Here is a 72,089-nt window from a genome sequence, read left to right on the forward strand (position 1 = left end):
CACAATTCAGAAAGGAAACCTAACTTCTAGTTGTCTTTTCTGTTATCTTTATCCACCCACAAGGACAAGGCCATCACATTGTTGTGATGGTTGTATTGTTTTAGTTTGTCTATCTTCCCATAACACACACACTGCTCCCACAGTTCCACAATCAATAAAATATAGATTCCCATAAATCAAAGCATTACCAAGAGTTACTCAGTCTTCCTTGCAAGAGAAAGTAAAATGACTTAAGTGATCCCTTCTTGTCATGTGAGGCAAACCATTATTCATCTAGGATTTTAAGAAATTCAGGCCAAAACAACATGCTCGCCTGAGTGCAACATGCTGATCTGGGACTATCAATTTCATTTATGGTTGTGCTGCTTTGGTGGGCCTGACTCAGAAAGAAGCAAGTACACCTGAGGAAGGGTAGATTAAAACTGTCTCCTGGATCCCCTTCCCTTGACAGATTCCAGTGACAGTGCTCTTACCACCTCTCTAGAAGCAGAGGGAGCCCTTTCGAGCATGAATAAAAGTTTCCTCTGACTCCAGTGAAGAACTTCCTGAGCTTTGGTGTGTTCTTGCTTCCTTTGGTTGTTCTTTAGAACTGATTTCTGGGCTTGCTCCTTATTCCTACCTCCTTGTCAGTCTTTGAGTTCTTACAATACACTCTGGCATCAGCCTCTGGCTTTGTCTCTTGATGGTAATCCTCAGCCACAAATCCTGATACCTCGCTCTAGGTTAAATGATATAATGATAGGTTACATAGATAAGACAAAGAGGGTAAATAAAATGAGATACAAATATAATAAAACATACAGAATTAAGTTACTTATGTATAATCACACATACATAGTCATGTAGCTCATATGTGTGTTAACCAAAACATACATCGTTCTCATGGAATAGTTGGGTCAGAAGGGACAACTATGCCCTGCCTCTCAGATAACTATCCAATTGGGATGATATAACTGGAATGTGGAGGGGGGTTTTTTTGGGGGGGTGTGTATTCCAAATTATGGAGACTTCTCCCATCATATTTAAGTGAGAACTTTGTATCTACACAACTAATCATGTTTTGACCATCATATATGCTTGCCATGATAACAATAAAATAATGAACAAGTTTTTTTGTACCACTCAATAACTGAACCCCCAAAGATACACTGGTTTCACAAACTGGGATACAGACCCAAGATTTTTGTCTAAGCATGTCTTACTAGCATCAGCATTTATACCCATGCTCCTGACTTGCTCCCGCTGTTTATCTGTCTTCACCATAATCCATCTGGGAGCCTCCACATAATTAGTCTGAAAGCAAATTCTAAGGAGTAAAGAATTTCAGTGCTGTCATAATGTAAGATAACTACAGATTACAAAAATTGTCATGAAATAATGGAGCCAGGAACAAAGCAAACTGAGGCTTTGTTTCCCAGTGATAAGGAGACAGGCAGAATGCTTAGTGAGTACTCTGCATTTTTCTGCTGTCTGCATAAATGAGGTTCCCTGCTTGCATATGTTCAAAGTCACCAGTTAATTCTGCTACTGTGGCATCACATGTTGCGCATTATGGCTTGAACCTGAGTATATGTAAGCCCTGCTTTTGAAAATGAAAAACAGAATATCCCAAATAGATGCAATCATTCAAATTGGCATCAAGTAGTAATACATTTAGAACATCTAAAGTAGTAATACATTTAGAACATCTCTGACTTGCCATTAAGTTACAGTCTCAACTGGGTTGACTATTTAACAACCAGATAAAGTTGAACAAGGTAATTCCTATTTTATAAAACAGGAACTGAAGCCAGGTTGGAGCTAATGAAGTTGGGCCATAGGCATTCTCTATATCATTCATTCATTCACACGCACATGCAGACACTGCCATCACAAACACCGTAATGTCTTTGGGGATGCATCAATCTGTTGGTGTTGGCATCTCTTCATTTTTCACTGTTTTCTCATCTATAACTTGTTTTGTCCCATTTCTGGAAATGTGTGGTGCTATTCATGCATATTTGGTATGCTGTTTTGCCTTAGCTACATTTTTGCAAGCGTTGTCGCCTAAAAGTTATTTTATACCTCATATTCAATTATATACACAATTTTATGTGTTCGTATGTCCTGGTTGCATACATATTGCTATGCATTTTTAATCGAATAACTGCCATAATAAGTGATGGGAAATATACAGAAAATTGCATGACTTTCATCCAGGGACAACCAATGTACACATGGATTCCCAGGTAAACTTCATTCATTTAGGTGGAAAAAATAGGACAGGACACACACAGGAATCTTGTTTGGATTTATACAAACACAAACCAGTGAGAGATTGAGAGAGAGAGAAGCCATTCCAATACATATGACATCCCATGTTACATAAGGCATCCATCATGTTAAAGCTAAGCTTGGAGGGAGACTACCCAGGAACTGCCTGTAGCCACCTTGAGTTCCACAATGGGAGAAAGGCGGGATATAAATATAATACATACATACCTTTATGGGGTTGGAAGAGGAATGAAAAAAGGAGCAGGCAAAGACCCAACACCAGTAATACAAGGAGATCACTATGACGCACAAAGAAACCTAATAGAAACGAACCTGTGCAAAATGAATGCATTATTAACATTTTAAAACATTCCCAATAATATGTATGTTTGTGCTACCATCGTAAGATTTGTCATTGAAGATTAAATGATGTGTCACACCGTGCGATACAGCGAAGAGGGCATTGGAGCAGAACTCAAAGTCTCACTCTGCCAGGAAATGCTTTGCCCCTCAGGCTTGTTGCGAGTGACTGCCTCACCGTCTAACACACCTCGCAGGGCTGTTGCGAAGCTAAATTGGAGGAGGAAGAGGTGTTTGCCTCCTTAGGCTACCTGCAAGGGGAAGAAAAATGGGGCATAAATGGATTAATAATTTTAAAAACTAAACTCCATTATACGATTGTTTAGAGCCCTCACTTCCATCTTTCTAATTATATTAATGTGCTTGACCATGCGCATTATATACCATAGTTTTAAGAAAGATTCAGCCAAGAAATGGGGTTAATTATTTTCCTATTTAAAACTGATGTCTAATCTGGTATTCATGGGTAAACACAGTATCATCTCTCAAGGCAGAACCTATAATCTGTTTAAGCTTCCTGACAAGATAGTTTGAGGGAATAATAGGAAAGGCACGCATGCCTCTGTGAGCTCCTGTGGCGAAAAGTGAGGTTATAATATAGTTACTTTAAAGAGAGAAAAAAGGAGAAGGAAACATGCAAGGTGCTTTATCATGAGCATTAAGTGGGTATGTAACTGGAGGAGGAGGGGTTAATTTCATTTCTTTTTGTATTGCACTAGGGTGTTATTTCTGTTGTGTGAAGAATTACTGTATATGATGCATGGACAACCCAGCTAAATTAAAATTTCCAAATTCATAAACAAATTGAAAAATAGAAGTATAAGAGGGCACAAAAGGACTACACAACGGTTGTTATTTTACCTCCTCCCCTTCCTCCTTCCCTTCCCCCTCCTCCTCTCCCCAAATGTCAGCAGTTAAGCACAAGATGAATAGAAATCAGATGAGGTTCATCCCAGTCACAATCCACCCAGAGAAGGAGAGCTGGTGTATGGAGGGCAGACAGGGTGGATGGGGAGACAGCCCTCCTACATTAATTTTTACACTTCTCTCTAGTAAACAGTGTTCCTGTTAGAGTTTTGATTCTCCAGGTTTAACATTGTGGAATCTCTATGTACATTTGAACAATGAAAACAAAGATTTAAGGTTCATCCAAATGGGGCAAAATTAATCCATAAAAATCCATGTGTTTCAAAGTTTTCAAAATGGCCAATAATAATTTTTGATTTCAAACCTAGGGGATGTAGTCCTTTCTTTCAGAATAAGGAAACAAAGTCATCTGTCAAAGCTACTGTGAGACAAGTGGAGAATCAAATTTGTGATGAAGCACCATGCTGCCATTTTCTTTTCACACACAAAAGGTGCCAGGTTCTGAGGGAGCATCTGTCATTCACAACCTGTAGTTCAGATGCTGAACTTCAGGTTAGGAAATGATGATACTTTTGCCTGAACACAGAGCAAGGACCTTTTCAGTGTACTCTAAGAAAACTTGAGACTTTTTTTTCCCTACTTGCTGGACTGTACCATTCCAGACTATATACCTGAGGAGGCTGTATGTTTGAATGCTCGTTAAAAATAATGCCATACACAAAAAGAACAAAAAAGGCCTATGATGTGATATAGTTACATAGTTTAGTAACTATCACAATAGTTTAGTGTGCACAGCATATTTTCAAAGCAGGCAGAGGAAGGTTCAACAAAGAAAACTGGCACAGCCCAGCACAAGCTTTATTACTTTAGCACTTTGGACAGAGATCAGAAACTCACAAAAGTGCAGCAGGTTAGTGGAACTCACATGATGGAGTTCCCATCAACCTGTCCCAACCTTGAAATGAGCTCAGTTTAGGGAGTTCCTTATGAGTGTTAAATCCTGACGGCGCAAGAATTCAGCTTGGCAGCCCCACCAGATACTACTTATGGTTTCTTGGCAAAGCTAGAAAACGTGTCCATTTGTAGCTGTGAAACTGGAAGTGTTTTTAAACTCCTTTATAGTATATCTAGATCAAACTGACGGGTAAACATGCTGTTGGGGAAATTGGGAGCAACTATGTGTACGTACCTTTAACCAGTCAATCTAAGGCAGTCTGCACATGCTCAGCAGAATGTGAGAGCTTGAAATTTCTAAGCCTGAATCTTGGCACTGGAAGCCTAGCTCCAATTAACCCATTCTGACTTGTTAAGCATTTCTGATCTTTATTCTTTAGCCCCTTATTCCATTCAAGCAGATACATTAATCTAGAAGTAAACTGAATCAAGGCTCTTTCAGGATCTATCTTATGTCTCAGGGGTCTTTCTGGTGCTTCCTTAACAGCAGCTGTATCAAAACTAATCTGATTCATTATATTTTAAGTTTGGATTGGCTAGAGATAAGATAGTGGCACTTTATAATAACCTATAACGGTTTATGAAAATTTATTCAGCTTCCCTAGACAACACAAGCTTCTCAATAGACCCCCAGCTCCTTTCCAATAAAAGGTCAGCAAAGAAGGAAGTCTGAAATGGCAGAAAATAAAACCACTAATCGGCATATTTCTAATCAAACTACACTGCCTGCCAACTGAAAGGGACATCAAAAACTAACAATTTCACATCCCATGCAACATTTTCTTTTAAAAGAACGAACAAGACATGTTTAAATCACAGACAGGAAAAGAATATTGAGGTGTGTGGAGAAAGACAAATTACTTTTTGAGAAAAATCAGACCAAGGTAAAATATTCACGTTTGGATTTCTTTCTGTCTGTCATTGCAGATAATAATAATTTAAAAATGCAAAATAAAATCTGGAGCTCTGAAGAAAGACAGCTCAGCTCTATCAGTTTTCTTTCAGTCTCTCTTAGTGTTGTCCTAATATGCATTCGTTTTTGTCCATTCTTATTCAATTTGATAAAAAGGAAATTGTTTTTTATCAAACTTGCATGCATGCGTATGTGTGGTATATGCTTCCCTGGTATCCCAGACAGTTTAGCAGTTATTTGGTGTCTCTTTCTACACACACACACACACACACACACACACACACTCTAATGATATATACCATCACCAGTGGCCCTTCTCTAAAACAATAATAAAAAGCTGGTGATTGGATTTGGGAAAGAAAACTATACCATGGACTGTACCTGTGTCCCGAATGGGCAAAGCCAGATACCTAACCTGGTTCATACACCATCAGGACATCCCTGAAAAGATGTCCCAGTTCTGGGTAAACTCTGAACTTTCTCTCTTCCGCATCACTGTAACTTGCTAGGTATCTTATCAGAAGAAAAGTAGGTGGCTCTGCTGACTTGATTTCCACCTGTCCATCAAGTAGAAGAAAGAGGATGAGGAGAAAAACCAGCCATTAACATTGGTAGTAGGAAAGTAGATTCACTGAGCGATGGGGCGACTGTGGAGATCTTCAGAAAATAGAGTGAGTCAGAAGGGGTCTCCCAGGCCATCTTGTCTGTCCTCCTGGCTTCCTGTTCACTCGAGTGAACAGGGTCTTGAGTGCTGGCACTTTGTGCTGGGTGTTCAAGACAGGTTAGGGATTTGCTGGTGTACTGTTCCTCCAGAATCCCTGCCGGAGCTGACAAAGGTGGTCTTAGACATGGTATTGAGATTCTGGGAGGTCTTAACATGCTGAGGTTGCTTTATCTGGGATGGGTCAGGACTTTGTGGCTGTCATGACAACCATGGGCCTGTCTCAACATGTTCTTGGCCCAACACATGTAAAAGGACTCTTGATCTGGTTTTCTGAACTGGGCAGTAGGTGGTGATCCAGAAGTGGGGGGATTAGTTTCAACTCCCTTGTCATGGTCAGATCACTTCCTACTGACATTTAGACTTTTGTTTGTCTTTTCCTTCTGCAAAGTTAGGGAAGGGCTTTTAAAATGGTCCACCCTGAGAAGCTAATGGATCCTGATGGCTTCCAGAGGGCTCTGGAGGAGTTTCTGTCTGGTATGGCTGGTGCTCCTGTCAAAACCCATATTGCTCTGTGGAATAGAGAGATGACTCAGGCAGTTGACCTAATTGCACCCAAGCATCCTCTTCCCTTGAGCAGAGCCCAGCCAGCTCCTTGGTACATATGTGAGTTGAGGACAATGAAGCAAGAGGGGGAACTAGAGATGGGGGTGAACCTCCCATTCACCAGGGGATTCTATCCATCTTCTTTTTTCCGGGGTCTTTGAGAAGACTTTCCCCCATTTTTCCCAAGAAAAAGCAGAATGGCATCAGCATCCACTTATATATTTTTGGCATGTGGCTATACATTACATTTCTTTGCCACCCATAGCCAAAGCTCTCTGGGAAGTTCACAACATTTAGGACACCTATTCAGATTTCAACCAGGCATAATTCAGCTTAGCTTCCAAGATTAATCAGGATGAGGCACTTGAACGTACTTCCCTGTGAATGAATCCCACTTCTGGGTAAACTTATATAGGATTGTACAGTTCATTTTTCTGTGTTGCCTTTCTGTCTCATGGAATTAAAGTTGTAATGCATAAATCAGTCTATGAACTGTGTATATTAGATACACATATAGTTGCCCAAAACATTTAAATTTGTTTGCATTTATGCATGCAATAGCCATGTAAATATGAATGAGATTGATTCACTTAAAATATGAACCAAACCAAATTGGATTCTCCAGTATTTGTACATCAGTAACATCCAGCACAACTTTCCAAGTGACTTTGGTTCTGGCCAGTGATATACTTCTTGGAGTATTGCTAAGCTCCTCATCGCTGACAATACCTCAATAAAATATTCAATATAACTTTTATGAGTCAGAGTAAAAGGTTCACAGATGATTAATTAGTTTGTCTTCCAAGAGGAATATTTTACTTGTTGTTTAAGCTATTTCAATGCACTCCTTATAAAAGGTTATACAGGAAGAAAAAGAATGTGGATTTCTTGTGCTTCAATATTTCATGAATAAAACTGATTAGGGGAGAAAGTGTGAGGATGATTTTGAATAAACAATGTCATCAGATAATTAATTTTATTTGTGAAATATTGAAGCACAGAAAAACTAAATGAGTTTAACCTGTGTAAATTAGGGTAATATTTAATTCTGTGAGAATATTGAAATCAGGGGTTAAAACAAAGTGTAAACAAGAATTGCTGGTGTATAAAGTGTCCATCCAGGATTGCAAATACAGTCTACCATTCCCAGATAATATGCTGAATGGATGTGTCTAAGGTGTGACTTTCTTGTCTTGGAATGAAACTTTGTGAAAGATGGTTTCTGAACAGTCTTAATATTTAATGCCAAAGGGACCAATATAGAACATAAACCCCAAAGCAGTAAGGGTGGGAAACACAGGACATGTATTCACACCCAACTCTTTTATGGCTGCTACCATCCGCGGCAAGAGCTGCTGCCAAGTTGCCCAGTTCCCTGTCTAGGGTTACTAGTTCGCTTCCTATTATGAGCCTTTCCATTTTCTTTCCTACGATGGACATAAGGCTAACCAGTCTGTAATTTCCCATGTCCCCACTACTACTACCCTACTACCATATTATTGATATGAATTTACAAAAGAACTCCAGGCTTTTTCCAGCCATACCAGTCCAGAAATGTCAGGGAATGAACTTGGGTTACAAAGCATGTGCCCAAAACTGAGATGGCCCGCAGTTTAGGGGCTTTTGGCAGGCCAAAAAATCAAGAACATTTCTTTTCATCTAACATTCTTTTTTGCTTGGGGGGGGGTGGACCCAGATCAGTGGTAGAACACATACCTATGCATTCAGAGGCTCACAGGTTCAATTATTCCCCAGAAAGAAAGATCAGGGACTACCCAATGCTCACCTAGATGAACAGGTATTCCGAACTGATACATGATAACCTTCCTGTGCACTGAGACACTGAGACGTGTGCTTGGCTAGCAGTGCAGCTCGATCCCAGGTGTTTGAGATGGTATCCCCGGAGTAGGAGTGTGTCAAAGCCGGCAAACCCCGCGTTTCAGAAAAATGAGTTTCAGAAAAATGTTACATAACACTGAGCCGGTTATGCAAATAATCCTCTATTAGACAGATTCTCATCTTACAGATGTAATGTGGTTTGAATTCAACAGATATGCTGTTTGCTGTTGTTTTGCCCCTGAAATTGTAGCACACAGGTATACTATAAATCAACCCCAAAGTTCCTAAAAAAGGACTGTATTTATTTATTTGTTTACACTTTTTTATATGCTACCTACTACCATAGTCTTAAGGTGGCTTACAATAACGATACAGGTTAAAAACACATAAAAATACACGTATGAAGATAAAACCCATATGAAATAAGAATAAAAAACTTCAGTATCATAATTTAAAACATAACAATAACAACCAGACAAAGCAGCAGTGCAGGAGAGGGCGGGATCAATTACTAAAAAGATACTAGAAAGAGACTTTTTGTTTGCCGCTGAAATGGTAATAGAGACAGTGCCAGGCAATTGCCATGGGGGAGACTATTCCAGAGGCAGGGAGCAGCTACCAAGAAGGCCCTTCATCTATTTGCCGCCCCCTTCACCTCTTTGAGGGATGGTACTTGCAGAAGACCCTCCTTGCCTGACCTTAAGGGATGGAGGTGGCAGTCCTTCAGGTAGCTGGGCCCTAAGCCATTTAAAGCTGTATCTCTCATAACAAGCACCTTGAATAGGCTTGGGCAGCAACTGGTAACCAGTGGAAATCTCTGAGCACTGGGAGAGAGACTCACCCATTATCAACCTCAGTGCTCGATTCTGTACCAGGTGCAATTTCTGGACAGCCCCACATAAAGCAGTAATCTCTTCTGGATGTTACCAGCACATGGATGACTGTGCATCACAGTAGGGGTATAGTTGGTAAATTTGGAATAATTGTACGAAGACACCCTTGGGCACTGAGTTGGATATTGTCAACATATTGCTGCCACCTCTGCCCAAACCTCCTGATGATCTCTCCTAGCAGTTTAATGTAAAGGTCAAAAAGCATGGGAGACAGCACAGATCCCTGTGGAACTCCTTGTCATAAAGGCCGTGGGGCAGAGCTGCTGTCCACCAGCACCTCTTGACAGCCAGGAAAGAACAGAACCACCACAGTGGAGTGCCTCCAACTCCCATGCCAGCCAACCTGTCCAGAAAGACACCATGGTTAATAGTGTCAAAAGCCACTGAGAGGTCAAGGAGAATCCACAGGTTAACTCCCCCCCCCCCACCATCTCTCTCCCTGCAAAGGTCATTGTACAGGGTGAGCAAGGCAGTCTCCATCCCAAACCCAATTAAAATGGATCTAGAAAATCTGTTTCATCCAAGATCACTTGAAGCTTCTCAGCCACAACCTTCTTCAACATTATATTTATATTGCAATTTATATCCTGCCTTTTTCCTACAAAGGGCTCAAGGCAGCTTACATCTTCTCTCCTTCTCCATCTTATCCCCACAACAACAAACCTGTGAGGTAGGTTGGGCTGAGAGGCTGTGACTGGCCCAAAGTCACCCAGTTGGCTCCACGGCCGAGCGGGGACTCGAACACGGATCCTCTGAGTCCCAGTCCCGCCCACTTAACCACTACGCAGAACAATAATAGAAAAGGGGGATTTAATACTTCCATCTTCGCTCATAAGTTTAATCCAAGTTTAAAATGCAAATTTAAAAAAAATGGTAAAAGAAACACCAGAAGAGCTATCATTTATTTTGGTTAAAACCACTAGATAGAGACAGTTCACCCAAACCAGAGATCTCAATTTTCTACACAACGGGTTGCTATATAATTTAGATGAATGTTTTAATCAAGAGGTAGTCATCCATTTTGCAAGATTAGGCAAAAGAAATCATGAAATAAAATAAAAATGTATTTCTGATGAATAAGACCTCTTTGAAACAAAGATGCCATTTCCTCCCCTATATGACAGGGATTTTTACCAGGTTTCAAAGCTCTGTTTAAAAGAAAGTTTATGAAAAACCTTTCAATGTGAGTCAGTAAATTGTAGTCAGTTGTGATTATCTCTCAGGACACTGCAATCATATTTCTGGCTCATGTTGCTGACCATATATGTGTTTTTAAAGATTTCAGCTGATTATTTTGTTCTTTTCTGATTGGAAAGGCCACATCAAATGAAACACCTTGGTGATACACCATGTAAAAATAAGCACCACAGACATAGGGTGAACACATCAGAAGCATAAAAGATCATGCATTCCACTGTCTGGATAGGAATGTATAAAAATAAATTTCTGTTCATTTTTGAGTTGTATTTACTAAGTTCACCCCAGTTTGCAATGTGATTTGTGGCTCCCTAAACATGTGTTTGACAGCATGTGTCTATTTGAAAAGTGTGCGTGAAAACATGTGTTTTTCAAAAATAAAAGTACAAAATCATGCTTGAATTTCTGGGAGAAGAATGTATACATTTGATAGAAGTGAACCACTGAAAAGTATACATGGACATGTTCACCAATTTCTGTGTGTAAGGAAAGGAAAACAGGGCTGCAATCTGGTATGGAAGCAAGGTGGAATGAGTTTCAAGGTAAAACCTGGAGGAATTTGAGGAGCTTGAGTTATGTTCATATGCACCCCCCCCCATGTGTGGAGGAACAGGTAAAACAAATAAATGGACAGTGTTCTTAAAACTAAATTTCTAGGTTGGTGGACGGGACTCCTCAAAATGTGCATGAGGTTTTTTTTTTTTTCCTTTTCATAAGAAATAGGATGAAATGGACATGAGTGAAGACATCCAAAGATTAAAAATATTCAACTATCCCTAAAAGAAGTTATGCGTCAGTCATGTTGCTTTACTATTTATCTAGTTTTAACTTGCTTTGCTACAATAGCTTTACTATTTATCTAGTCTTTCAGCATACTGCTGGACTTGTATCACCCGGCTTTGAAGCCACAGTGGCTTAGCAGGTTGTGTGAATCCAGACAATATAAATAATCTCCTGCATCCCTATATGCACTGGGATTAACTTCCCTATTCCCAGGACTCTACCATGAGGTACCCAACATGCTAGTAGTTCCAAGAGCCAGTGAGGTGTAGTGGTTAAGAGCATGGGACTGGGACTCAGGCGATCTGGGTTCGAGTCCCCGCTCGGCCATGGAGCCAACCGGGTGACTTTGGGCCAGTCACAGACTCTCAGCCAAACCTACCTCACAGGGTTGTTGTTGTGGGGATAAGATGGAGGAGGAGATGTAAGCTGCCTTGAGCCCTTTGTCGGAAAAAGGCAGGATATAAATCAATCAATCAATCAATCAATATCCTGGGCTGACAGGCCAACTTCCCTATTAAGGACCAAGGTATCTTTCTATGATCCTTAAGACTATAACTTTTGGGTGATTTATACTTTGCAAATTGTTTGCTTCACAACTTTCTTCATCTAACTACAGGGTTGAGGTCATTTTTTTAGAGGTGCAAAGGGAAAGATGTGCAGGTTGAACAAAGAGTGCTTCTACATCAACCTCTTATCTTACAGGCCTTCCCTGATCTTTAATGTTAGCATAATAGATAACAGTGAGTTGATGGCAGGTATCCAAGGCTTTTCTCTTTGGGGCCTCAAGTGCATGATGTCTTGTTATTAGACCTTGAAGAGACATCCATCAATGGCTGACCTCAATCTTTCTACAGTGTATTCTATTATATTTGCCAATCAGTGAAGGAAGTTTGCCAACTTTGATCCTTTCACCTCTATCAATTGAAGAATAAGTCATTTTATGATCAAAGGCATCCTAAGGTCAGGCCCTCTAATCTCACTTTCTTATCTTGAGCAGGGAATAAAGGATAACAGAGTCTTCACGGTTTACTCCCTAATGAGCAAATCTACACCCAACTTCCCAGACTGAATTAATCTCATGTGATGTTTGAACTACCTGTTCTGTTCTGACTGGAATATAATGGTAACAGCACATCAGCATGCTTCATAGCAAGTGGAAACCCCATTGACTCAGATCAAAAAACATTTGAACAACAGGACCATATATAGATAAGAAATACATTTCAGTTTGTTTTCTATGGGGATTTACCCTGTTCATACCTTCTAGACCAAACACAAGACTTGACTGTGGTTTAAGTCAATACTTTTTTGAGTTTTCAGTATGGTTTACAGATCAAAATAAATATTTTCAATATTGTGCTTACATTTTGTGCATGAAAAATGTGCTTTTATCAATGGGAAAAGGATGAGGATATTTTGAACATGTGCATCCATTTGGTGTACACACACAAAAACATACAACCAGATGAGATATAATGAGTTCCAAGATGGAATCTTGACAACTTCAAGAAACTTGAGCATTCCTTCTAGTAACATTCCTAGACATGCTAAATTTCTACTTAATTTGCCAATATATGAGCCCAAAAGCAGTTAGACTTTAATAGTCACATGTGTTGTAATTCACTTCTGCAATAAAAATTCAAAAAATGTATCTAAAAGAGGAAATACATGCAGAAATGAGTACATTAAGTAAAATGATATGCAAAAACACAATAATGTATGTGAAATTATTTATGTGCATGTTTGCACACATGCAGACTTGCACACACATATGCACACACATTAGGCATGTGTACAAAGATGCACATATCAGGATCAACGCACACAGAGATCCATTGAGAATTTCATTCAGACTCGCAAACTGATAAGGAAATGGGAAGAAATGAACTTAAGACAGGAATACATAAGAAACTGAGTAGAATACGGAATGCCAGAGTCTTTCATTCCTAAGTTTTGCCATGCTCAGGAATAAAAGGCAGTGAGTCACATCAGATGCTTAGTAAGATTCACCTTTTTGTTACCGCGTTTCCCCAAAAATAAGACAATAAGAGAAATATCAACAACCTCAGATATGCAGATGATACCACTCTAATGGCAGAAAGCGAAGAGGAACTAAACAGCTTCTTGATGCGGGTGAAGGAGGAGAGCATAAAAGTTGGCTTGAAACTCAACATTAAGAAAACTAAGATCATGGTTCTGATAGAAGCTGAAATGGAGACAAATGTCTGGGCAGAGCATAATCCTGTATTTATATCATTGAAAGGAGCTGCAAGGATGCCCAGGTGGAGTCTAGATAAAGCGTTACTAAAAGATAAAAAATTTACAGAAGAGATAAGCAAGGAGATGCAAATATTCTTTCAAATAAACAAAGTGGAAGAAACTTCTTTACAGAATGTCTGGGATACAGCTAAAGCCTATGTCAGGGGATTGATAATAACCTACTCAGCAAAAATAATTAAAAAGAAAACGCAAGAGTAAGCAACATTAGTAGAAGAACTGAGGAAATGGGAACAAGAACTGCAGGAGGATCCAACAAAAAGAAATCTTAGGGTCCAAATGAATACTTTAAAGCACAAATTGAATCTCTTGGATACAAATGAACTCACTAAGCAGATGAAACTGGCTAAACAGAATGTTTTTGAAAATGCTAATAAACCAGGGAGATGGCTAGCATATAAAGTAAAAAAAGAAAGAGAGAAGAGATTGATTTTGAAACTGAAAGATGGAGAAGGATGACTACAGGTACAAAATGCACAAATTAAGAAAATAGCTGAAGATTTTTTTGCAAGGTTATACTGGAAGGAGGAGATTTTGAACGAGAAGGTAAAAGAATACATTCGAAAGGGAGATTTACCAAAAATACCAGAAAAGTATTAAAAATTATTGAATCAAGAAGTAACAACTATGGAAATAACAGAGGCAATCATGCGACAAAAGAATGATAAAACCCCTGGTCCGGATGGATTACTGGCTGAATTTTACAAATCTTTTGAGGGAGTTTTTGCTACATTTCTTAAAGATATGTGTAATGAAGCATTGTTAAATTCTAAAATACCAGATACCTGGACAGAGGCAAATATCACATTAATACTGAAAGAAGAGATGGACTTAACACAGATTCAAAATTACTGAATGTGAACTATAAAATTTTTGCCTCTGAATTGGCAGAAAGGTCGAAGAAGTTTTTAATAGACTTTATTCATCCGGACCAAAATGGTTTCCTGCCTAAAAGACAAATGTAGAACAACCTGAGGACTATCTTGGATATCCTAGAATACTATGAGACACACACGGAAAAATCAATGGCTCTACTGTTTTTAGATGCCCAGAAAGCCTTTGATAATGTTAATTGGCAATTCATGAAGCAACAGGTGGATCAAATGGAGTCTGGGGGAAAATTCATGAATGCGATATCATGCATCTATCAAAGACAATCGGCCAGGATTTTAATTAACGGAGAACTTACAAGGGCTATAGTGATACAAAAGGGTACAAGGCAGGGATGTCCATTGTCACCCCTATTGTTCATTTTGACTTTAGAGGTCTTGAATAGAAATGTTAGGGATGACGAGAACATTAAAGGTACAAAAGTTAAGGATGAAAAGTATAAATTGCAAGCATTCGCAGATGATTTGGTCTTTATAATAGAGGAACCTTTTGTAACAATCCCTAAACTTTTACAACAGATTGAAGAATATGGTGAGGTTAAGGGGATGAAAATAAATAGGGAAAAAATGAAACTTTTAGTTAAAAATCTTACGCAAGATCAGAAAAAAAGACTCCAAGAACAAGTGGACTTGCAGATTGTTAAAAAGGTTAAATACTTGGGAATTCATCTTACAGCTAAATGCACAACTTTGAAAGAAGACAATTATGATAAATTACTGAAGGATATTAAAGATGATCTGGAAAGATAGTCAGGACCCTGAGGGTGTGGAATAGGCTTCCCCGGGAGGTGGTTGAGGCCCCATTGGTGCGGGTGTTCAAGGATAGGCTGGACGTCCACATGGTGGGCATGTCGTGAGCAGAGCCGGCTGGTGCTGGAGGTCAGACTAGATGGCCCGGGAGGCCCCTTCTGACTCTCTCTGTTTTCTATGTTTTCTATGTCTTTGATGAGAAGAATAGCACTTGTTAAAATGAATATACTACCAAAACGTTTGTTTTTGTTCCAAATGATTCTCGTAAAAATTGATAAAATTTTTTTTGAGGATTTAAATTTTCAAATTTCAAGATTTATTTGGAGAAAAAAGAAAGCAAGGATCAAACTAAAAATGCTTCAAGAAACCAAAAAGAACGGGGATTTTGGTCTTCCTGATTGGATGTTGTATTATCAAGCATCTATTTTAACTTGGCTAAAAGAACAGATAACCTTGCGAAATAAGCGAATTTTGTATCTTGAAACCCATGATTTGCAAATGGGTTGGCATGCTTATATATGGTATGAGAAGGTTAAGTCACATGGGACTTTTTAAAGTCACTTTATTAGATCATTAATGTCAGTGTGGGAAAAGTTAAAGTCAAAATTGTATAATAAATTACCAAGATGGCTTTCACCTATGGAAGCTTTTGTGTATCCAAGTGTATTGAATTTTGAAGGGATCATAAGATATGATGATATTTTGGATAAGGATGGAGGCCTGAAACTAGATCAAGAAATACAAGAACAGGGACTCAATATTTCTTGGTGGTATAAGGTGCAGATGCAATCAAGATGATGCTAAAGATTGTAAAATATGGGGGTTTCATAAAGATCTAACAGCCTTTGATCAAGTGATGCTAAAAACAGATGAGAAAATGATTAAAAGAATTTATGAGTTCTTACTTAAGAAAATGGAAGGGGAACAGGTGAAGGAAACTATGATAACATGGGCACAAAATTTTGGATATAATATTGAATTAGAAAAGTGGCAAAAGCTACGGGAAAGAAATATTAAGGTAACTTTAACAACTTCATATAAAGAAAACGTATATAAAATGTTTTATAGATGGTATTTGTCGCCAAGTCGATTAGCTAAGATGTTTCCAAATATGTCAAACATGATGTGGGTACTTTTTACTTTACCATATGTGGTGGAGCTGTGAATATGTGAAAAAATATTGGATTAAAATACATAAATGGCTTGAGGAAATGCTACAAAAACCCTTAGCTTTTAAACCTGAAATTTTCTTGTTAGGCATTATACTGGAAAATATTAGCAAACAAGAAATGTATTTGATGCTACATTTAATCACAGCGGCGAGGATTGTGCTTGTTCAATACTGGAAGAATGAGGAACAACCCACTGAGGAACTGATTTTAAAAAAGATTCTGGACTGTGCAGAAATGGACAGATTGACTCTATTACTGAAGGAGAAAGAAGATACTGACTTCTATCAAACTTGGGACTCTTTTATGATTGGCTGGAGAAATGGCACTTGGCTTAGATTTAAAGATGTCTTTAAATTTTTATAAATCAATTTGAATATGATTATAGAATGTTAAAAAGATATGTTATAGGGGGCTGACCCAGTACGTCTGATGTAATTGATGATTGATTTTTTTAGTTTTTAGTTTAAAATCTTAATAAAAAATGTGCAAAAAAAAAAAAAAAAGAAAAAAGAAAACTAAGATCATGGAATCCGGTCCTCTCACTTCCTGGCAAATAGAAGAAATGGAAATAGTGACAGATTTTATTTTCCAGGGCTCCAAGATCACCGCAGACGGGAACTGCAGCCCACAGACGGGAACTGCAAATTAAAAGACGCTTGCTCCTGGGGAGGAAAGCTATGGAAAATCTAGACAGCACACTAAAAAGCAGAGACATCACCCTGCCAACAAAAGTTCATAGAGTCAAGACTATGGTTTTCCCAGTTGCAAAGTATGGCTGTGAATATTGGACCATAAGGAAGGCTGAGTGCCCAAGAACTGAGGCCTTTGAATTGTGGTGCTGGACTGCAAGGCAATCAAACTGGTCAGTCCTAGAGGAGATCAACCCTGATTTTAGAAGTTTTTAGAAGTTCAGATACTGATGATGAAACTCAAATAGTTTGGCCACCTAATGAGAAGGAAGGACTCCCTGGAGAAGAGCCTATGCTGGGAACAATTGATGGGAAAAGAAGAAGGGGACAGCAGAGGATGAGGTGGCTGGATGGAGTCACTGAAGCAGTTGGCGTGAGCTTAAGTGGACTTCGGGGGACGGTGGAGGACAGGAAGGCCTGGAGGAATGTTGTCCATGGGGTCGCAATGGGTTGGACGCGACTTCATGACTAGCAACAAACAACAATTTAGTTGTGGCTGTTTCCTTTAAATGAATCTATTCTATTGCATGTTGGACAAGCAGTGATACTATCCCATGACATTTCTTTCAGAAAAGCAAATAGCATCCACTTTTAAATCAAAGTTCTCAATTAGGTCTCCGGACATGGTCAGGTACACATTTTACAGTGGCTGAACTGAAGCAAAATATGTCTTAGTTTGATCAGTGTATGGGTGGAACAGTCTTGTCTACCATAGAAGAAATATCAGGAGATAACCAAATTTATGAATATATATGTCTGACAAATAATTGCTAAATCATTGATGACCTTTCTCAAAACTTGCTGGGAAGGTTGCATGTGAATGTGCTTTAAGAATGACAGAGACTAAATGTGAGGATATGTCTTAATTATTAGAAGCAATGAGTTAATGTTTTATCACAATCAAATGGCAAATATTAAATCAAACAGCAGTGAAGGTTAACACATCCTCTGAATCCAGAGCTATGCTTGAAGAGATTCTCTTTGGGTAGGCATCAGTGATTGAGAACTATAATCAATGGCACCTTAATAGATTGCCCGAGTTGCTAAGATACCATCAGGTATCTGGCTGTATATTGGATGGACACAAAGACTGAGCAAAATCTCTCTCTCTCCCTCCCTCCCCCCTCCCTCTGCCTCCCCCTTCATGCTTGTATGTATGTATGTATGCATGTATGCATGCTTGTAATTGTAACCCTGAGCATGCAAAATGCCATCATCTGATAGCTGGGAGGTCCTTGGATATGGAATTTACTATGTTCTCAGATCACACAGTTAGACTTTGTTTTCCTTCTCTCTTTCTGAATTATAAAGCTCAAGCAAAATTATAGGGAGAAAGCTATCATCCAGACCATGTCTTGTAGCAAAACAAGCAGCCAAGAAGACCCCATGATATGTTGATTATCTTTTGACTGCTAACAAAAGTGATGGCATTCACAGCTTGGTTCTTTGCTTTCCCTGGCTCTACTCTGCAGTAAAGTGTTATGCTTTTGAACAGTCCTGTTTGTTCTGAGCAGAAAGGATTATTATGCAGCAAAGCATTTCTGCAACATGTAGCAGATAAGTATTCGATGTGTCAGTATCATATTTTCTGTTTCTGCACATGGTTCATTCTTGTATTAATGTCTGAAGTATGACAAAACTTCCCAAACCAGAGTTTTCACTAATACTTCAACCCTGGAGATTGTCAAATAGGGACAATTTCAAGCAAATGTTTCTCCATTTGGAAATGAAGGATCCTTTTTACCCCAGACAAAAGTGTCTCTAGCAAGGAAAATGCTGCCAATGAAAATCCTTTGTTCTGGCTGAAATCCCCCCTCCCTCCAAGGAGGTTTCAAGCAACATAAGAATGGTTCTCGGCAAGTACAATTGTTTTAAGTTTTAATCCAAAATCATAACCTCTGCATTATGATGTTTGCCCTATCAGCCTTTTCTCTTCATTTGGGCTACCATCATCATCAACATCATCATCATCATCACCACCACCACCACCATAATCCAGCTTTTCCTGAATGAATTTTAGTTCTGACTGCTGGAAGTCTAAAAGATCGAGATGACTTGTATGGAAAATTCTTTTGTTCTGGGGGCTTTTTGAAACCCAGTCATGTTTTAGCACATGGGGAAGGATTCCTTATATACATAGGTTACATGGGAAAAATGAGTAGGGACAGGGAACCAGTTCAGCACTAGTTTGAAAGGGCCAATAAAGTGAAATGGTGTGTGATTTTAAGCCTCTTCGGGATATATATAATATATATATATCCATTTCCTTTGTAGGAATCTTGGCTCTTATGCACACATGCACACACATGCGCGTGCACACACACACACACACACACACACACACACACCAAGAGTGGTAGAAGTTACTGCAAAACTTTATTACTTTCCCAGCATATTCTGCAGATGATAGCATCACAATAGACACTTACTTTCAGAATTGAAAATTATTCCTTAGATATTCACTTATTTTTATAGGAAGCTTGTATTTTTACCCTTTTAAGTTAACACCCAAGATCAAAGACTAATTCAATTAATAGTAATCTCTAAAGCTATTAGATCTATGAATTTTTTTTAAAGAAGAAGAAGAAAGAAAGAAATCAACATTTTCCTGGGCTTTTAATCCTTTAGACAACGGCTTAGGCAGTCGCGTAGTATCCCAAAAGATAATAAGCATGTCGTAAATGCTGATAAAATGTTATCAGGCACGATTCATATACAAAGATCGGTTCATATCTGAGTAGGGAATAAATGGAGGAACTTGAATATGATGTAGGCATAAGCCGGAAAGAGATAATTGCAATATTCATAGTTCACTGAATCGATGGAGCTCCTTATGAAAGAAAAAAAATCCTTATATAGATATCTTACCCAGAACCCAATCCTGCATTGTGCTTTTGCGGGTGGAGTGGGGAGGCAGAGAGAGAGAAGGACAGAAAGTGCATTCAAGTCCATGACTGGGCAAACTGGATAAATATTGATGAAATACAAACTGCGATAAACTCTTCTTGTATCATTGCAGTGAACAAGGAGCAAAGGGTTACTCCTACCAGAGTTCTCTCCAGCAGGTCTTTCCACATTCTATGAGGAACTGAACCTAAATCTACAACATCTAGAAAGTCATGTAACATAAATTTACAGAACCCTGTTGCCAAGTCTTCATTAGGTGGATTATAATAACTGTGAATTGTTCATGTCTGGAACAGAGATTCTGAAACAATGCATTTATTCATAAATGTAAAAGCTTCTGTCTACTTATAATGAACAACTTCTTTGTATACACTTCCTGACTGCTGACTTCTTTAAAGTATCTTGATAAGTTTAGATTCATTATATCAAAAGGGAGGAGGTTGATATATATGAAAATTGCAATCATATATACACTTAACTGGAAGTAATTCCTACGGAATTCAAGAACTGAATAGATATGTACGTGTAGGATTGCAATGAGAAATAAGAGATTTTAATTGACATGATGGTCAATTTAAAAAGAGTAAGGTCATATAAGACATTTGTTAATTAAGGACCAGAAAACTCAAAAAAATATTGCTAGAAGCCATAATGGGAAGTAGACATGGGGATGGGGGACCCTCCAGTCTAGATTAAGACTCTAGTATGGGTGTCAGGAGGATTTTAAGGATTCCAATCAGTCCCTTTGTGCCTGCTCTAGAGTAGCATTCACAAAATCCTAGCTGTTAAATATGGATTTAAACTATGTTTGTTTTGGCATTCAGCTTTCAAGAATTTTAAAGCCAAATAATGAACTTGTTATATTCCCTTTTCTCCCTTCCTTTCTTATTCTCCAACAAACAATATCTAGTGGACAGTTTTCTCTTGTATTGTTGTGAAAAAACCATTCTTTCTTGCTGCTTGTGAAGAAATAAATGCTCCCTTGAAGACAGATAAATGTAAAAAGAAACCCTGGGAATTGATATTTTATTTGTTCACAAGTGAGACCACAAAAGGCTGGGAACTCCAATAGGCACTCTTGTCTTCTGCAAAAGAAAATGTGATAAGTCATGTACCTTGTGAGAATATTTGAGCCCTGGAGAAGACAGAGAACATTCTTTCCTTTGTGCTTGCTCTGTGGGCAGACTGGAAGCAAAAGCACCATACTGCAATACCCCCATTCTCACAGATCGATGTCTTAAGAACCACTGCTTAATTAGTTATTTGGCCTAATAACATTGGGCAGTCTTCCAAACAGTGACAGTTCCAGGTTCTGGGAGCCCATGGGGAAAAGGTTTTCAGGAGGTCCTGTCCCTGAGTTGTCTATTCCAGAGTTGCTGCTGTCTCTTTGCTTACCTTTCTTTCTGGACCCAGATGACACCACTAGGGCAAAGCAGGAATAGGCAAACAAGCATTGTCTGTGAGTGTTCCGATTTCTCAAATGCTACTTTTCAGTTACCTCATTTCCCACATGCAGTCACACAGTTTTCACTTAGTTCACAGGTGAGAAATGCACACCTCGAATAGGAAAGAGGTGTATTTTTTCCTTTAAAGAAACACGTCAAAATGAATGCTTTTCGCTAAAAAGGCAACATATGAAAATGCATGTTTTAACACATGCACACTCATATACATGCATATTTTCTGCCTTATCCCTAGCTCTTGCCAACCTAGCAATTCAAAAGCATGTTATGTGGGGAGGAATCAGCATATGATGTTATGCTGGCCACATGGCCATCAAGATGGGGGTTAGCACTGCCCCCTGTAGCCACTTCACATGGCAGAATAAAATTTGCAGAGACCCCTCCCCTCCCCTCCCCTCCCCTCCTCATATTGCTGTCCAGGATTCTGAATGACACATAGATAAGATGCTCATATGATCACAGGGCAAGACACAGAGAGTTTCCTGAGCTTCCATGGATTGGCAATGTGGTCCTCATCATCTGAAGTTGCTGACCCAGAACAAGAGGCTGTTCCAGGATTCGTGCTACTGTGTTGCCTACTTGACTGCTCCCCCAAGTTAAAGCAATTATTTATTTTATTAAGCTTACCTTCCATCAAATTGGCCCAAAGGCCCTCTAAGCAGATTACAATCAAGAGAGCAGAGCCCTGCATATAGAAAAGTAGCTCATCAGGAGAAAGTGTTCCACTCTATGGGCAATATTCCAATCAGCAATTTCACCATGCAGTATTTTCTTCAGGTAACAGAAACTGCCCTGCACAGAATGACAGTACAATGGTCCAGTTTGTGTGAGTGTGCTTTTAATGGTATCACACCATGAACACTAACACTGTGGTGATATTGAGCACTGCCCTTCATCACCCCCCCCTCTTTTTTTGCACTATGCAGGACTTTTCTTTTTCCACCCTGAAATCAATAGAGGCTATTGATCCTAGCAGATCTTTCTTCAATCTTTACTACCCATTGTTCATGGGTTGTTGACTCTTCAAAAGCAGGAACTGTCAGGCATTCGCACAGTTGTTCTCAATGGAAACAAATGTGGCTCCTGCCTAAATTGCTAGAAATTCTTCTCTGTGAAATGTGTGGCTAAATTTCAATATCCAGTGCCCCTGTTGGATAGATGATGATGCTGAAGCGGTTGGCTGACATGCAGCAATCATATGGGGCTCTGTAGTCACATAGTCTTAATGCACAGTTAATTATCATAGTGGCATTTGGGTGGTTTTAGTCTGCTTACCTTAATGCTTTTACTAGTGTTCCTGTTCAGCTTAGTGTTACCTGTGTAGCTTTCACTAGCGTTTGTTGAATTTGAAGTGTGCGAGTTGAATTTGGTAATTCACCTTGATCAGAAAGGAGGCTTGTAAACAACTTTTGTTCTTGTATGTACTGTCAAGTCAACTCTGGCATGTGGCAACCCTTTGAATGAATGCTTTCCAAAATGCCCTTTTCTTTATAGCCCTGCACGGGTCTGTAAACTTAAACAACCATATAATTTTGAAACGCCCCCCCCCACAAAACTTTAAATATCACAAGTGAGGATAAGCACCTCACTACACTTCGGATGCTTCTGGATTGAAAGGATCAGCCAGATAAAAGCTGATGCCCAGGGATGCCCAAATGTGTTGACAACATGCATTCTTCAGGGAGGCTCCTTTCATGCTAAGTTTTATAATACACCTTATTTTAACTGTGATGCTTCTGACATGAATAAAGGAAGGAAGAAGGAAGGAAGGAAGGAAGGAAGGAAGGAAGGAAGGAAGGAAGGAAGGAAAGGAAGGAAGAAGCCATGCTATATGGAGTCACACCATTGATTCATTAGCCTGTAGCCAGGTAAACATTAGGCCTTCCAGAAGTTGTTGGACAGCAACTTCCATCTTCTGTCAGCGTTTACTATTCTAGCTAGGGCAAATGGATTTGCATTCCACCAACATCTGGAGAGCCAAGTGTCTCCCATAGCTTAATGTGCTCTACTTTGATTGGTCATGGTCCTCTCCAGGATTCATGCAGAGAAGGATGAAAACTTTCTCTCAGAGTTGTCTTTTGTTTGTTCGTTAAGAGCTGATGAACATCTCTTCTCAAGGAACATGAGATGCTTACCACATCCTCTTTCTCCACCTCTTCTAATGAATATAAGAAAAATGGAAAATTCTAGTCAGCTGAGCTTGGGGCTTTAGTGTCTGACTCTTAAAAGTTGGGGTTTGCATCCTTGTCTATTCTGGCATATTGGTGGTGCTGGTTCTTCCTGCCCTGCTCCCCAGTCTTTTCATCTGTAATGGGTGCAAGGCAGGCAAATAAAGCCATTGCATGCAGACTGATGCAGATTAGTAATATCTGTATTCATTCTGGGTTTCCAGAAGGACCCATTAAAATCCACAGATTTCTCATAAAAAACCTTGAGGAGGAATAAGAGGAGGAGGTGGAGGAGGGGACAGCTATTGCTGAAAGTAGAAGTGAGAGATTTATTCATCAGTATTTTCAAATAGTGGCCTTCCCAACCCTACCACCCAAATAACTGTGACGTTGACATGTTAAACATGAAGCACATGACCTTCTGCATGCATAGCACTTGTATTACTGGTAGTTAGTACTTGGAAGCAGACTATAGGTAGCAATATTTTAAGTATTTGACCAATTCTGAAATTGAAGTCCTGGAACTGCCAGCTTTGGCACAAACTGATATTTGGCATGCAGCAGCAGTCAGATTCTGAAAATGTCTGTCCTGAAGCAGTTAGCATCCCTAACAGAGAATATTTGAGAAAATTTTATAAACATTAGCCATCAATATTTGACTGCATCTGACATTTATGTCAAGTATGATGGATAGTACATAAAAACTCACCACCAGTGAAATTAACTTACCCTAACCATCCAGTACAGGAAGGTCAAATTTTGGTTCTAAATTTTTTGACACTAAAATTTCAAGATTATGTTTAAGTTGAAACATGAACTATAAACACCCACTCCCACTCCCTCAAATAAATGCTAGGAATCTGGGAGAGAAGTGTTAATGGGTAGGCTGAAGAGGTTACAAGCTGAGAATGCCTGCAAGGATTCCACATTTTTGAAAGCTTGGGGCAAGCCACACTCAGTGTTTCCCTCCTTCACTTAATTTACCGTGGCTTCACCATTGTCTCATAAAATAATGAAATGTTTTTGCAGATGACACAAAATCCTATCTACTTTTGCGTCATCTGCAAAAGTGCATTAGCTGCACTTCCTTGTCCAAATTATTCATCAAAACATTGAAGAGCACTTCAACCAGTACACTGATAAGCAATCTTGCAGTCTGATTCTGAAGCCAAATGTGGATCCATCTAGTGAGTTAGTTAGAGTACTTTGAGAGTTGGCAGGGGTTCTCTCGTGCCTGCTGGCCTCCATTTTTAAGGCCTCATGGAGAATGGTGAGTTTCCAGAGGACTTGAGGGTGGTGTCAGTGGTCACAATTTTCAAAAAGGGTAGTAGAGGGACATGGGGAACTACAGGCTGGTTAACCTTATTTCCATTGTAGGAAAGACAATGGAAATACTCATAATAGCAAGAGATCTTGTAATCCTAGATAGGAAAGGGAGATTGGCAGCCACACAACATGGCTTCCACAAAAACAGGTCCTGCCAGACAAACCTTGTGGAATTCTATGACAAGGTTTCTAGGTGGCTAGCTGGAGGGGACACAGTGGGTGAGGTTTACCTGGATTTCAGCAAGGCCTTTGACAAAGTGCTACATGATATCCCGGTGAAGAAATTGAGGAATTTGGGGATAGACCAATGTACTGTCCAATGGATTAGGGCATGGTTGATGGACCAAAACCAGAAGGTAACTATTAGTTGGGAATCATTGGGATGGCAACCAGTGATGAGCGGGGTACCCCAGGGCTCTGTCCTGGGACCGATCATGTTCAATCTTTTAATCAATGACCTAGAAGAGGGGGTGACTAGTCTGCTGATCAAATTTGCAGACGATACTAAAATGGAAGCAGTGGTCACAATGGAGGAGTAGGTACTCCAGATCCAATTCAATCTGGCAGACAGAACGAAATAGAATGGGAGAATTTGAAGAGGCAGGTCTATCTACTGCACTTCCCATTCAAGTGAGTCAGTAGTCATGGTTCGCCTTTCAAAGGGTTACAAATGTAGAAAAACAAAATATGTTTATCCTGTGTTGGTCCTATTTGAAGAGTCAAACAGTATCCCACCATCTAATTTCCAGATGTCCTTAAATCTAAAGGATACCTAAAGGAATGCCTTTTTCCCTATTTGCCCTCCTGCTCCCTGAGATCGGCAACAGAAGCCTTTCTCCGGGAACCCTCTGTGAAAGATGTTAGGAGACAGAGTACCCGGAGGAGGGCCTTCTTTGCAGTGGCACCCTGACTATGGAATGCACTCTCCAGAGAGGTCTGCCTGGCGCCGTCATTATATGTTTTTCAGTGCCAGGTTAAGACCTTTTTATTATTCAATATTTTAATAAGTTTTAATATTGAATTTTATTATTGTATTTTATTAATTGCAGCCAGAGTGGGTCATCAATTTATTTATGCTGTTGGACATCCAGAGAAGTTAGTAATTGGACTGCATACAAATTTTATAAAATTAAAAAAAAGAATAAAAAATCTGGAAAAAATAATTACGACAAGTTGTTGTAGGGAGTTTTTCCTGAGAAGATCAGATTGCAGCCAATAGGGAACAGTTTCCATGTGACCACCTGTTGCTACTTGATGTTTCCAAATTGTTTTCTCAGGTGAAACTGTTTATGTCCTATCTAGTTACTCATAAATCAATTAGGGGAAAACACAAATGCCAATAATCCTTAATTAGCAAGGTAACGTTCTAAATGAGGTGTTTGGAACTGGTCCTTTTAATTAATATTCTGAAAATGAAACCAGATCTGTCTTGTTTCCACACAACTTTCACTAGCACACTCATTGCTTCATCCTTATGACGGCAATCTGCCTTAAGGGCTGCTCTCCTTTAACCGTTCTGTGTTGCTTAAAACAGGTACACTTGACTTTTCAATCAATGAATGGGGCATTATAACTGGTTGGGGGAGCATTGGGATATTTGATCTCCCATTGTGTACAAATGGGTGTATTTCAGCAACATATGAGGTGAGACACAGAAATAACCTGGTTGCACTTAGGGCTTTCCTGGAAAATCATCTGGAGGTTGGCTAGGCGTACATCACAGAACAATATCTCCTCCTACATGCCCTCTCAAACCGCCGACTGGCTATGCATATCCTATGAATAGTCCGATCAGTATTTGAACTACACTCGCTACTCATGTTGCTGCGATAATGTTGGTGGGGGGGAATTGAACAGCGAATCAACACCATACTCCCGCACACAATGATTTTTCCTTAAAGCAATTTTTGAGTGGAAAAACATTCCTGTACTCGATGATCCTCCTTATTCACCCGATTTAGCTCCCTGTGATTTTCACTTGTTCCCGAAAATCAAAAGTGACCTGAAGGGAACCTGTTTTGCATCAATGGATGAAGTGAAGATGAAAACAGCAACCCTGTTGAAGAACCTCACGCAAGCAGACTTCCAGCACTGTTTCAATCAATGGAAAATATGTATGGAGTGGTGTAGAGATCGGGAGGGGGAGTACACGATGTTGTGAGCCGCCCCGAGGCTTATTGCGATGGGGCGGCATAGAAATGTTTTAAATAAATAAATATATAGAAGATGACAATGTTCAGAATGCTATAATTCATCAAATTTTTTATTACTAATCTGGTTATTTTTATGTCACACCTCATATACTCCAGGGATAAAGAACCTCAGGATAATTAGGAAAAAGCACCTTCTCTCTTACCAGCTTGTGTGGTCACTGAGATCATCACAGGGGGTTCCACATCAATGGGGATCCCAGATCAACCTGTGACTTAATCAGAATCCACCTGGAGAAGTGCTTTAAGTGCAGCAGCTCTATTTCCAGAACTCTGTGCCTTTGAAGGTCAGGCAGGTACAAACATGACATCGTTTTCAGAACCTCTTAAAAACATATTTACTTTGAAAAGCCTACCTGAACTCACTAGCCATAGTTTAATTGATTATATTTTGAACATACTGCTTCATTACTTGCCTGTTTTGTCTTCTATGGCGCATCAGTTCTATGGCTCCATGCCAGAATATGGAACCGTTGATACATTTTGCAGATAAATGAATACATATATGCATGAGGTCCTGATGTGCTGCCATCTGGCCCTCTGGGGTTCCACAGATAGTCCCAATCCTATCTCCTTTTTCCAACCATCAATCACATGGTGACTTTCCAGTTTGTGCATGTCCTTCACACCTTCCACACAAGTGAAATGCCCCTCCAATGGACAGTAAGAGATTTAAGCTAAAATGTGCTACTACTTGTTTCCTAGTACTTGCCTATCACCTGACTTTGGCCTTGCCCTGTTTTCTCTTCCCCAGTCTGGTGACCTCCATGGATTTTGAACTACAACACCTATCATTGCTGACCATTAACTATTCTTGTTGGAACTGATGGGAGATGAATTCTAAAACATCTGGAGGGTACCAGAATGAAAACTAACTTACATCAGGTAGGGATCTGGGAGCCAGATAAACTGAATCCTAGAATACTAGAGGAACTTCCTCTTCCTCTTCTTGCAGAATTGTACTTCAGAATGATACTTCTATCCCACACATTAGCTGAAATCCCAATGCATTTGTTTATCATTCGAAGTGTCATTGGACTGAAGACAGGTTCTACACATGGGGTGCAATAGTTTGCCACATTCTGCATTGGTAATATCTCACCTTGAATACTGTATCCATTTCTGGGCAGTATAAGAAGGCTCTCTAAAATAGACTCAAATGGATAAAACAGATGATCAAACAAGTCCTATGAGAAAAGACTGAAACCGAGTATATAGTGAATAGTAAGTGGTTATTGGGGAGCTTCTTCAAGCTGCTTTTGCTGCTGCTGCTTCTTCTTCTTCTTCATCTTCATCTGTATCTAATTTTAGGGACTCTTTGGAGACTGGTATACATTCCCAATATACACACACTCACACACAGTCTTTATGGACAAGTGTACTGTTTGATAAGACAGAAGGATCATCCACTTCAAAATCTTGCATTTCACTATGGTCAGCTTGATGTCCCTGGCAAATGGAAAGACATTGCCTCCAGTATTATCCCTTCACAAGCTTTCATATAGTCTGAAGTGATAATCATGGGATCCAAGCAGGGTCAGACCTAGTTAGAATTTGGATGGGAGACCTGAGTCTTATATTGTGCAGGGGGTTAAACTAGATGGCCTTCTAGGTTCCTTCCAACTGTATGAGTCTATGCTATTCAGAGGCATTCTGAAGGTTCCCATATCCATCATAGTGAATAGCCGTGCTGTCATATGCCTGTTTCAAGCTTACCTTTGCAAATGCATGTGCTACATGTCCTGCCAAGTGCAGCTTAGGGTTCCCAGAGGAAAAACTCTGAAGCAGTTGCATTTACTAGAAAGACAAGGCAAAGTCACATCCAATGAAGCAGAATAGCAAAGTCTGCCAGGACCCTGGACAATCTCTGTTGGCTAGAATTCACTCAGAAAAATCTGTCATCTCATCAACAAGCAGAAGACACCCAAAGCTTTTTGAAGGCAGACTGAACTGAGCCTGCTGTTAAACAACCCACATGGAGGAGATGCCTGTTGTTTGAAAGATCATTGTTTGGATCTTGCAGTTTCTGGCTCCTTGGCACAGGACCGTTGTCTGAGTCTGAAAAAGGTCTTTAAAGACATGCCCCCTGGCCTGAAAAGTCCCAGTGTGGCAGGCAGTGAATTGCTGCACAATGCTCCATCCAATTCAGGACTTTCCTTGAGTCAGAGAGCAGATCAAGCCAGAAACAGTGAAGTATAGATCTTTTAGAAATAATGAGATTCTCACATGGGACACAATGCTCATGCTCAGGTGGCAGGAGTTTGTCTGAAAGGCTCTATTCTCATGTACGTGGAGGGGATGGCACTGAGGCTAGTTGGCTTTTATTTTTTGAAACACACACACACACACACACACACACACAGAGAGAGAGAGAGAGAGAGAGAGAGAGAGAGAGAGAGAGAGAGAGAGACTCTTGAACTACATTAAGCAGTTCTTTTAAGTCAGTGGCCTCCAAGCATTTCCATCTTTGCCCTAGTAGACAGATGCTTATATTACAAAACCAACACACACATTTCAGAAGAACACACTGTCTCCAGGGAGGAACTATCACAGGTGTGTCAGAATGATATTGAGTAGCTCAAGGCTTAGAAAAATTCTAATTAACATCACAGACTGCAGCATTTGCTGAAGGAATGGGAGAGATGATTCCAGACTGTTAGACAGATGAATGAAAGACTGGGGGTGCAGGTAGGGAGGGGCTCAGTATAATTTGGGTTGTTTTGGACCTCTCATGAAAACAACACTTACCATGATGTACTTTAAGCAATCAAATTCCAAATTAATCATTGTTCAACCCATAATGCCACTCGTCTGGCTTGTGCCTTTAATTCTTTTGCAATCAGAGCACATTGTATAATCATACCTTCAGGAGTGAGTGAGTCATTGGGTGCTTTTCACACATCTTAATCTGAGCTGTGATTAGGATCCAGAACTTGGATGGGGATGGTATTCAAAGGGTCAGTTAAAAACTCACTTATTGTGCATCTGCAGAAACTCATTTTTATCCTTGTGCTGGAGAGGAACATGTTAGGGTAATGGTGCTTCATTCACAGACAATTGCTACAAGCTTGAGAAAATGCATGCAATTTCAAACATTGACATCATCATGATGTGATTATTTGGCTATTGTTTCACTGGTTCTCAGTGCATGGCTGCCGTAACAAGTGTAATAGTTGTTACACCATGGAGATATTTCACTTCACGAACACCAGCCTGCTGATTCCACAAAAACATGGCTTCCAACAGGAGCACTTTCCTGCCCTTTGCATATTCTGTTTAGGCTCTAGTTAGGAATGAACAGATCTGTCTATTTCCATTTCTTCCTGTTTTTCATTTTTTTCAATCTTAAATTTGCCCCTGACCGAAGTTTGAGATTAAAATATGTTCATAAAAATTGGCACCCATTTCTTGTGGCTGTTGGTCCTAATGACATGCATTTTGTACGTAGTTTTACCTAACATATATGTATATTTCTTAATAAAGATGTTTAATGTTATTTAATGTTATTAATACATATACCATGGTTAAATAATAATGAGCGGTAATCTGTAACAACCTTCCAGTCACTGCAGCACTTTGGAAAATAAAGAAACTTCTTAGAACAACACACATAAAGAAATGTACAGCAATACTATTTTTTTGATGAAGGATGTCTTCATAAGAACATGCACCAAAGCGGAACAGACAACCCTGTTTGGGCTGTACATTGAATGACAGCAGAACAACATTATAATTATGCCATTCTTTCACTTGGTGCACTGGTTGCAAAGTGGCTTTGTCATCTCACCTAAATTAATTTTATTTTGTATTAAGTGGGTTTGAAATGATTATGCAGGAGAGAAGGGAAGAAGGAAAAGTTAACAGGATAAGCAATAAAACCCATCATAGGGTTTCCAGCAGAAGAAAAAAGCCAGAACTTCTACACTGTCACCATCCCAAATGCTAAAAGAGCCCCTGCTGTGATTGTGTAAACAGTCCTTTTATTGTGCAAAAGAGGGTGAGGTTTCTCCTTTTAACTATTTGACTTCAACATAAAGTTACCTTCTTCTCCTTTAATAGCATTTTTCTGACAAACTGAATCTGAAATGCTCAGGGGAACACATGCACACTCACATGCACATGCACGCACCATCTCTTCTTGTGTGCGCATGAATGATATCAAGTGATGGATCTCAAGAAAAACAGATATCTAAATGCACATGCCCATTTGACAGGATGATCAGCTTCCATGTTTTAGATTAAATGAGACAATTTCAGGCTCGTAACTTTGTGAAAGTTGGACCATTAGGAAGGCTGAGTGCCGAAGAATTGAGGCCTTTGAATTGTGCTGCTGGAGGACACTCCTGCGAGTCCCTCGGACCGCAAGGCGATCAAACCGGTCAGTCCTAGAGGAGATCAACCCTGACTGCTCTTTAGAAGGCCTGAAGATGAAACTCAAATAATTTGGCCACCTAATGAGAAGGAAGGACTCACTGGAAAAGAGCCTTATACTGGGAACAATAGATGACAAAAGAAGAAGGGGACAGCAGAGGATGAGGTGGCTGGATGGAGTCACTGAAGCAGTGGGGGTGAGCTTAAGTGGACTCCGGGGGATGGTGGAGGACAGGAAGGCCTGGAGGAATGTTGTCCATGGGGTCGCGATGGGTCGGACACAACTTCACGACTAATAACAACAACAGCAACTTTGTAAAAATGCCAGGAAGGCTACTGCATGGTTAATGTAATCAAATAATTAGAAACATTATCAATAGACTTGGTTGGGCATTTGATAAGGGGCCACACCAAACTTCCAGGCTCCCCTGAAGTTGCTCCTTCTGTTCACCATTGCAACCTGCTTACTCAGCTGTCTCTTATCCTGGCCTGATCCAAGGAGTTGGTGAATATGGTGCTTGGGAGCAAACCCTCTTATCTACCTTCTCACTGGCTCTCTCCCTGCTATATGGTGGCAATAATTTGGAGGAGAAGAGGATATTGGAAAAGTTGGAGTAGAAATTAGAAAATTCCATCATTGGCATTACTATTCAGGATTGGGAAATGAATTAGCCCGACAACAAGGCAAACAGTACATTATATGTGGAGTGTCTTGGAGAGTGTATTTCCGTGCTGGGGTTTCCAGCTTTTGATTGTACACATGCTGATTCCTGCATGGGGCAACAGATGAGAATCAGGAGACAGAGCTTGGAAGAATTCAGCATGAACTCAGCTAATTGGAAAACGCGTCTTTGCACCCCTCGCTGGTGCAGCCAGGCATAGAGGACTTAGAACTGGGTCTCTCTTCTTCCAACAGAGCGGCATAAGGATTCTGGTCTGTCAGCAATCCCTACTGCTCCCTATGTCCACTTGCCAGCACTCACGCTGGGTGCCTCAGCTTGACAGTGGCTGAGAAGGGGCAGCACAGAGGAAGCACATGCATGCACCCAGAAGAAGTAAGGCAAGCACATGGATGACATAATCAAGTGTGGCCACTGAGTGAACAAGTTGCTGCTGCTTTTTGATTAAAATGGTGGCTTCAGCAGCAAACTCATTTGGTTTCGAGACCAAATCCTATTAGCCTGCTGGGGTCTTTCCTTTTCAAATGACAACATTCCTCTAGAATTCAGAGCCTTTCAAAGTATGCTACCTCTCCAAATTCTAACTAATGCACAAGCCAAAGGCTACAGTGCTTCTCCCCCACTCACCCATTGTCCTCCCAAAATTCCACATGGGAGGGCAAAGCAACCCATGTCTCTACTGATGCCAGTAGAGACCCACCCCCTTTCCTCTTTTTTAACCCTTGTCTTGTGGGTGAAATTTAACGATGGGAATGGAGAGAAAGTTAAATTCTCCTTTTCCAAGTCACCATAGTCTGAATCTGAATGAGGATTTGCACACGTTTGCAGGAAAGCATGGGAAGCAATGTCCATAGTGTGCATTTAGTTTGGGCTAAGAAGAAGATTCTATTTAATAGGGATAAACTGGCTCACTTGCTCACTTAGTACCTTGCATAATACTGTGTACCTCTGATAGCCATGTAGAAGATCATAGAGATAAATGACACTCTCTGAAACACTGAAAATACTATTTGGCTGCAAAGTATAGCCAAGTAGTGGCCTTGCTTATGGAGATGTTTTCCCATTGCAAAAAAAAAAAAAAAAAAACTAGGAATATGGACTGTAAGAAACTGACTGTCTGTAAATTAATAATATGTCTAGAGAAAAAAGGCTGATCCCATGTCTGGGGTCTATAATTCTATGATCTAATTCACAATGAAACTCATACATGCAGTGGGGATGACATATGGATTCATATGTTCTAGTCTACACATAATATTCCTGCCTTGTCCATGTGAAAACCCTTCTCTATGACACAAAAGGTGATATTTGCTGTTCCGTACTGCGTATATTGTTCCTTGTGATTTCTCTATTTCAGCTTTTGCAAAACTGAATTATAGCCTGTGATGGAGACAAAGAGCAATATTAGGATCCAGTGGTGATTGTCTGGATCCTAATATTCATTGATAACATGATCAGTACCAAAGTTATTGAGAGTGTGTGCAGTTCCAATGGAAAGCTACAGGGATCATGTTAATATACTTTTATGATGTGATATTATTGTGGCAATTTAATTTCATTGCAGGCCTTATGAGATCCTGTTAACAATGTCAAAAGAAAAGGAAATCACTATCAATTAAATTCTTCTAGTGTTTGGAGACCCATGAAAAGCACCACTTCCACATATGTGTGTGCATGTGCGCGCGCGCGCGCGCCCGCGCACACACACACACTCACTTTAACTCATTTTAAAGCTATGATGAACTTGGGATTTGATGCTGAAGGCTGTAAACCCAGTTAAACTCCCATGGGCTAAATTGTAGAATATCCAAGTCAGTGTTAGTTCACAACGATACTTCTGCTTAACTTTAAAAATAGCAGGCTTAAAAAAATATGATTTTTTCCACCTCACAAGACTTGATTCTTCTAGGTAGAGATAATTACTCTGAAATTTGTGCTGTTTTCTGCAGATTTTGATTTTGTCAATTCCTTACTTTTGAATAAAATGTTATTTGGTTTTGAACTTTTAAAACAGAATCAATTTGCAGAACACTGTTTCATATTGCTTGGTGGTATTTCATGATATATTTGTGTACTGTCTAACTGTACACTTTTTATTTTATTCTGCATAACATTTTGATAAGGGTCTACCTTTCATGGTGGCCTCAAAGATAAAACACTGCCATCACCACCACCAAGAACAACACTTCAGCTCCTGAGCAACCAGATGGTTTGTAATCTTCACTGACTGTGTTTGGTCTTTCACTCCTAATTATCCTGGAAAGAACAAATCTTTTTTCTTCTTTCTATAAGTGTGAATATTTTCCCCAAGCCTAGAATAATTCCATTCCATTCCATTCCATTCATTCTTGCATCAGTTTGCAGTTTTAAATTAAATAAGACAAAATTTCCACACTAAAATTCACACATATGTAAATACCCTCTACCAAATCCCCCAATCCCAGACAAGTTTCCCTAGTATAGTGTTTTCATGAATGTACACCTGTCATTCTCTCTGTCTCTCTCATTTACTGACTTGTTTACTGACAAATGGAGAAGTGAAAAACCAATGGACAATTATAATCTAGTCCATGTGTTAGTGCAACTTCTGTTGGCTATTCTGAAAATTAAAACAGAATGAACTTTTCTTTCCTGAGACTTTCCCTTCATATTACTACTGTGAGATTTTGCTAGAGGTTGTTGGAAAGATCTCCATGTGATTCCTGGCAGCTGGCTTTACTAAAGGACAGCCTGGATGGCAGCACACACTCAGGTATACAGTACTAGGGATATACAGATTTTGGTAAATCTACTCTGTATTTTCTAGATTATCAGACTTCTTTCATCCATCATTTGCTCAAGGGTAGAATTGGATTCCCTTCCCCCAGATCAATTTCTGAACTTTCATCACATTCCAAAGTGCCCTGGTGGGCTGAGTCAGACTTCACTTTTAAACAAATTATGGGGCAATACAAAAGACAACCCAATGAAAAAGGTTCTTGCAAACTGCTTAGCGATTTTATTAAGTTTGGCATTATATAAATACTGTAAATACACACATGAACTAGGAAACGGTCACATACAAAGGGAACAAGATAAGGCAGGAGTGTTTGAGAGACAAGCAAAGAGAAAAGTCAGAGCAAACTAGAACGATGCATAGTCCAGAAGCAGGATCAGGAGGGAATCCAGGTTACAGGAACACAGAGCAAGACTGAGAAAACTCACCCTTTTGCACCCATCTGTAGTACCATACAAACTTGAGAACAGAAAGGAATCCAAATTATCTTTTCTTATTTTTAAGCTTCCACTTTAGTGCAGACCACAATTTAAAGTCTGGGGTGAAGCCAGGGAAATATGCATGCATTCCATCTACAACAGAATTGGTGCAAATTGTGGCCAGAAGTCTTTGCTTTAAAAGAAGAATACACACAATGCATTCCAGGACAGAATGAGGAGGCACCAGTGCTATGTTGACAGGATGGGATCTAGAACTGGGCATGTCACTTAAATCTTGGTGCCCAAACTGAGCAATGGCCTACAGCTAGGAGACCAACATGCTTTTCCACTCGATTTAACTGCTCTGCCTTGAAATTGGGGCAATTTCCCTCTCCATTTTAAAGTTCTACCATGGGTTTGTATAATTTCCTTCTTAGTTTTACTGTTCTGCTTGGAAGGATGTGCCATTTCCTCCTCAGTTCTAATCCTCTCCCATGATGTTTATGCCTATTTAGCAATCCCACTGACTGCTCTGTGAACATACATATATGTGACAGCTAACAGTGGAGACTCATGACAACAACTGAAGGACCTCCAGCAGTGGCTGTTGGCTCTTCCATACAACATGATTTAGCCCTTTCAGAAAAGGTCTCCTCTAGCTAAGGGAGTTGAGTCTAAAACAGATAAGAGAGGGATACTGGTAACCTTTGCTAAATAGCAGAAAAGGGGAATCCATAGGAGAGCAAGAATTTCTCAAATTCTTGAGAAATTTCTCAACCCCAAAAGTTGCGAACATGTTGCCATGTTCATCAAGGCTCAGAAAAATTAATTTGATTTGGTGAATGATGGGGAGGTGTCAGTTTTGCTCAGGATCCTGCAAACCTAGTAGACTAATTGCTGAATGGATGCTGATGAAGGCACCAAGGAAATGATGAGTTCTACTGAAAATGGATCTGGTAGATGCACTGTGAGCCAGCAGGAGGGGTGAAAGTGACTGGGCAGAAAAAATAGCCACAGAAAGCTGGAGAATATTCAATTGGAGGTCAGGTTAGTGAGTAAACAACCAGCCCATGGTGACATATTCCTGATGAAACATAGAGAGGTATGCAAACCCACAGAAAAGCTTTTTGTATGTTCTTAACAAAATCATTTTGTTCATCATCAAAGCACCACATATTTCAAGCCAAATTCTTTATCAAACAAGATTTTGTATCTGTCCAAATTAAGTCTGCACAGCCCGACACACATTCACACACACTCAAGCTAAGTACTGAACTGGCAAAGTTTCACTTCATGCACAAAAGAAAGTCAGGCACAAATACATGAAAAGTGCCTTGTAAAGCTAGACTCAAGTGTGGAATTTTGTATACCATGCTGTCAAACACAAACTGGATCATCTGGAAAGCAACTTATTGCAAAACATGTAGCCCATTGAAGTGAAATTGTGCAGTATCGATAATTAACCTTGGAAAAGAGTTGGTAGAATCCCAAAAGGATTCATTTGCTTTCAGTCCTAAGATTCACTTCCACCCTCCCACCCAAGCCGGAACCTTGTTCTCTTCAAATAAATGGACTACACAGCACTGGATAAAAAAGGAACAATAACCTTTGTATGCTGCTTCTGAAGCATAGCAGGATTAATTCTCTCTGGTATTCCTTTTGTGTAGAGCAAACTTTCTCTTTTCTTCCTTCAGAGAGCTGAACTCAGTGGAGCTTTTGTAACCTGGCTAATATGTGTGTGTCACTCATTATCTATGGGCAAGACTCTACATGTAGAATTACTTTTGGCCTTAAAAATCACTTTAAAAGATGATGGGGTTTGCTTTTTGCTACAAAAGCTAACATTTGTAGGAACCAAGGAGTTTCCAAGTGCATACCCCCCCCCCCACTCCAGTCTTTTTTATGGAGAGGCTGTGACAGTTAAGCTTCTAAAGCATGAATTAGTGACCTTTGGGGGCAGTGTGCCCATTTGGCCATTTGAGAATTGTCCCAAGCACCATTGGAAAATGTCTGTCATGTCAAAAAGCAAGCCATCTGTCCAACAGACTGAGTTCAAGGCAGAGGATAAGATCTGAGGCATAACACAGCAAACAGTGTATTTGCTAGCTTCCAGCACTAACAAAAATGTATTACACAGTGCTCCCAGTTGATAGTAAGAAATCACCTTAATTATAAAAAAGTGGGATGGAGTACCTTGGTGACTTGAGTGGGAAGATGCTGCACATCTAGAATCTAGATCTCCAGTTCTTCACTTAGGACTTCTTTTCAACTATCATCCAGAATTTCACCTGGATGGAAGAATGGCATTCTCTTGCAAACCTTCCAGAAACGTTTGGTTATTCAGTTGTATCAAAATTGACTGAAGGAAAGAAACACTTCTAGTAAGCGATGTTCAGAGTGAAATTCGGAAGCATCCCTGCCCCTTAGAATGGGAGTGTACAAAATCAACAGTGTTTATCTGCTTACCTGGTTCTTTTTCCTCTCCTCCCCCCCCCCATTCTTTTTACATAAAGTGGTAGCGCATTAGTGATTATGGTTGAACTCCAAAGAGGGAGATAAGTAAGTGAGAATAGGTAACAATTTGTGAAACCCATTTGGGCACTTCTGCTTGTCCTTTCAGCCAGGAAGTGAACCATACAGAGTTGACATCTATAATTGCAATGCATTGCTTTTCAACTCCGAATGGGTAGGTGTGGTTACTTTATGCTGCCTTATTATATTTCTAACAATAGATGACATTTCTTGTTCTTGACACATTCTACCGTTAAGTCAATGGCAGCAGGTTTCTTGAAGGTTATGCTTTCCTTGGGTCACACACACACACAAATGTATGTGTGCTTATTTCACTTTTAAAACCTTTATATTCACAGTGGTCTTTAACTCAACTCCAGCCCACAGAGAAAATTCTTTCAAGATAATAAGATCTTCCATAGTGCAGAATGGCCACCTTAACCATTCATTATTGGCAGGGACAAAATTGTGTGGGTGAGAATCAAAGTTGTTGTTTAAGGGCAGAATCCTACATTGTTCACTCTTGAAAATGGAAGTTTACATGCATCTGTCAGGAAATCTCTGAATCACAGAACAAGGGAGAATGTATGCTCAGATCCACACGGAAGGTGTGCACTCAGTATTCAGCAATTTATTGGCAGAACACCCAGGTACCCCTCTCTATTAGAGGGGGGAAAAAACAATAGTACCATGAGGTAGCCAGTGTACCAAACAGATACATTGAGAAATCAATATAGGTACCAGGGAAATAACATCATGACTCATGGAAGGCATGAATAGCAGATAACAAATAATCAGGAGTTATAGAAATCTAACAGATTTCAGTGCTGTGGCTTTTGCAATCAGAGATGCAGAATTCCTTAAGACAAAGCATGAGCTGGCTAAGTATTTTAACATTGCAAAGGAAGATTGGCTGGCAACATTGTTTCAATGGTGTTTCAGTTAGAAGCTTGCCTTATATGAAAAGCAAGTGGACTATTAGCATAACCTGGGGCTGTGTTTCCTTTTTCACAGAGAAGGAATAATAAAGGAAAAACCTTGCAGATGGGGAGCGGGTGTAAGGGCACTGCTGCTAGATTCTATATTAAAGCATATGCAGAAGCATATTGTTTCATTTGAGGATTTTTTGGACTTTCCCAACACATTGAATGTCATGGTATACACTGTGGTTGTAGCTACATTCAGTGTGACTCTAGGGAATGGTGTTCTCTTAGGATTTGCCGGGGCGGGGGTGGGGGGGAGTCTAGTATCTTGGAGATTTACTATACCTGAAAATGCCCTCATGTTACATCTGACCCCTCAGTGAGCTGAACTAAATGTGGGAGGAACTGCAGCACAGAGGAAAACCTTCCTCAAAAGGTCCAAGTTAGGCCTGGGAATAAATCCTACCTGAATTCTTGCAGAGCCATGACCAAACAGTGGGGATGCACAACTTAGCAAAACGAGTTCATCAAATTCTGACTTGCATGCAGATCAGATTGCAAGATTGTGAGTCTGTCTGTCCACCTTCCACTTCAATCAAAATCTGTGAGATCTTCTCTTTGACTTTTTTGTCTTGTTCTATGAAACTTCACCAACACTGGATACTGTCTGACTTAGGATGTGGGAATCAGAAAAAAAAAATTGAGATCACAGAATTTCACCAAATTCCAAATTAAAGTTGCTTCTGATTCAAGTTGGAAACAGATTGTGATTTCCCCACCCCATGAGAATTCATGTGAGGGGTTTTTTTGGGGGGGGGGTGAATCATGTCGCAGGCTCATAAATGCATAGATTTCAAGGACTGATTGGAACTGGGTGCTTGTTCAGTTCAGAAGGTGCCAACAGGATGAAAAGGTGCCAATCTGGATGAAAAAGAGCCCATTCACTTTCATGGAGAGATGGAGAGCAAGCAGCTGCTGTTGCTGCTTCATACCTCTGCAACTGAGTGTTTGTGTCCTGCTGGGCCACTGGAAGAGGGCCAATGAGCAAGTAGGAGACAGCATTGATGAGGGTAAGGAAGTCCAGGGGCTCCTGATGGTGATCCTGTTGCTGAGGCATGAGCTAATGCTAGCTAAGATTGGCAACCTCATTCCAGATGGAAGAAGAGGCCTTCAAGGCTTGTTTAAAACCAGTACCCATCATGGTTAAAAAAGAATGTCTTCTGAAGGGTTCCAAGTCTTGCAGGGATTAGTGAGCACTTTTGGGAATTTGAGAGACTGTAGTTGACATCACTGTGTGAAGAGTACCATGGAGGATGTGGCAAGTCACTTACTGGATGCTAAAGGATCCAGTTTGTTAAGAAGTATATGTGTGTTGCGGGCTGGGGAGAGAAGTAGTGTGGCTACAGGATGGGAGGAAAGGGAAGAGAGAATTATATCTTGGCTTGCCCAATACTCTTCCATCCATGCAGACCTCCCCTCCCCCACACCTCCCCTTCCTTCTTTCTCTTTCTCTGTGTTCACTGACAGACTCCCCAGCCTTCCTATTTTTCTCCCCCAGCTCCTTTCTTCACTGTCTCCCTCGATTCCATGCCTATTGCTTTCTTTTTCTCTCCCTTCCTAGATCATGCCCTTGCTCTTTCTCTTCCCTTCTTCACTTTATATTTCTGCATTTTTCCTCTCTCATATTTTTCTCTCCAACTCCTTTCCTCAGTGTCTATCTCCCATCCTCATCCCTCAACTTGATCTTTCAGTCGCCACCTAGCTTCTCTCATCATTATTTCTCTGCCAGTCTCCTTAATTCTCCCTTGAACCCTTCCTAGTCCCTTGCCCTCCTCTTCTTAATCCCCTCTACAGTTTTGTCTTATTTCTTGTACTGCCTGCAAAACAGCTTCTCAGTGACAAGTTGAGGAACAGGAAGGAACCTGGGGCACTAATGTTTTGTCAGAAACATGGAAACAGTGAGTCAGAAGAGTCCTCCCAGGTCATCTAGGCTGACCCCTGGCTCCAGACAGCTCTGCTTATGAAATACCATGTGCATGTCCAGCCTATCTTTGAACACTTTCATCGATGGGGCTTCAAGCACCTCCCGTGGAAGCCCATTCCATACCCAAGGGATCCTACCTGAGAAAGTGCTTCCTGGCATTCAGTTTGAACCTTGGTTCCCTGATCTTTGCTCCATTGGAACACACCCTGCCCTCTTCCACTGAGGAAAACAGGTGTCGACCCACCTGCGCACGATATCCCCTCATGTACCAATATGTTGCCAACAAATCCCCTCAGAGTCTCCTTTTCTCAAGGCTGAAAAGACCCTCACTCCAGAGAAAGGCCTTCTGCGCACATGCACATATCTTTATATACAACCTATGGCATAAGGTCTAGTCTGGAACTGTGCAAATCCATTAACAGTGCTTTTCTGTGCTTCCATGAGGCAAATACTGAATTAAAAACATGGTGTATTGAAGACCTTGGCAATGAATCTTCCAGTGGATAGTTCATGCCAAATCAATAAAGTAAGTTTCTATTTGCACTGAATCACCCACGTTTCAAAAGAATGGGTTTCTTAAACAGACTTTTCCTTTCCCTCACTTTCTATTAAAATAAGCCAGAATCAGTGTTACTTATTCTTAACATTTAAACACACACACACACACACACACACACACAGAGAGAGAGAGAGAGAGAGAGAGAGAGAGTTTGTTTGCATCACTCTAGATTCCATTTTGGCAACGGCTAAACTTTGCTTTGCTTTGTTAATGAAACACCAAAACAGGATATAATATACTCATCAACATTAGTTTATCTGAGTCAAAAAAGCAAACTGCCTCAATCTTTCCAGTATAAGTGAAATGGGGGAAAGGAAATCATTTTTTAAATCTGTGTTTGTTTTATAAATCCATAAAAGCCTTCAATATAAATATTGCCAGGTATCTTCACTGTGTTGGGAAAAAGATTAGATTGAGTCTGCAATCCTTTATAACCTACCTGATATTAAGCTCCATTAGTCAATGGTGATTACATTTGAGTAGACATGAATACAATTGTGCTAAGTGTTCATTGGGGCCTTTGCCTAAGGGAAGAAAGAGTATTAGGACTGCATTCAAAACGGTTCTCTTTGCTGACCTGGAAATGCAACCCTGCTATGAAGAGCAACCACAGATGAATTTGTGTAACCAAGGTTGCTTCTGAAATCTTCTGTTTCCAAATTGGAGAGTTCTCACTTTTAAGTAATGAGTATATTCACCTTGCAAGTTTCCTGCATTTCTGGGAGGGTGCTTCACCCAGCTATTGGCAGGCAGTGGGGGCTAACAGTCTTCTGTAAAACTAGGGATATGCTTCCCCATACGCTTTCCTTCCCAGAAGATCTCTTTCTTCAGAGAAGCTTGACACATGAGAGTTGTACCTCCTGCCTCTCTGCAGATTGGGACTCCCCACAGTGCACCAAGCAACTGCTTGGTGGGATGACAGTGGGAAGTGTTGAATTCTTCTGGGAAACATGTTGCAGGCTCCCCATCAGCCATCTTTCTCAACAAAATGTTGGGATCCAGAGACAGCATGACGACTTCTGCATGGCTGCAAGGAGATGCTTTTGGAGGAGACTGGGCAGTAATGCTGCCTCACAATACACTCAAGTTCCCTGTCCTGTACTAAAGCCACATCCTTTTCTGCAGCTGTTCATCAGACATGGCTGAAGACACCGTCTTCTCAGTATCGTGTTTTCTAGTATAGAGTAGTATAGTGGAGTAGTATAGAAAACATTATACTACATAAATATATGACCAACATGTGACTATACTTGGTCATATATTTCAACTGGGCTTCAGGCCTGGGTTTGGGATGAAGACAGCCTTGGTCTCCCTGTGGGATGACTTTCAGTGGGAGAGAGACAGGGTGAGTATGGCCCTCTTGGTTCTCCTAGATGACTCAGAAGCTTTCAGCAACGTCAGCCACAGTGTCCTTCTGAGCAGCCGGCCAAACTGGTGGTTGGAGGTACTACAAAGCAATGGCTCTGTTGCTGCCTGGCTAACCAGGTCTGGAAGATGGTGCTGGGGGATAGTTCCTCTGTGCCATGGCAGTTACACCCTATACTATACCCTTTGCTCTTTAGTATCTATGTGAAACTGCTAGGAGAGGTCATCTGGAGGTTTGAGCTGAGAGCACAATACACTGATGATATTCAGCTCTACCTCTCTTTTATATCAAATCCAGGTGAGGCTGTGTCTTATCTGACCTAATGTCTGACCTTGATAATGGACTGGTTGAGGACCAATAAACTGAGGCTCAATCCAGACATGGTAAGTTGAATGGCCTATACCCTGTCCTATTAGGGATTGTGCAGCTTGTGGGTGCTTCTGGATCCAAAACTCCCACCTGAGCCCTATGTGGGCATGGTGGCCCAAGCACCTTCCTTCAGCTGCAGCTAATTTACCAACTACAGCCATATCTTGACAGACAAAGCTTAACCACAGTTACATACACCCTGGTAACAGACCGGCTGGACTATTGCAATGTGTTCTATGGAGGTATACCTTTGAAGATGGCCCAGACACTCCAACTGGCTTAATAGGACTGCATGACTGCTAACAATGAGTTCACAGGCCCATATAAAACCAGTTTTATATCATCCACATTAGCTACCAGTGGAAATCTGGGCTCAATTTAAAGTACTTTGCATATAAAGCCTGAACAACCTTGGTCCCAGCTAACTTAAGGATGGTCAGCTCCTGGATGCCCCTACGCATCCTGTCCTTCTCAGTGGTTTCATCCCATTTTTGGAATAGGCTCCCCAGAGAGGTGTGCCTGGTGCCATTTTATTTATTTATTTATTTATTTATTTATTTATTTATTTATTTATTAAAACATTTTTATGCCGCCCCATTCGCCGAAGCCTCGGGGCGGCTTACAACAACAATTAAAATAACATTTTAAAATATATACAATAAAATACAAATATATAATATAAAACATACAATATAAAACAAGCTGCCCTGGCCAAATAAAATTCAATAATATTAACATTTAAAATACTGCTTAAATAAAAAGGTCTTCGTCTGGCGCCGAAAAACAAATAACGACGGCGCCAGGCGGACTTCTCTGGGGAGCGCATTCCATAACTTAGGCGCCACCGCTGAGAAAGCCCTCCTCCGAGTAACCACCCTCCTAACTTCTTCCACGGAGGGCTCCCGGAGAAGGGCCTCTCCCGCCGATCTCAGGGGGTGGCTGGGCATATAACGATGTAAGCGCTCCTTCAGGTAACCAGGACCCAAGCCGTTTAGGGCTTTATAGGTCATTACCAACACCTTGAATTGGGCCCGGACTTCAATGGGAAGCCAGTGAAGCTGATGGAGAACTGGAGTCATGTGAACATAACGTCCATTGGCATTATCATTCCAGAACCAGGTAAAGGCATGTCTCTTCTCTGGCTATTTTAACATTGCTTTTAGTGGTTAACTTGATTTTAACTGATCCTATTGTTGTTTTTAGTTGATTTTAACTTAAATTGTTTTATTCTAATGTTTTTATGTAATATTTTAATTTTGATGTATTTTTAACATTTTGATTATGTTATTAATATGCTTTGAATATGTTTATTTAGTGTTCTTGCAGAATGTGGTATTGTTTCAATTGTAACAGAGAGTGTTCAGGTGTGGGCTATTGTAGGGACATACAAATTGAAATAATAAATAAATGAAATAACTAGTCAGTTCTGCTTTCCAGCTTCCAGCTGTTTTGCTTTGCAGTGCAATGCACCAGGTTGGACTTCCAAAGAGGCATCTTCTGTGCTTCCCATGAAAGTGGGAGATTTTGTCTCAGCTGGTTGTTTCTCCCTCCAGGGGGTTCAGAATTCGAAAAGCTCAGACACAAGGCTGTAGAAGCTGAAGGCTACCTTTCCCTAATAGCTTCCAATATGCCACCACCAAAGAAAAACTAAATTGTGGCACACATGGCCAATGGAGCCAATGGGGCTTTTCAAGACACTCCACTCCCTTGGCAGATTCTTCTTCTAATAGCTTGTTGCACCCCTTGCCTAAAATAGAGTGTTTTTATCAATGACATTTCCATGTCATAAAATCTAATTCCATGGTTCTCAAATGTCATTTTAAAAGGTACCTTAAGGGAATAATGATGCAATCCATCAATTGCATGGGTACATATAATGAATGTGTGAAAGGTCATTAGTCCATGCTTTGCTTTAATTAAGTGATTCGGGCATTCTGTGTATGCTATTGATGTGGGTGAACAGGACAAGTTTCCCCAGCTTCTCTGGAGGAAAATCACAGTTCCAGGACACCTCTTACCTTGGAGACATATAGCTTTGTAGCTGTCTGTCTGTCTGGTTCTGTTTCAAAGAGTCTCGGGTTTTGCTTTGCGCTCACCAGAGAGCTTCTGCTATGAGATATTATAGACAAAGTAATAGATCTATGGACAGACACTTAACCAAGGCATCCTTGGTAAAATTTGAAGGATGGGGGTGGGGTGGAAAAACTCTGAATGAACAGACTTTTTTCTGAAGCCCTTTATTATTGTTGTTTTACTTGGAAAAAAAGAAGAAGAGGAAGAAGACAATATTTTTGTTCAGAATGGTGGATAAATATCTCAGACATGGTGTTCATATATTCTCCCACCACCATGTCCTCCCCTAAAACCTTTGTAATAGATGTCTCTGTAGGGCTGTGTTCATGATCAGATTATTACAATTCATGGGCCCTGAGGAGAAGCAAGTCCCAGGCTGTAAACCCTCAAATGCAAAAGCAAGATGTATTTCTGTCCCCAGAGATATTTGCATTGTCACAAGAAGGTTTCAGGTTCTCTGCTTGTGGGCTTTCTCTTTGACTGTATTTGTTAAATCTGCTTCTGTCCTCTTAACTAAGCCACAAAGGTCTGGGTGAAGAGAGTATACTAAAAGAAGCTGAAAGCATATTTATTTGAAAGGTAAAAAAATACATTTCTCTGAATTCAGGATATTGAACAGTTGATATTTCAACTGCACTAGTTTGTATTCAAGCCTCTTATCGAAATAATTCAATTCCTACTTATCTATAGCTTTTTGCACATCTGTGCCCACACCACCGCAGTTTAGTGTTTGCTGGCAAGCTAGACACTATATTTTCTTCCTTTTCCTCCCATTCTCCCATCCTCCCATCCTCCCTCCAAATGGTAAGACCAACATCTAGCATATGGAGGCATTTTCATACTGCAAGCTCTTCTAAGGGGGGGATGTGATTTGCAAATACTGTCTAATGAAATATGCATTTCCAAACAAGATCCTGTGATAACAAAATATATCTTTCTATCATTGAAGAAGTGCCCTGCATACACTGGGGACAGGTGGTGGTTCATGGATCTAAGTGGGGATGACCATAGTAACTAAGGAACACATAGCTTTTCTCAGTGTTCTCATTCCAGAAATGGATGGACAAGAGTGAGGGGAGAAGCATCCAAAAGAAGGTGTGGTGGTGTTAATCTGCACTTCCTTTCCCCATGGCCTGCACTGTATCCAGATGGCCATGTCAGGAAATCTCAGAATTTGCAGAACCAGGAGAATCTACATTTAAATTCACACAGAAGATGCTACATTCAAGCAGTTTATTGGCTGGACAACCTGGGAATCCCTCTCTGACAGAGAAGAAAGTGATAGCACTACAGGGTAGCCAGTATAAAGGACCAACTAGAAACATAGAAACAGAGCGAGTCAGAAGGGGTCTCCTGGGCCATCTAGTCTGACCTCCGGCACCAGCCAGCTCCACTCACGACATGCCCACCATGCGGACGTCCAGTCTATCCTTGAACACCCTCACCGATGGGGCCTCAACGACCTCTTGTGGAAGCCCATTCCACACCCTCGGGGTCCTGACTGTCAGGAAGTGCTTCCTGGCATCTAAATGGGACCTTGGCTCCCTGAGCTTTGCTCCATTGAAGCGCGTCCTGCCTTCCTCTGCAGGGGAGAACAGGTCTCTACCCATCTCCATGCGACATCCCCTCACATACCTGTATGTCGCCAACATATCCCTTCTGAGTCTCCTCTTCTCCAGGCTGAAGAGACCCAGTTCCCTCAGTCTCGCCTCATACCCAAGGTTCCTGGGCATATACAGAATCTTTTATAGGTTGTGGGTCACATACACAGTTTGAGGGATGAATGGGTACATTTGCAGAGGACAAGGCAAGTACAAACAGAGCAATGCAAGGCTGACATCAGAAAGGATGTTACAAAATGTTACAGAGACATAGGGTGATTGTGTGGTCAATGGATAAATAGTCAGGTTAAATGAATCATAACCGATTTCAGGTGTAGGTCCTGACATTCAGGGGAAGGTGACTGTATTAGGACAAAGAAAATCTGAACAGTGCTGCTCCTCACAACTGGAGAGATAGTCAGATACTTTTCAGTCTTCAGTTGCATGAAATTGGAGGCGTGTGTGAGCATTCCTGAATGGATTAAGGGTTCTTGCCTATTGATACAGAGTATCTTGTAGCTTCATGTGTCTGACTGCTCTGCAGGAGAATGGATAGAATTCTGGAGCCTCTGGTGCTATCTGCTTTCTCAGGCTTGCGAAGCTGGGTGAAAAGTAAAGCACAAGCATATCCTTTTTTAAAGGTTTTATTTCAACTTTCCCAACAGCCTTTGTATCTAGCCTTTTATATTTAGGACTAGAAAGGGTGTTGATTAGAATCATTGCAACTCCACAACCCCAGCTTTTCCCATCCTTCTGCCCAGCACACCCCTTTTTCCCCTTCCAAGGACAGCTGCAAGCCACGTGTGCCCATTCACCACTCAGATATTGAGTGTCTAGGAATCTTGGCGAATGACACTTGTAGCAACTCACGTTAGCAAAGCAGCAAGAGACAGGACCCAGAAATGAAAGGGAACCGTTTTTGGGAAGCAGAGGCCATTGGAGCCTATGTCTCAGGCTGGGCTCCTATTACTGGCTTAGTTGTTGCCTGCGATTTTGTTCTTAGTGGCTTACTTATGAAACCCTCCAAATGACTGTATAATCTGAATGTTTGCCACCAAATTATAGCAAGCTTTTCACAGCAGTATGGGAGGAAAACACCAACGGCTTTCAACATGCAGCACCAGGAGGAAAGGCTATTCACCTGGCATGGGCCTTGCTTGATCAGTTCCTCGGCCTCTAATGCCTTCTGCCAAGGTTACCTGAAAGAAACACCAAACCAATGAGATTCGTAACAGCTTGTCTGTGGCATCAGCCACCTTAGCTAAGATTTTTTTCCTTTTTCTTTTTCCTCGGTAGCTTTTCTCCTTCATATATTACTAGAAAGAAGGCTGCCTGCACCGGGCCCATTGTATGCAGCAACATGGGTCCAACCTGCCACTAGCTGACAAGTGAAACACAATGAATCTGCAAGATCAGCGTCCTGTCGTCTTCACATTGTGGAGAGATCTATGTTTTGGTGCATTGTCAGCACTTTGCTAATTAATGACATTCTGACTATTCAGCAAAACTAAATTGATGGTTTTGTTTGCAAAGCAATGGAAGAATCCTACTGCCATGTAAACAAGGCTTCTGCAGTGGCAGATTTGCATTTGGACTGTTTCCTCAGCCTGTTAAGCAGAATATGGGTGACTTAGAGATGTCTCTTCCCAGTGGAATGTTTGGCAGGGGACTCTGGCCATGACATTGAAACTCGTTACACTTCTCATACATGGCCTACAGGGTTAGACTTTGCTCATGTGGGTGTAATTCTCTGCTTTCCCATGCATAGATAAGTTCCCTTTTGCTTTGTCCGCCCGAACCTATACCCACAAAGGGGAAACAAAGTGGGGCTGCTGAAGCAGCAGAACCCCATGTGTTCCCACTGGGATATGGAACTAATCTCCATCAGCGCCAAGATCATGGTGTCTGGATTTCACATTTACGGACTGTCAGCCCAAGTTGTCTTACTGAATTTTTGATGATAGCATGGAGAGGAGGAGGATCACGTGACCCTTGGAGCAAAAGTGGAGATGTAACTATATAAGACAGGAAAGAACGTGCAAAAACTTTGTATATAACCAAGGATGGGAGGTGACGATCTGGCTAGTTGGAATAACTAGCCAAAGAGTTCCTTAAACATCCCTATCATATTCCTCTAGTTATAGCAACCATGGTGGCAGGAGGGATTTGCTTTAAAAAGAAATCCTTGCAGACAGAATACTAGGTTTCTAATGTCCCAGTTAGATTTATAGCCCATGTCCATTCTCCGCCTCTTTTCTAGTCCCTTGTGTGTGTGTGTGTGGGGGGGGGGATTCAGAGGACTGGACAGTAAATTGTTGCTCCTCCAGAGTGATAGTCATGGAAAAGGCCTTTAAAACCAAAGCACAGGCTGTCATACTGATAACTTGCTTTGGTTATTGCAAATGGCTCAATCTGTGAGCTACACATGGGGTGTGAATAACACCTTAATAGCTAGTGTGGAAAGGAAAACCATTTAAAATGGAGATTGTGGCAATTAAGTATATTAGATACTGGTATTTTGTCTCTAATCAGTGACATCCCGTGATTATATGCGACAAATTTGGAATGCATGCTTCTGAGCTTAATTCATCTCACTGATCATAATAGTAACATCTAATGAAAACAGTAGTTATTGCTCTTTTTCTCTTTAAGTAATTTTTATCAAAGATTGGTCCCAAGCTAATACCGAACTCTGATTCACTGATCTGGAACATTGCCACCTGGTGACCAAGGTAAGACATGCATAGAGAGCTTTTTGCCAGCTGCTGAAGGAGGTTTATATTCAGTGGAAACCATTCTGTCAAGGCACAGTAGTGAGAAGAGACAATAGCAAATGAATAAATTTTATATATATCATGGGCGGATGGAATTGGCATCATTTTACTCCTGATCATAGAAGGGCATGCTTTTTTGCTGTTCATTGTTTTACATGTTAAAACAAAACATGATATGTAGTACATTCTGTTCTCCATGTAATACCTCTTCGGTGGAATGGGCCATTTAACTAACATAGGAAGGAGAAATCAACAACAACCCATGTTGAATTGTGATTCCAAAACTGCAGCAGCCATAATGAATGGTGATGAACAGGATGAGAAAGTTGAATATTTGCATCACTGGATTTTCTCAAGGTGGGTGGATGAGCCCAACTTCTCATGGATCACAACTGGTTCATTCAGATAGCACAAACAATAGCCTACACTCCCTCCCTCCCTCTTTCTGATTCCAGCTGTCCCCTGCAGGCATCCTTGGAGATTGTGTTTCAGACCTGTGTTACTAATCCAACTCAGTCAGCCATGGTTCACTACTTTATTTTGTCCCTATCTCAGCCTAGAAGTTCCTGAGAAATTCTAGAAAGGAAAGGGAAAATTATGAATAATTTATGGCAGGAATGAGAGCTTGCTTGCTTTCTCTTCCTTCTCTGTTCAGAGCTTTATCTCCTTAGAGATAATCAGTTAGGGGTGACATGCCATCAATGGCCACCACTTTTCTCTATATGTCACCTCTGTTTTTTCTCCCTTTTAACCCCCTCCCCCCAAAAAAAAATCATGCTGCTGCAGGAAAGGTGCATGATTCTTGCCAGTGGTAAAAACTGATGGATTGCAGGGGGATCCTGAAAATAGATTGACGATCACATTGAATTGGACCAAGGACATAATGTAGTTCTACACACACAGGTTGTGTGGTCATGGACCTTACTTCACAGAGAGCAGTCCTCTATTTGAAACTATCATGCATTTGGAAGGCCAGTTTGAACCTCAGTTTTAAAACTAAACCCAGCCAGACCAGACCAAGAGTCCTGATGCACAGGTGAAGAATAAAGTTACAGAGAATTAAACCAAGTACTGGACAGTAGGCAGCCCAGATATGGAAGCTGCAGAGAAGGTGTAAGTCATTGCACAGCAGGGGACAGAAAACAGTGCATGAACATTGTTCTGCCATGTTGCATGCAGCACTGAAAGCATACGTCTGACTCTGCAGAGGAGTCCTTACTCTCCAGGTCCCCATATTCTCAAAGGAGCTCTTACGCTTACTTTCGCATCTGCCAGTTGGCCAGGGCTGAACAGCTTTAAGGTTCCCATGTCCCTTGGGGCTAGGTGGACAATTGGCTTCTGTCCCTGAGAAGGAGAGTAGGGTAGATGGACATCTTCTCTCAAGGTCCAGAACTCTAGACAATTGTAGCTTCTCCTCCAGGGGGTTCTAGGTTATCTTCAGAGAGGAGTCACCGAGAGGAAACATGACAAGGGCTTTCAAGTTGCCCATGAACAATTAACACCTGAACAGCAATCTGGCCAGGTATACAAGCCAGCTGATCCTGTTATTCCCAAGCATGGTGAAATGGATTACATTAATATTTAAATTATAGTAATTACATCTGATTCTGTACACACAAGCACACATGTCTGCAAGGCTCTGTCATCCTTTGTCCTCTGTTTGGTAATATATTTCCTCTTTCTGGAAGGGTGCGGGTTATGGAGCAGGTTTTCTAGACTGTCAGCATTAGTTGAGTGGGACAAAGGACACAATTCATATTTATACAATTTAAAATAATAAAATAAAAAGTCCCACAGCTCCCAGCTTTCCCACTGAGCCTGGAATTTTAGGACTTATTTCTGCCTAAGCAACAATAGCATTGTGTCCTACACTTTGCTCCTCCTGGACCTTGAGTATGTTGGCCCCTGTCAGTCTTGCAGCAGCAGCTGGATCCGACTAATACCATTCTGTAATCATACAGAAGGGGTTGGTTTCCCCCCTGTGGTTAGAAAGGTAGTTATTACTTGGCTGTCAGGTAGGCTTCCTTGAGTGTGTATGGATTTCTTTCCCTGCTGGTTCAAATGAGCCCACACAGTGAATAAACTGGAGTGGATCAGACAAGCAATCACGATAGCTGACATTTCCATGGATGGATAAAAATCTCTTGGCCTCATTTTACTTGTGTTTGCCAGCATCAAAATGATTTCTAAAGTGCATGCCATATAGGTGTACTTGATGAACAGTTTCAGCGGATTAGAAATACATTCAGCTGGAAATTAAGCAGTGCAGCTACATCACCAAGACAGTTGTGCAGTTCCTCAGATAATACCAGTCTTCAGCTTTGAAGGAAAGCCATTGATGCATGGTGAGGAGAAGACAGCTTTTAGTATACAAGAGTATAAGGCAAGAGGAAGAAAGACAGAGAGAGCTGTTAACAAGACCAGGGAGTAGCAGAGAGACTGAAAGTTCCACTTGATTGTGCCAATGCTTTCAAAAAGGACTAAGACAGACACAAGGGAAGTGGGTGATTAGCAAGGAATAAATGGGTAGCACCTGGCCCACTTATATCTTAAGAGTGTGCACAAAGTGCGTTGAGCTGGGGCAGATGGGATGCTATCCATGGAACTCTGCAGAAATCATTGGGGACGTACTCAGTGCAGAAGAAGCCAGGCAAGATGAACAAAGATTTTGTGGAAACAGCTAACATAGTTTGACTTGATTTTGTTTCCCTATGAAATTGGGATTAAAACATAACAGAAAATATGCTTGGATCTCATGCTCTAGCTCAGCATACAGTTTGGAACAAGAACTTTCTTCTTTTCTTCTTTCTTTGGTTCTTCTGGTGGAAGAAACCCCACTAATGACCCCGTTGTTGTTAAATACCATCTTGAAAAATTCCACCTTATTTGGAGGTGTACAAATGGGGAGTATTTTCAATACATTCCTATAGGAAGAAGGGCTTACCCTTCTAAGGCAGTAGAAGTCACACAGCTTCTCTCACTATCCCTCTTCCCCTCCATTCCTTCTTTCTGTTAATACTACTTTTGCAGCTGCAAAGTTGTTGGCTGCATGGCAACCATATTTTATTCTCCACCCATTATTCCATATGGTCTGTTGCAGGGATGAGGAGAGTGGGGAATTGTGGCTACCACTTAAAATGGTGAAGAACATTTGGTCAACATTCTGACATTTTATTTTCCTAGGGGGTTATAAAGATCTCAGAAGAGAAGTAAAAGCAGTGCTCATAGAATGCATCATGTACACTTGTTAGTCTCAAAGTTGCACCTGACCCATCACAACCCCACAGACAACATTTCTCCAGGCTCTCCTGTCCTCCACCATCCCTCAGAGTCCACTTAAGCTCACCCCCACTGCTTCAGTGACCCTATCCAGCCACCTCATCCTCTGCCATCCCCTCCTCCTTTGGCCTTCCATCCTTCCCAGCATTAGGCTCTTCTCCAGGGAGTGCTTCCTTCTCATTAGGTGGCCAAAGTATTTGAGTCTCATCTTCAGTGTCTGGCCTTCTAAAGAGCAGTCAGGGTTGATTTCCTTCAAGATTGACTGACACATACACTCAGTATTTTCTTATTTTTACATTTAATTATCAGGAATCCCTTCTGAGCTTAGCTGCAATCTGCACAGAAGCTGAGCAGGGGATTCCTCATTCCTCACCCTAACCCTATATTGTTCCTTATTATAATGTGAAGTGTTTTGGGGTGGCTTAGTCATGGATGCGCAATAAAGACCTGCACCCAGCAGAGGAACCATGGACTCCCATAACTGGTCCATGTCCACATTGTTGCCTGCAATGTTGGTCTCTCCTAGGAGATCTGAGAACTGCCCCAAGCACAGCCTGTACTGCCACATTCACCACCGCTTCACAGGGACTTGGGGGCCATACTTTGTGGCAGGCAAACTGCTGGCAATTTGTTCCAAGGTGTTTGATCCATACATCTGGATCTCCGCTTTCATTCTGGGGTGTGGCCAGAATGGCTAGTGCAGTATCACCTAGAAAGGACCTGTATCATTAAAAAGAAAAAACAGAAAAGAAAAGAAAAGAAAAGAAAAGGAAAGAAAAGAAAAGAAAAGAAAAGAAAAGAAAAGAAAAGAAAAGAACTGGGGGTAGACATCCATTTGCATAACACATGCCTAAGCAAATGTACGTGTCTGATGCTAATTTAGAAATAAGTGTTATCAATATATGTTAGAAATAAGATGCCTCCAATACAGGTGCATCTTCCGACAGCACTTCAAACTGAGGACTGCCCTCTGGAAAAGAAGGACACATGGCCACATTTGGTGTGGGAGCAACATGCTATGTTACATTAGAGTTATCCTTTATAGAGTGAAATTGAGAGAGTTCCCCATTGTCTCTTTGCTGGCAGGACAGCTTTCCTGAGATGCAGAACAGAGTGATTAATGCTTTTGCAGTAGGCCATACGCTGTAGATCTGTTTGTTCAATAATTGGTTTACCATTTGTGGGGGTTGTTTGCAAAGATTGCATTTTGAAAGAGGCATAAATTATATCCAGTCAAAGAGAGATGCCAAACTTGAGTCTGCAGTAAATGCCCTTAAGTTCTTTTCTTTCTTTTAATGAAGCATTTAATCGGAAAAAAGAGAGTTGTTGATGGGTTCCCCCCCTTCTTCGACTCCAGTATGTTGCCAACGTTTTTCTTTACACACAAAGCAATATACCATGCAATTATATAAAAATAATGTATAACTCTCTCGCATTTAGCACTATCAAATTCTATCAGGCCTTTCCCCCCTGCTGAGAAAGTATTACTGCCCTCTTCCTGCACAAAAGAACCCGTGGAGACTTGCTCCCCACTGTCTTAAATAAAATACTTGAGATCTCAAGAGTGATTACAAGAATCCATAGAAATCAGACAAGTGTTTTATGTATGCATTTCATTTTTTAATCATGAATTGATGGGACTCTCCTCCCCTATCCCACTCCATGCAGAGAAAAAAGAAAAGAAAATCAGACAATATTTAATAGAGTTCCATAGGTTCAAAGAGTACAATACTGTGTAATGTTATGAGTGGAGGGAAGAAAGAAAGAGGAAAATAATAGAATGAGCACCCCCCTCATGCACACACATCCACAAACACACCTCTGCAAAAGAAGCTATCTAGATGGCCATAGGAGTTTTCAGATTCCAAGCTACCAGGTCAAAAAATCAGCCCAACCTTGTGACTGGGACTGTGTGATTAGAAAGCTGTCTCTTCTCTGTTAGCCGGCATGGAAAGAACCATGCCTGGTGCTTTTCTAAGGACATAAAAGTGGCTCAGAGGACTCTGGGGGATATTTGAGGATGCAGGGAGAAAAGGAAGCTCTCATTGCTGAGACATGTTTTCCTGCTCCAAAACCCTCCAGTTAGATGCTTGAAATCAGCTGCTAAGAACTAAGTTCTTTGCAGAGAGAGAGGAACCCTTCCCACCCTCCCCAAGTAGCCCACAATTCTTTGAGTTTGGATATTGCAGTCCTCTCCACAGGAGCACTCCAATGTATGTAGCTCAAATTACTTTTTCACCCATGATCAGGAACTGATGAGTGTTATTGTAAGGAACAAGATCTCAGGTTGAAGAGCTGCAATGGATCTCAGCTTTGAACAATGGACTACACAACTCTGAACTTTGAAAATCTCTCCCAGAAGAAATGCATGTACAGTATGGGTCAGTGCATAACATTTCAAACATGACATTGTCATGGTAATGGAATGGATTCTCAGATGTAATATTCTCCAGTGTGTTTTTGCTTTCCACTTCTTCTATGGAAGCCTTGTTCAACTTGATGCCTCCTAGATGTCTGGGGCTTCAGCTCCCACCTGCCACGGAGAGGAATATTGGAAATTTGTAGTGCAAATGTATAAGATTATTGTTCTTTTAATGAGGTAGTGGTGCCCACATTCTTTTGCTGATGTCTACAGTTCCTTTTGAGCCAATTAAGTGAGTTAGACAGCTATGCCAAATCCCAAGTCTAAGTCTGTTAGCCTTAGAAAAGGAATTGCAGCCTTTCTGAATGAGGGGAAAAGCTGCCCAAAAGATGGAATACCACCAAAGCATTGGTGACTGGGAATGGGATAATGCCAAACAAAGGGATGAAGCTATGTGGGGAAGCCTGAACTTGACCCCTGGCTCTACAGTTGCCCAACACTGCCTTGTATAATGGTAGAACCAGGGTGTGCATATTACAATCACATGGGTGGGCCTTTTCTATACAATTTGCTCTGCCTGTAGCTCAGGGGTGCTAATCCTGTCAGGAACTCCTCTGGGGACAATGCTACATGTAAAAGGATCCTTCCTAGCTCCAGTCTCAGACGGAATATGTCTGTCCATATCAGTTGTTGCTGAGGAATGTAGACAAACGGATACTATTGTACTTATGTCCTGCATGGGAGTTTCCAACTAGCAGCTGTTTGGCCACTTTGTGGTCAGAATGCTGAGGAGATGCTCCCTTGGTCTGATCTTGTTAATCTCTTCTTATGTTCTTATGTACTCAGGCCTTCACATGACCCTATTAACTTCCATGTATCTCTTGAGACTGAAGAAGATCGTTCCCAAGTTGAGTTGAGAATGTAATGTATGTAGTCTTCACTGTAACATTAAACCAGCAAGGAGAACCGAAGTCCAATATTAAATTCACCAATTTAATTATTCACAGCAGAGTGAGACTGTTATGATTGTAAAATTAATTGTTCCTGGATGATCATATTCAAATGTTTAAGAACCATAAAAGATACTGCTTTGAATATCAATGTGCATCTATTTTTTGCCTAAACATAAAATAAAGCAACAATTCCACTGATATCTGGCAAAGACATCCTATTTATGAAAAGCTGAAGCTTTACTTTGTCTGATATTTGCAAGGTGAGCTGTTGTGTTTTCCATAACAAAAGAACCCTCTCTTCTTCACAACAAGACATCATTTAAATGTAATTGCCTTTCTGTCCTTTGAACTCTGAACAGCGGTTGACTTTGTGCAGTAATTTTTAATAGTGAACATGGTGGTGAGGATAACAGCCACAGTCACCACACAACTTCGTGCGAAACACAAGGTGAGGTGTGTTACAGGTGAGAAACGGAGTGGCCTTCACTCAATTACCATGACAATTTTCTATTTTAAATACTCCACTCTGACTGTTACTGAATGTGTATTGATTCTGGGACAATTAAGCTGTGAATCTTTGAAAGTGAGGACAAGTAGCTTTTATTTAGAGGACTGAAGGTTCAAGGAAGGGAGATAAACCCAGTGCTGCTACAGAGGTTGATAAGTTAAGGACAGGCAGTTGCACAAATGAAAAACCACTTTGGAACATGGAGCTGCGTATGAGTCATATGAAGAGCTGGACGATATTTTCATCCTTCAGGAATGCTTTGCCTGTTTATTTACTATTTGGGCAAGCTTTAGTAGAAGCCATCTCCCATACACTGTTGGAAGTGGTACAATCCCGTCAGAGGTACCATAATTGGTTGCACCCTCCATCCTACACACACCAAAAAGGGAGGAGAGGAGGGGGGGAGGGAGAGAGGGAGAGGGAAGGAAGACATATGACATGATATAGGTATCAACTGTATTCATCTGCAACAGGCATCAATACAGCCCTACAATGGTTCTTGAGCCGGGAGACTACCTTTCTCACTTTTTACCTGTTATAGGTGATCCTACCCTAGCTTCAATTGAAAAACCAGTCAGCTCTCTAGACTGTGCTTGCCCCTGACTGATCGTCTTGATGCTCAACCAGAAACCCTAAACACATGCAGGTACATGCATGTATTTTATTTTACTCCTCAAAGCAATTTCTCAATGTACCCTCATGAGATAGAATCCCAACAATCTCAAATATGTCAGTCATGTCAGAATAGTGGAAGTATTGGGAAAGTATCAAAATAATAAGGTAAACTTTAGGTCAACCTCTATTACTTTAAAAACAAAACAAAAATGCACCACTATTTTGGGAGACATAAGAAATTTTTCTCAGGAGAGGTAAATGTTCCCCAATGAAAACCCATCGCTGGTGCCAAACTGCTGACATCTGGAGGATTAAGCCTACTTCCTGAGTCCAATTGGTGTTTGAATGCATAAAGATACCCCAGTGGAAAAATCAATAGATGATAGGGTTATTTTCTGTGCCAGGCATGTTGGATAAGATGCTAAATGGTAAATGGTAAGATGCTAACATTCTGGGGATGTTATGCTTCTGTAGAATACATTAATATGAAAGTATGATATGTGGGTCTGTGTAAATTTTGCCATGTAAAATCTACCTTGGGTAGCTTTGTTAGCCCACCGGTTGGATAAGAGCACATGAAGGGCTCATCTTCCAACATCATATCTTGCAGCCTTTGGAGTTCATGGAGTTTTCATGGCAAGGATACTGGAGTGGGTTGCCATTTCCTTCTCCAGCGGATCAGCCTTTTGTCAGAGATCTCTCCTATGACTAATCCATCTTGGGTGCCCCTGCACGGCATAGCTCATAGCTTCATTCCACTATGCAAGCCCCTTCACCACAGTAAGGCAATGATCCATGAAGAGGCCCACTGAAGTACCACCCCTGAAAACTTCTATAATATTGAATTAGTCCCTCAAACTGACAGAAGCTCTTTTCACATGGAAAAGGGTAAAATGATAAATGTGGGTGTAGAAACTTAAGTGTGATCTGAGGAAAATGGGCAGAGGATGCTTTGCATGTGTGCTTTCTCCATACTGTTGGGTTATCCAGTAAAATTGACTGGCAAAAGAGTCAAGGAAGAAAAAGGAAATTCCTCATGCAAAGCACAACTAAGTTAAGGAAGTGGTGACGGTTCCTATCTTTGATTGCTTTCAAAGGGGATTCATTGTTTAGGTTTATCATATTGGTATTTGAGATATTTGACCTTTAAGAATTGCAATGCAAATTGATGTGATCAGCCCATCCTTGTGTAATATAGAACTTGGTTTTCCACTAGCTTTTACACTTTAGCTCTGATCCAGCAAAAGGGATCATAGGTGTGTTATGGTGATATTTCACCACACAGAAAGCTGGAGACTTAGTAACTTTCCTAAGGTCATGGAATGAGTTCATTGCTGAGATGAGATATAAACCATGAACCTCCTGAGTAATATCTCATGTACTTAACCATTCTGATATACACTTTCTGCAGAATATGAAACGCCAGCATTTATTCTGACATTCATCAGTGCCTGAACTCAAGCATTTTCTACTTTTCTTGGTCTTCCAAATATGGGTGAAATTGATAACTTTTGCATTTGAAAGTTCAACATATAAAAATTGATGGAGTATATAAGACAATTATTTTCAGAAAATGTAGTAAAAGAGACGAAAAATCAATGTCGTCTTTTCTAATAGTAACAACTCATAATGTCATGGGTCAGGTTTTCATCTTACTTCATTAGATGTAGATCTCAGCATACTATGATGTATTTATCTTTAAAAAGTAATACCCTTTTGATTATGTGTCATGGATAAAATCTTATCTTTGTCTTGGAAGTGTGAGAGTAATGGTGAATTCTTTATGAGCCCCTTGAACCTTGGCAGTAGTTCATCCAATTACCTGATGGTGATTAAGATGGGTCACTGTCTTGGACTTCTCTACCACTGTTGCAACAATGAGCCATAACTTGCAAACATCTATTGGAGTCATTGTCTTTCAGACAGAGCAGTATTTCGGAAGTTTGAACCATTTTGTCTGGGATGTTTGAATACATCTGTTCATTTCTCAATCCTTGTAATAAGATTTCTGGAGAGAAAATACTGTATTGAAAAGAAGCTGCCTGCTGTTTAGAGCGATTGGTACAGCACAGCAAAGTTCTATGCGGCTGATGAAGACATTTGTATGAGCTGTGACACAGAAATACATTAATTGGTTACATAAATAGGCAACTTCTGGTGCATCCTGTTGATAGCAGACTCCTAAATTGCCATTGTGAAAGAAGAAATATAGAAGAAATAAGAAAGGAATAAATTAATTAATAAGTCCACACTTCCAAGTTTCTATAAAATCCAGTAAAATATAAACTACCAAAAATATAATTGAAACAAAATTTTTCAAAAACACAGGAAAAACAGACTCATCAAAGGTTAAAAAAGGAAGAATAACAGTGGGATGAATCTACATTTATTCACTGATTTCAGTGGCACCGCTCTAAAAATCAATTTTATAACTTTGCCTGATATCCAAATGTTGGGCACCAAGAGAACCTGAAGAACCTTTGAACTATATGGCTTTGGAGTCTGCTGGTAGCCTTTGAAGGAGTCACAAGTGTAATTGATGCCTAGCCTGTAAATGATGAAGTTGTGGGGGTAGAATCACATGCACCTAAATGGCTTTCAAAGGGGATTCAGTCATTTAGATAACATGTGCTTGAAGGGGCTTTAAAGGAAGATGAGTACAATTCACAGAGGTTTACTAGCAACTGTTAGTCATGAATGCAGCATTAGAGCCAGTGTGGTGTAGTGGTTAAGAGCATGAGCCTGAGACTCAGGCAATTTGGGTTTGAGTCTCTACTCAGCCATGGAGCCAGTTGGGTGGCTTTGGGCCAGCTCTACCTACCTCACAGGATTTTTGTTTTGGAGGTAAGATGGAGAGCAGAAGGAAAAGAAGGATGTAAGCCACTTTCAATTCTTTAAACATGAAAAAGGTAAGATACAAATCTACTAAATGGCAGCTTCAGAAGCAGCTCACTGCTGAATATCTGTTTGCAGAAGAGGGAACTTTGGCAGGAGAAGGCACTTCGGACTTCACTTTTCAATGCCAGGCTCCTTAAGGCAGCTGCTGTGTTTCCAAGCATTGGGCAGAGCATACCTCTACCAAAAGTGGGTTTACCTGGTGGCAGCAGTGCTGCAGACCATTTAAACTTCCCATAGTGCCTCACACATGCTGAGGCATTGTGGGAAATTAATATGGTGCAGGGTCAACTGTCAAGGCCTCTTTAAACCTTGGTTGCCTGTGTGCTATACTAGCAGACTCTCAGGGGGACCTGATGGGCCACCATGAGGTGCAAGGTGTTCACCTGGATTGATCCTTAATCTGGCTCAATAGGGTTCTCCTGTGCTTTAACTGTAAGCACAAACTAAGTTGAAATGAAATGGTTGGCACAACGCAGAACACCTGTCATGGCTGCCAAGCAAAGTACGCTTCCCTCTTGCATGTGAGAGTGTTAGAGTTCAAACCAAATGCTGAAGGGGTGGAATTGACTCGCCACTGCACACTGCTGCCTCAATTCTTTCTGGAACTTGTCAAACTCTACTGGATGAATAATGCATTCCACACATTATTCTATTCTTTTCATGGCTTGCCCATGTTGCATGCAGCTAGGTGAGTATTCTGTGTGTGTACGTGAAATGGTTTTGTAAATAACTTATTCATCATGCCTATACATTTCTGTAAATACACATGGGGCTGATTTTTCCTTCAGTGGTCTACTTTAATCACTCTTTGTCAGACTGAAAGACTGTGTTCTTTCTGGCCCAATTCTGTGATTGGCCAAGACTTGTAAAAGCTACTTAAGGGCTCTTATGGACAAGAAGGAATGAATGACTGGAGATTTCAGCCCTGCAATCTGGAGATCAGTCTATTTCTTTCAGCTTCTCCTGTGTTCAAGCATAAGTCTGTTGTATACTTTTCCCCTAATGTGCATACTTGTGTATGCATTCTCCATTAATGAATGCCTAGGTGTAGATAGATTAATAAATACAAATATATATTTTGAGGCACGAACCACACTGATAGTTAGGGCAACTACGCACAATGGCTTTGAAAGGCAATGAAGCAGACCCAATTCAAGAGAGATCAGTTGGCGACTCTTAGTCATTTTGGCTAAATAGGACAACCATATTTGGTGCCAGCATCCCCCTGAGCACCAGTTGCTGGGCTAAAATCAATGTTTCAAAGCCCTGCTTGTGCAACTTCTGGAGGTGTCTGCTTTATCCAAATGGAAAGATACTGGAATGGATGAACCTCTCCCACTCAGTTCTGGCTTCAAATTTTTAAGGGAGCTTAAGCAAGACACCCTCAAATTATGAACTCCTTCCTCAGTGAGACCCTCATATATTGTTTGCATTTATCCAAAGTAGAATTTCAAGCAATTATAGTTTCTCTGCTAAAGCCTTTAAAGAATTTTAATCTAAGACATTTTGAAGGACTTACCAATATTTTACCTGTTTGGTATTGGAAATGGGTCGGGATGTATAAAGATGAATCACCAGAACATGTGGATAAAAAAGTGGGTGCTACTGTGCCACTATCACACCCGTATTGGTCTTCCCCATGATAGACCAAGAACAAGGTGATACCACCAAGACCTGGAAGAATAATATGGGAAAGCATATGTGACACCATTTAAACACGCAGGGTATTGTGGTATAAAGCAAGATAGTATTACTCCTGTACTAATGAAATCTATGTTTTGCAGAAATTAAGAGAGCAATCCAGGTGTCATAGTGGGCTCCCCATTCCCTGCCCCAAAGCTTTAGATGGTGCTATGGTCTTGGGAGGGAGCCATAAAGATTGTTTCCCTTGAGATCTCCTCACAGCTGCCTCAGAAGGAACTGTTCGGAGAGCTTGGATGTCCTCTAGACGATAACAAAGATGGTGTTCTGATCGACAAGGAAAGGGGAGAAAAGGAAAGGAAAGGCCAGGATGTGATGCAATACAAAACTAAAATTGCACCTCTTCTCAGTCCTGCTTCCAGTCCTGGATGTATATAAAGTATAAATGCACTACTGATACTATTATCATTAATAGAAGTGGTATTTGATTGTTTGTTTGTTTGCTCAATTTATATGCTGCCATAAGGCTTTCTGAGTAACTTGCAACATAATCAATACAGCAATACAATAAAAACTACAATTGCAATAAAACAAATAATAGCAAAACAAATCAATAATAATCAATAAAATAAACAAACAATTAATAAAAATAAATAAGGAGAACAGATGAAATGAAATAAGAGGGAACACAACAGATTGCCAAATTAAGGGAACCATTAAAATAAAAAAACATACATGACTAAATCATAAAATAAAAGCCGAAGCATATACATCCATATTATTCAAGTTTCTGGCATATGATGAGACCTAAGTCAACATGCCAGGCATGCTGCCCCTTAGTTCGCTAGTATTCAGCAGGAGGGGGAATGAAAGACACTTTTTACATCTATCAATATCCCTCCCGCCTTGCAATAGTGCTGTGCTTAAAATGGGAGAAATACATATTTTCTTTCTGTAATGCCCATCACTTTCCTTTTATTGCTTCTTTATTCATTTGATTGGTTAGGTTCTTGCTCACATCCATGGCTCCTGCCCGCCCGCCTGCCTCACTTCCAAGCCATCGGTGCATCTTCTCGCAACACCCAAGCATTGCAAGGAGAAAAAGTCTAGCACATTCTAAGTTATTCTAAGACGAGCTGATTATCAAGAGAAACCCTCCTACCCACAAAAACTAGGAATAAGTACAGCATGCAGTGCCTAAACTTGCACTCATGTTTACCTACATGTTACTCATTTGAGGAGAACTGAAAATCAAACTAAAGTGAATGCGCACCCCATTGGTTCATGAGATGGGCACAAACTATATTCGCTTTGTGCCAAAGGTATGTACACCTACTGAAGAAACTCACTGGACACAATTGTCAAACACTGACCACCAATGCTGTCCCTATAGATTCACTATATATTTCATTTTAGATGGAAGTTTCTTTGCACACAGCAAGGTTGGCGGGTGGTGGGGGGAGACCAGGAGATTGTTTGTCCATGCTGAAATTGTGTGATTAACCTGCACTTGGTGTAGACCTTGAATCCAAGTGGCCCCTTTGAGCCCCTTAATAACAGTACAATTCTGTGAACTGGGAGAACTGGAAGACCAAAAATCTAATTCAAACTGCCAGTCACTTCTCTCACCTCTGACTCCCATTCACTTCTGTGCTAGGAAAAACACATTTATTGGAAACAGTTCCTTGCACTGAAGAGAATTAAGGAATTCTAGGCTTCCAAGCTACAAAATGGCATTTAATAAGTTGTTCCATCATGAAGCATAAATGGCAGGCTTAGTGCATCAGAAGTCTTTCCCTAACTGAAGATTTCAAAGATCATTTCATCAAGGAAGGGTGTGTGTGCATGTGTGTATGTGTCAAGGAAGAGCCAACATGGTTTGGTGCTTAATCTTGGACTGGAGAAATAAAATGGAGAGAACTGGGTTCTAGTCCCCATTTGGGCATGAAATTTACTGGGTGATTTTGGGTAAATCACAGACTCTCAGGATTGTAGCTGTTGTGACAATAAAATGGAACTATCCTGGGCTCCTCACAAGAGGAAAAAGTGTGATAAACATGGAATGTTGTTGCTGCAGCTGTTATGCCAGCAGTGCCCCTTTTTCTGCCAGCCACATGAGGACCTCAAGGCTGCCCACCTCCTGCCTGTCTGAATGCCACACCATTCTATTAAGACCTCCAGCTCTGCCTCTGGGGTGAAGACCCCAGCCTTCTCTGTGCCTCACCTGTCCCTCCCCCAGTGAGAGTGGGATTTGAGGGGCAGGGGGGTTAGGGATGCACTTCTGGTGCTGTGCCCTTTCCTGCTGGCCATGGCCTTGACCAGAAGCCTTGACTGGCAACCAAAAGGCATCACTGCCATTTGGGGTCCAATGGGGCTGATTTGGGGTTGTGTTGTGCCAGTGGCTTTTTGGGAAGCCTTATCAATGGGGAGAGAGGACAATAGGAGCTAGGTCAGGTTTTAATGGGCTGATTGTTTTAGTCATAAGGCACAGAGGGTGTTGGTATATGGGGCTTTACCTTTAATTGTCACAGGATCGTTTAGTCTTTTATATATTGTACTTTTAAAATCTGTTATGGGAGATCCTGGGGAGCTGAGGGGTGCCCCTGTAGGGGTGGTTATGGATAGGAGAAGGTATGGCACTAGGGGTTTAACAGGTCATTATAGAAGAAGTGGGGGCAGATGATTAGTTCCTGTCCCCTCTTCTGCTTCTTCCCCCAACTGCAGGATACCTCTGGCCTGGTGGTTCTGTTACTGAATGCCAGGTTGGCCCAGAATAAAACATCCCCCATTCATGATTTAATTCTGGATGAGAGGGCTGACCTGGCATGTATTACAGAGACCTAAGTGGGAGAAGTGGGTGGCTTGGGGCTTACCCAGCTGTGCCCAACTCGGTATCTGGTACAGCACCAACTTCACCTAGAGGGAAGGGGATGGGATGTGGCTATAATCTATAGAGATTCAATCTCTTTCGCAAGGCTTCCTGTGTGCTCAGAGATGGGTCTCAAGTGTCTGCACCTTCTGTTGGGTGATCAAGACAGATTAGGGATTCTGTTGATGTACCATTCACCCTTCTGCCCAACAGGCATCCTGCCTGAGCTGACAGAGATAATCTCAGACCTGGTGTTGGGGACACCCAGAATGCTGGTTCTGGGGGACTTCAGCTTCCATGCTGAGGATGCTTCATCAGGCCAGCTCAGGACTTCATGGCTGTCATGACAATTATGTGACTGTCTCAGCATTTCATAGGCCCAACACATATAAAAGGCCACACTTTCAACCTGATTTTTTCAACTGGGCAGGAAGGTGGTGATCTGGAAATAAGGGGTATGATGTTAACCCCTTTGTCCTGGTCAGATCACTTCTTTGTGAGATTTAGACACAAGTGCATCCTTTCATCCTTCATAAGAGTGTGAAACCTTTTAAATTGGTCCACCCTGGGAGTCTAATGGATCCTAATGGATTCCTGAGGGCTCTGGGGTAATTTCCGGGTGATATGACTGGCGCTCCGGTCAACTCCCTGGTCAATCTGTGGAATGAGGAAATGTCCTGCATGGTTGACATGATTACTCCTAAGCACCCTCTACTGCTGAGAAGATCCTTGGTAGACACCTGAATTGTGGGCAATGAGGCAGGTTGGGAGATGACTAGAGCGCAGGTGGAAGAAAACATGTGCTGAATCTGACTGAGCACTCCTTAGAGCTCATTATTGAGCCTATGCTGTGGTGGCAAGGGCAGCAAGGAAGGAATTCTTCTCTGCTTCCATTGCATCCTCACAGTGCATCCAGCAGAGCTTTTCTGGGTGCTGCAGGGCCTATTACATTCTGGGCTTAAGATGGATTCTTTTTCACTATCAGCAGCCAGTTGTGATGACTTTGCCCAGGACTTCAGGGATAAAATCACTCAGAATTGCCCAAATTGGACTGCATAGTTGATGTGGTCCTTGAACAGGAGGTGTCCAGAGCACTGTCTGGTCCATCTTTGTTGGATGAATTTCAATTATTGTGATTGAGGATGCGGACAAGGAGCTTGAACAAGTCCATCTGACAACCTGTCTACTCAATCCTTGCCCTTCATGGCTGCTCATCAAAGCCAAGGACAGGATGAGTACCTGGGTCCAGGAAGCCACCAATGTCTCTCTGAGAGAGGGTTGGGTTCCAGCTTCCTTAAAGGAGGAGGTAATCAGACCCATCCTGAAGAGGGTGAACCTGGACCCAGAGATTGCCACCAATTATAGATTGGTGGCTAATATCCCATTCTTGGCAAGGTGCTCGAGTGGGTGGTGGCTGGACAACTCCATGCTTTCTTGGAGGAAACTAACCACCTGAACCCATTCCAGTCAGGCCTGGTTTTGGGACTGAAACTGCCTTGGTCACCCTGTATGATGACTTGTGCCAGGAGAGAGACAGGGGGAGTGCATCCCTGTTGGTTCTCCTGGACCTCTCAGTGGCTTTCAATACCATGGTTTTCTTAGGGATAGGCTGGCTGAGTTAGGGATTGGAAGTACTGCTCTGCAGTGGTTCCACTCCTACTTGACGGGCCGATTCCAGAAGGTGGAGCTGGGGAATTATGGCACTACGCCATGGCAGTTATGCCATGGAGTTCTGAAGAGTTCCATTTTATCCCCCATGATGTTAACACCTGCATGAAACTCTGGGGAAGCTCATTTGGAGGTTTAGACTGTATACAGATGACACCCACCTCTACCTCGCCTTTGCATCTAATCTAGGTTAGGCAGTGGCTGTTCTTAGACATTGTCTGACTGGTGTGATGTGCTGGATGAGGGCCACTAAATTGAGACTTAATCCAGATAAAATGGTGGGTGGCTCAGCTTTCCAGGTAAGTGATTTTTGCTCTGTTCTGGACAGGGTTGCACTCTCCCTAAGGGACAAGGTGTGTTACTTGGGAGTGCTCCTCAGCCCAGATTTGAGAGTTCCAGTGGACTGCTGTGGTGAGGAGTGCTTTCCACCAGTTTCATTTGTTCCATCAGCTGCATCCTAGCTTGGATGAGTAGAGCCTAGCAACAGTGACACATTCTCTGGTAATAGTCTGGTAATTCTCTGTATAATAGTCCTCCCAATTGGACTATTATACACACTCTACCTAAGGCCACCCTTGAAGAAAGTCTGGATCCAGAACATAGCAGCCAGACTTTTGAAGGGGACTGGTCCTTTACCATCTTCACTGGCTACCAGTTGAAGTCCAGGCCCAACTTAAGGTGATAATGATGGCTTTTAAAGCCCTGAACCATTTAGGGCCTGGGTATCTAAAGGAGCATCTCTTTCCTTATACACCTGGCATGCAGTTATTCCTACAAAAATCATGTTTGTGGGGAGGCTTAACTCTCTATCTCCTTCAGCACACAGCCAACACCGTCTTGTTGCCCTCCACCCATGAAGGATCTTTCCTTACCCCTGACCTCACGATCATGGATCAAGGAAAAAGATCATGTCCATGGATCAGCCCACCAGCAGTTTCTTCTCTGTACTCTGCATCCTTCATTTGCCTTCATCCCAGACCTCCTTCCTTCCTGCTTCCTTTTATCTTTTAAAATATGTCCTGTGCCATAATTTCATGAGAGTAACCTTGGTGAAATATTCCTTACATAGGATTCTCCAACATAGAACTCTTGTTTACCAAAGATTCATCTTTCTGTTCAAAATAAACAGACTTCTCCTATCATTGTCTTGCAAACCATTGTCTCTAGGGATGGGCTAATTTGTGTTAGTGCAGGGTCTGTCTGGTTGAGTAAGAGAAAGAAAAGATCAGAGCCTGTTCTCTTTATTCCTTCCTATCATCCTCCCATTTGTTGACTGGGACATCTGTCATGGAGAATATTAGGCTCTCCAAGACAAATGCCTCCGCCATTTGTTCAAGGTAATCACTTGTCCACTCTAATTTTATCAAGATTGCAGCAAATCTGAATGAAAACTATTAGCCATAGAAAAAAGTAATTGTGCTAGTGGGAAAATATGTCAAACTGAAGATTGAAACTGACAACAAGGTGGGCATTATTGACACTGTGTCATCATTTCCTAATTAATCTGTAAACGAAGCCCTAGAAATCAGCCAGGTTTGTTTGACAAAGAAAAGTATATTTGTCTCAGTTGCTCCAAATACAGAACCATTGGTTAAGTTGCTGCAAACATATAACCATTTAGGTATTAAACAAAGTAGGACAGAGCAAATCTTAGAAACACTGGGGACAATCAAGATGATGTAACTGCTGGGCTAGCAGCTCAGTTTTGTGCAAGAGGCAGAATTAAATGGAACTTCAGTTAGATCTACTTCCACTGTTGAAAATGGATCTATTGTACATAGCCAAGTCAGGATCCATCTACTGAATTGAGTTCAAACATGGGATCAGGAATTCTTTGCTGAAGAAGAGGTAAAGCAGGGGGAAATGCCTTCCATTGCCAGCCAAGGTGGTGTAACAAGTTTCCAATGGCATTTGACTCTATTTGGACACTTTTCAGAAGCAACAAGCATTTGGAACATTTGGAAACTTCTCAAATGTGCTGGCAAAATGCCAGTATAAACCTGACATTGGTATTAACTTTCTCAGTGACAAATTATCTCTGGTTAGGTCCTTTGGTTTTATGATGCAAGTCCACCATTGTATCACCATGCTCATAAGCTCCTGAACTCAAAGGAGGAGTATTGGAGGCATCCTCTGTACATTCCCAGTTCTGCATTTACCTAGATGGTTGTTTTGGGTCATCTCACTGCAGCCCTTCGGAGGAAGCAGGCTGTAAGGTCATCAGATTATATCCTGGCAGATCCAAAGTCTCCTCCTTTCCCCACCCACTGGAATGCTTCCTTTACCCAACTCTGAGGTTGATTTAGCAACTTGGTCAGGGAGCCAGATATGGGTTATAGGACTGTCAGCATGGCTTGATGATAGGGATGGTGAATATTTCTTTTCCCCCCTAGAATTAGTTCTGGACAAGCATATTAGCAGACAGCACTGGGGACTTTCTGCAAAAGCCGCCATTGACATTTGTGTGATTTTTTTTAAAGACAGGTTGTAAACAGGGACTTTCTGTCCCTGACTATCTCTTAATCTTTATTCCATGTTATTGGGATTATGTAGTATTGGATGGACTTGATGGGCCAAGAGATTTATTGTGTGTAGCCACACCATAGATTGCTATCAATGTATTATTATATACCCAGCTGTATTTTCAGCCTCTCAAAACACCCATCTAAACCAAGCTTAAGAGAGGTACCTTCTGCTCCAAACATTCTTGCTTCTGCTTCTCCAGTCTGGATGTTTCTTCTAAGTGGAATACCTCACCCTGCCCAGTCTGTACACTTGATTGATATCTAAGGGTTGGATCCAGTAAAAATTATTCAAGAAAAATTATTCATTCATAGCAATGAGATAAGTCATGACACCAGTTTGCCCCATTGATTTCAAGTACATTCAACTAATTTAGTCCAGATCTAGCCCGGCTTCAATACAGTATTGCTGAAACTGCTTTTTAAGAGGAGAAAATGTGATTTCACAAACTATGCCTCACTGCATAGGTCTGACCTAAAACTCATGTTTAAAACTGAACACATAGTCATTTTGTTACAACATTTCATCAATATCACTAATACCCTGGCATTAGGAATGGAAAAATTTGTCAGTTTCAATTTTTCACACTTTTAAAAAATACATTAAGTAATTTGAAAATTTTCAGGCTCTTTTCCTCACATATGATGAAATTTTAAAAATTTAGTAAGTTATTATTGGAAACTATCTGAAACAAAATCCTTACCCAACTGAACCAGTCTAATTCAATAGAAACAGTTACTCATAGCATTCCCATGATATACTTCCCTGCCATTTCAGAGGTGGCAACACTAATGAAGCAGGGATTCAAAGCCAGAGTTCAAAGAGCAAAGCACTGAATGCCTTGGGCATGGATGAACAAATCTTCAAGTTTTGGCTTCTCCAATAGTCAATGAAAAACAAACAAATCTCCCTTGTCCCATATTTTGAGGGCATTACACATTTTAGTAAAATAAAAAAAGGAGTTGCAGCAGAATGCTAACTCTTCCCTAATTGACTTTTGATTTCTGTTCCTTCACTTGCAGAAACAGACAAACATAGAAAACGAATCAAAGGAAGACCTACCTATTCACATTTCAATTATTTGCCAGACTAGACTTCATTAATATCCAAAGTGCATGCCATGCATAGCGCTTAACATGAAATTAGACCAAGAAACTGAGGTGGAGAAAAAAGTGTGTGTGTGTGTGTGAGAGAGAGAGAATTTTCTGTGCTGGGGTGGGGGAGCGACATTAGAAGGTAAGCATCTCTCAATTTACCTAATTATCTGTCTGGACAAAATAACACTTTCAATTAAACTTAAGGGTTTAGAAGTAGATGAGAGAGAATTTTCAAGGACAAAACATATCAGCTCATTTATCTTTAGAAAGGAAACAGATATAAGTGAAAAGAACTTGTCATAGCATTTCCCCCCCCCTTTGCATTCATTCCAGATTTACTGAGGTCACTGCAGTGTCACGTCTATCACAGATCATTAAGGGTTTTTATAATGCTCCTAAATTTTATGAGTAAGATAGATTATTGCAAGCATGGTAACCCGTTTTTAACTTCGTACATTGTGAAATAAGGGTATTATCTGCAATCTATTTTTGATTGAATTTCAAGGTTTCTATTATAAAAAAAGGCTTTACATTTCTGAAACATGTGTTATCAGCATTTCTCTGACCCCTTTCTGCCCCTCTATTCACAAGAAGACTAGCTAAAAATTCCCAAATAATTTTATGACATTTAGCAAATCACCTTGCTATTAAGAGGGTATGTTTCTTTGCTCGATAAGGAAGTGGATGAAACTGACATTGAAAAGGGCACATGTCTACAAAAAATTTAGGTGATCATAATAAATGAAGAGCAGTCACCTCCATCAAACACACACACAAAAACCACAAAAACATATCCATAACAAATGTGGAATGCTAATAGCATACATTACAGTGAGAAATAGCAGGGACAAACATTTCAGTAACAAAATCTTACACTGGATGTGCCACTCCAGCTGCATGTAATCTAAAAGGGAGGTCAGAATATGCTTTGCAATGCTGGAATGCAACTCTTGCATTGTACAGGTAGTTTGGATTGGGAATATGTTTCTGCCCCTGCCCCATCCCTGCCCCATCCCTAGCTAGAACTTCATTAGATGTGGTGCCAAACCACAAAGAATGTTCATACAGGCAAAACTCAAGTTATCTAAATCCCACCTGAGGTCTTCTGCAGTGTGTCAATATCAGGTTGCTGTCTCTGTCTCTTTCTTCTTTTTCACATGGCAATGTATGTGTATTTTCATGCATATTTTTCAAATATTTTCCCAAAGTGTGCATCAATTTCACAACTCTAGGATAACCTTGGTTCTTGTATGTACTGTATGTATATATGTATTGTTATTATTTCATTCCAGGTTAATTAATCTAGAATGTCCTCAAAAACAATCCACAATGATTAGAAATAGGATCCTCCCTCTGGGCTGTAAATTCATGTCATAAGAATAACAAGGTGATGAGAATTCAAGGTTTTATACTTCAAATATGAGTAGTTAATGCAAAGGCCCATCCAAGTCTGCCAAAGAAGGTATTGCAGAAAGGATTTTCAGAGTGGGGAGGGGGATTCAACATCTGTAAAGGTTACACTTTTAACTTTCCTTGAGAACTGCACATTTAAAAGGGCCTTGCATTAAAAATAGAGCTGTCAAATCAATCCTTATCTTCTGAAAACTTAAAATAGTTTTCAGAAGATAAATAATTAATGGCTTTCTTCTCTTCCCAACCCTGCCCCTCCCCAGAACTCATCATTAACCAAGCTTATTTCTTCACACTTTACTACAAAATGATCAAAGAGGGATCGGGTAAGTATTCAATTTACTGAAAAACTGTTACAGTCTATCTCTGATACACAGAAAGTGAGCAGACAATGCCACCATGTATGCAATGAATCTCAACAGTGATAGAAATTCAGAGGGTGTAGCATCATTAAAGTTAATTTTGTGAATGTTAAAATCACCAAGGGGAACAAGTTTGCTCGCATTAAAGCTGATAATAGATAAATAATCGAAAGAATGTTATGCCAAAGAAGACTAGAATGGAACTGTTCTTTTTCATAGCTCCCTGTTTTCTGTGATTCGCAATTAAATGAAACAATATAAGGCAATATAGGTTTTCATTTCATTTCATATTTGATTTGATTTTATTTTTATCTTATTTG

This window comes from Varanus komodoensis, unplaced genomic scaffold, assembly GCF_004798865.1.
Source record: "Varanus komodoensis strain SLA01 unplaced genomic scaffold, ASM479886v1 scaffold18_3, whole genome shotgun sequence".
NCBI classification, from domain to species: Eukaryota; Metazoa; Chordata; class Lepidosauria; order Squamata; family Varanidae; genus Varanus; species Varanus komodoensis.